This window comes from Bemisia tabaci, chromosome 3, assembly GCF_918797505.1.
Source record: "Bemisia tabaci chromosome 3, PGI_BMITA_v3".
Classification (NCBI taxonomy): domain Eukaryota; kingdom Metazoa; phylum Arthropoda; class Insecta; order Hemiptera; family Aleyrodidae; genus Bemisia; species Bemisia tabaci.
Window position 1 is genome coordinate 8,712,424 of NC_092795.1, and position 67,239 is coordinate 8,779,662.

At 39.9% G+C, this 67,239-nt stretch overlaps 2 protein-coding genes across 2 annotated transcripts; both read left to right on the forward strand.

Annotated features, from left to right (window-relative positions):
* Positions 1-19,308: 19,308 nt before the first annotated feature.
* LOC109032232 (uncharacterized) lies at positions 19,309-38,187 on the forward strand. The gene is made up of 6 exons (XM_019044250.2): positions 19,309-19,432; positions 21,645-21,749; positions 29,200-29,272; positions 30,497-30,594; positions 32,816-33,308; positions 37,608-38,187. The coding sequence occupies exons 2-6, from the start codon at positions 21,703-21,705 to the stop codon at positions 38,079-38,081; spliced, it is 1,185 nt and encodes a 394-aa protein (XP_018899795.2). The 5' UTR covers positions 19,309-19,432; positions 21,645-21,702; the 3' UTR covers positions 38,082-38,187.
* A 3,227-nt stretch (positions 38,188-41,414) lies between these two features.
* LOC109030958 (protein croquemort) lies at positions 41,415-60,049 on the forward strand. The gene is made up of 8 exons (XM_072297715.1): positions 41,415-41,617; positions 44,866-45,026; positions 47,307-47,448; positions 51,813-52,040; positions 53,070-53,281; positions 57,290-57,587; positions 58,361-58,437; positions 59,184-60,049. The coding sequence occupies exons 1-8, from the start codon at positions 41,504-41,506 to the stop codon at positions 59,455-59,457; spliced, it is 1,506 nt and encodes a 501-aa protein (XP_072153816.1). The 5' UTR covers positions 41,415-41,503; the 3' UTR covers positions 59,458-60,049.
* The last annotated feature ends 7,190 nt before the right edge of the window (positions 60,050-67,239 follow it).

Consider the following 67,239-nt stretch of genomic DNA (forward strand, 5'->3'; position numbering starts at 1 on the left):
ATGACGTAGCCAGGCGAGGAAACACACCTGTAAAAGTTGTTATCGGTACACCTACCCATTCAAATCTATTTTATATTATAATGAGAGTGACGCGTTCATAACGCTTGAAGCGCAAATAGCGCTTTGAAGGGTCGGACTACGATGCGGTCATATTTTTGACTTTCATGAACATTTTTCGGAATTTTTAGCCTTGATTCCCCTGCAAGATTGAGTGGAAGTGGACCCAGCATCAATCTACCATCCTGATCGGTGGCGTGCTTTGCGATATATAGATTGATTTGCCACCTAAACCTATGGGAAAGGATCGATTAATAGGGTGTTCACAACGAACACCCTCATAATCGATTCTTTACCATAGGTTTAAACGGCATAACAATCGATATATCGCAATACACGCCACGCCACTGATCCTGATGATTCAGCAGATATAACTCCGACTCTCTCTCCTCTTTTCTCTCGTTTCTTGATTCCTGTGCGAATAGGTTACTATGGCTTGATCTTTTAAGCTCATTTTCTTTACTTTTTTCCCCAGTGTCTCTCACAGCAGCAGTTCGACAAAGACAAACAAAGATTCAAAAAATAAGCCACCAAAAAAAGATTTGAAAGAGTTGTGGTACGTATCTTTTTTAGTTGTTATTTAGCACTATATTATTTGATAATACAAATAAATAATACCATTAGGGCATTCTCTCGATAATATTATTTAACATACAATATACTAGCTCTTACCACACATAGGCTTTCTGGTTCCCTAAATTTGCATTTTTCTTATAGATCTTTTCATCAAGATTTGCGCAATTTTCCATGCTTTTCACGGCTATTGAGAAGTAATGAATTTTTGAGGGGCGCGTTCTTCGTAAAATTTTGAAAAATGACAATTTTTTCTGTATTATTCGATGAAAATATCAAATTAATCGAACAATTTAAATTTCCATTTATTTTCACATTCAGCCATCGATAGGTATATATTAAGTCATTGCCGTAGTGCTTATTAATATTATTAACCGAAATTCATCATCCACCTATATAGTAGCTAGGTCAACAGCTGAAAAAGGGTGATGATAGGTGCTGTCATATAATTTTCCATAGGGACGTGTTGAATTCCCAAAAGTTAAAACTTCCACCTGTCATCAAGAGGGCAGTGCTGCCGAGATAGCGAGGAGAGCAACATGAAGTTTTGAGAAAACAGGCTCAGAGGCGTCTGATCGGAAAATTTTATTGAAAGAAGCCTCCGTTCTTTGTCATATTGCTGGAGGAATAATGACACTTATTGCGGTTACTGCCTGAAACCACGTCATTTTTTGCGCACTTACGGCTTGCTCAGATGTCTCGTTTTTATACAATTAGGATGAATTTTGCTGTTTTAGTTATTTCAGTGATATCATTTAAAATAGGTCAGATGAATTTTGAAGGAAACTCTATTTTGAAAATTTGACACCTGCTGCGCTGCGCTCCTCGCTATCACGGCAAAGTAGAAGGTCTCTTGTCTCTGGAAATGGGTGACGAGGGATGCATGGGGAACCAGTGGGGAAGCCCCTGACTAGCCGCGAGGGCCCCGAAGCGCAAGCAAAAGATTAACTTATTTGCGAGTCATAAATACTAAACTGCCATTGAAACAATTCATTAAATAATTAATATTTCTTTCCTCACAGAGTACTGCCGCCAAAGTGGCCAAAGTGACGAAACTTTTAAGAAGGCGCAGCACCAGGTATGAAGATATGGCACGATATGATCATTCGGAGGGATCTAGTCCATAACACGCAACCAGTGGCGTGGCGTGCTTTGCGATATATCGATCGATCTGCCGTTTTATCCATAGAAAAAGACCGATAAACAGGGTGGACGCAACGATCACCCTAAAAATCGATTCTTTACCACAGCCTCTAATGGGGAACGATAATCGATCAATCACGGCCTCGCCACTGTACGCGACGTTCTCATAGTACCTAATGATTTGCGAGTTGTTATATCTCTTTTTGCGTATTTAGCCTTAAAACTCGCATATAGGTCAACTATTGAACGTTTCTCCATGTTTTGAGTATATCCATTGAGAAAATATACGCACCGCTAATTTTGGGATATTTCTAAAAGATTCAGATTGGCACCAAGCTATCGGCCTCTTCCCTAAAATTAAGTTGCTCGGATTTATATTTCAAATTCCCCCGAAGCCTGGTGCATGAAAAAAATTGGAAGTCATATTTCGGACCTAGCCGCAAAAAATCGATGTGGATTTCGCGGTAAACTACAGCGCTCTGAAAATAGGAGACATTTTTTTTGCCGTTAGCAGAAACGTCGTCGTAACTCGATTCTAGATTTTTTAATTTCTCCCTTAAAATTTTTTTCATTGCAAAAAAACCGACGAGCCTTCATTCTCCACATTTTTGGAACGACAGGGCTTTTGCAAGATCCAGGTATGACCTTGAGTATATAGGTTGAAATCAATTTTGTAATCTATCGGAATATATTTATGGACCTGCGTCATGAGAAACGATGAAGTATATACGTTTCTCACACGAAAGACGGAAACTATTGAATATTCATGACTGAAAATTTGACTTGTGTTCCCATTGAATCACAAGCAAACTGCAAAGTCTTATCCTTGTAAAAAATTGAGTTGTTTAGGTCACTAGCCGCTTTTATCACCTGTGATCAAATTTGCTCGACACGTAACCAACAGCCATGCGTGTATACCCTTATTTACAAAAAAGAATCCGTTCTATCACCGTTTGTCAGTCACAATTAGACCATAAATATCTCTCCATTTGAGGCTATGGTAAAGAATCGATTATTAAGGTGTCCGTTGGAAACATCCTGTTTATCGATCCTTTTCCATTGGTTTAAATGGCAGGTCAATCGATACATCGCAAGGTACGCCAGCTACGCCACGCCACGGCTAGATGTGTAACTTTCCGGGGCAGGTCATCTGGATTTAGACTTCTGCGTTGGGCGAGCGAGTCAGTGCGGTTTTTTTTGCGTGTATATGTCACGACTTGTTACAAGCAATTCTGAAAGTTAGTATGAGGAAATCGGGTAAAGATTGAGGAACTTTTGTGGTGGTTTGCGACGCTAGCCAATTAAGAACTAGGATCTGAATCACCTCTGGTTAAAACATTGGAAAGGCACTCACAGTACCTGTCAGATATTTTCGGATTTTTCCTTCCGCTGAGCTAAATTTGACCAGCGAACTGATTATTGACATCGACAGACGAAGCGATAGACAAAGAAGAAATAGGGAAAATGGAGTCATCCTATATGTTTGTGAAAAAGGGTGGTTGCATGGGACGAAGGAGGAGCTTGGAGGACAAGGCGCATTAGTGTTGTTTTTGAAAAATTTAGATAATAATGTTCCTTAAGTTAAAGTAAGTCTTAATGTATATTCTGTGAAAAATTCGCTCCCAAATTCTCATTTTTAAGCATCAAAAAGTCAGTTTGAAATTTCTTTTTGCCATTACGATCCACGTAATTTCGAAACTTCACGTATTTCTGGAAATAGCAAATAATGCGCTTATATGCGCCTTATCCTCCAAGCCCTTCAAAGGTAGTAAGTAATAGACTAACTAGAGGCAACCCACGATAAACCCTTTGGTTAGTCTTATCATTCTACCATTTAATCTTCAACAACAGCCGGTTTCAAGCAATAGGATCGCTTTATTTTCCTCTTGTCTTCTTTGTCTATTGATTTGTCTTTCAATTTTAGGAATAAGCTCGCGGGATTTCGAGGTTAGAGGAAGTAATAGAGCGCTACTTTCGTATTTATCCGCTTGCAAACGAAATTACCAGTTTGACCTGCAGTGAATAAAAAGTTCAGTAAATCCGAACTAGTCAGGATGATATGGAACCAGGTTTTGTTCGGTACACATAGTCGAATTTTTCGGTTTCTTCAACTAAACTGTTCGGTTTTATGCAACCGAACTACACCGAATTCTTACAGTTCGGTTCAGCAGACCGTACAGTTTGATTGAGCAGGCCTAATAACTCGGTTGCGCGTACCGAACAAAACCTGCTTCCATATTATCCTAGCTAGTTCGGATATACCGACCTTCTTTTCAGTGAGGCGATGGGAATGGTTTTAATTTTGCAACCTTAGAGTAGAGTAATTCTCCTCTTCTGGGCAGGAATGATAAGCACCTCACCCCCGTTCGTGGCTTGTTTCAGAAATCGCGGTGAGGCGTTATCACGGGCAGAGTCGTTTCGGGACGAAAGGAGTTGCTGGGCTGATTATGAATCTTATTCACGCCGGCTCTTAGAACAGGTGTGCCCCGATACTGCGATAAACCATGATTTGACCACGGATGAGAATAGGAAGATACAAGCCGTCCTAAGACTCACGGAAAAATTCTGCAGAAATCGTGCGATGGATCCTGAGCAAGAGAGGGAAATTATGAACGGATTAGCAGAGCTCGAGGAGGATTTATGTCCGGATGCTGGAGGGTCGAAGAGAATCTTCCAGCAGCCGATCGCACCCCAGCCCCCCTTCATGCCCCCCACGCGGGCGTCACCTCCGGGCTCCCCAGGACCGTCGACCCCGAACCCTGACCACCTCTCCTTCTTCAGGGAGGTAGGGGATCATCTAAGTCAACTTCCTCCAGGCACTCCTCCACCTCTATCCAGACCGACAAGTCCCAGACACTTCCAACCGCCCCCACCTCCAGGGTCACCCACCCCGGACCCCTTTTTAAGAACCAAGCAGCTGGAGCAGTGGCTCCGGGAAGTATGCCCACAAGATAATTCTCCAAAGAGGACCAACGCGGGATTGTCACCCTCTCGGCTGTCACCCCCTCGGCCGTCATTGTCACCCCCTCGGCCGTCATCGTCATCCCCCCGGCCGTCATCGTCACCGAGGGCACAGGGAAACGGAGCGAGATGGTCACCAACAAGGCCACCGCCGCCGCCTGCCTCCGTCGAAACCCCGATTATATATAGTGGCAAAAGGATAGACCAGATTATTGCAGAGGATGCAAGCATAAAGAGATTTGGTCGGAGTTAAACAGAAAGGATCCAAGCCAAATCGGGATCGGACAGAGAAGAAGAGGTTTAAAGTTTGGCTCCTGCATAAGACTCAATGTAAAAGATAAACTTCAAGTTCAATTTCTGCAAAATTTGCTCCGACAAAAACTTTGAATTTTTGGCGATAGATAGTAGAGCAGTGGTTGAGTTCAAAACCACTTATAACTCAATTTTTTCTAGAATTTGGGTTGTTCCCTTTCTGCTTAACTCAGTCCTATTATGAAAAAATATTCTGTAATTGGAGGCGGATCTAGCTAGAGTACCTTCATAGACAGAGTATGGCCATTCGTATCTTTTTACTACAGGAAAACTGAGCCGCTTTTTGATTGGTCGACGAGTGTTGAGACTTCATGATGCTGCCGTAAGTAAACAAACAAGATGGCGACTCACCACAACATTGATAAGAAGCTAAAATTTGACAAAAATTTTAATTATACGGCGGTAAACATTTAAATTAGCATAGCTGCGAATAACACGTGAAAAACATATAAAAACACCGTCAAATTGCCTTTCGCCTTTATCACGGTAGGATGTAAGATGCGCATAACCTCAAACTAGAGTCCCTTTATACCCAGAGTTAAGACAACTCACTTTAGGTTGGGCCAGGGTTGGGCTGAAAGTGGCCTAAAAAAAATCCAATTCTGATTGGTTCTCGCTCATGGAGGCCGAAACGAGTGCACCAAGATGGCGGTACCTCGAATGTGAACAAGAATAATGAAAATATTACCTAATTGTGGTTTATCAAGAGTAAATTGTTATTTCTATCAGTCCAAAATGAAAATAGATTAAGAAATTATTCACAAACCAATCTCATTTTCTTTTTAATTGATCAATTTGTTGATGTTGTTGTTTTTGTGTGACAGATATCGCAGGATTCCTGATCCTTATCCCTCAATATCGTTCCTTTGGGTGCACTCGTTTCGGCCTCCATGGCCAGCCAAGGCCGGCTATCAGTCAGCTGATAATCGAGTTGTCTTAACTCTGGGTATAAAGGGACTCTACCTCAAACTTGCTTGCTGATAACAGCCATCTTGTTTGTTTATTTACGGCCGTAAGAACATCACGTCAGCCTATTTTCTCGCCACCAATGAAAAACCGGCAGAGGAATGACCATATTCTGTCTATAAAGGTACTCTAGATCTAGCGAGTTGGCAACATCTCCTGTTCTCCATTGAGCCTGTTTTATTGGCTAATCGATTCGTGTTGGAGCCTGGCTCCTCATAAAATCGATTCATTTCCAGATAAAAGATAAACCCCCGATAAAAATCCCATGCATATGAATTGTATCTTTTTAATAATTTATGATTTGTACGATTTTGTTGTAACTTTCCATGAATTCATCATAATTTTTTTTGGAGCGATGCATTTTTAAGAACTGGTTGATTTGGGGATTGGCTAGTTCCTCTATCGATTAGTGCTCCTGCTCTTCCTCCTTTTGACTTCTTGTTCCATCACTACTTTTCATACGAGTTAGAATATTTTTAGGGATGGGGGATGGAAGAGTATAATGTTGTCAAATTACCTAATGCAACATGCCAGCAAATCTACTTCCATGAGTTTGGGCCATTCGGAGCAGCTTTGAGCAAATTGCTCTCTCGGTCATAAAAAATAAATAAATAAACTAACGAATTTCATCATACTGAATTAATTTTCAGAATTTAAGTCTTTTTTCAAATATATTTCATACAATCAAACATGTATTACGCTGATCATCCCTTTGAATCTTTCTTTGAACCTGGGAGTTAGTAAATTTGAAAAAAAAATCATAAAAATAATTCTAAGGTCCAAATATCCGCCCCATATATAATTCCGCCTAGGTTAAGTTTCTAGTTACGCTTTATTAATTATACTATGACCTGGCCATGATGAGCAGGATTTCCAGAGATATTCCGGTTCTCTTCCATTGTCTCGGTTTCGCAATTTATGTCACCAAAGAGTCAACATAGTTGTAGCGCAAGGCAAAATGTCTCAGCGAAACATATAAAACAAACAATTGAACAAACTTCATCATCCTTAATTTTAGTGGTTATGCAATTCAAGTCACTCAGGAGTCGAAGTAGATGCATCATGTGGCTCAGTATATCAGCGCTCCATTTTCCTGGTAAAAATTGGCGACAGGAGCTGCGTTTCAAAATACCATAGGAGTTCTTATAGCCGATTGAAGAAGGCGATAGAAAATCATATAGCTGGCTGTAGAAAGTGGTAAAATCATACGGCCGGGCTACACGAAGCGATAAAAAATTATGCAGCCGGGCCATCTATCTATACTATAAGCTCCGAGACCTCCTAATTTTGCGTAACTAGCGTAACTGCACTGGCGCCTACAAACCTAACAGGGATACTTCACGCATTACGCAATGCGTGAAGTATCCCTGTTAGGTTTGTAGGCGCCAATGCGCGTTTTGCGCTGGCTGCCCGCCTGCCGCGCCGCCGCGTACCACGGCGCTTGTAGCAACTATTTCACACCGGAGGTATTGCACAGTATCATACGAAATTGAAGGCGCTCAAACATATTAGGAATGGCATTCCTCCTTCAAAAGCACGGAGCTTTACTTGCAAAATAAATCAAGATACTACGGCCCAAAAATAGAGCGGTAGTCCAAAAACTCACTAAATCCTAGCATCCGTAATTACTAACCCAATCGGAAATTTGACCTTGGTACAAGCTTAGTATGACATTTTTTCACATTTGAATAGAGTTGCCAAGCTTATCTTGCTAATGTTCCCACAATGTTAGCAGGACATTTATTTTACCTCTGGGACAAGCTTGAGCCCAAAGATTGTGCCAAGGTTAGGTTTGTAAGACTGCTCCAAGCCTATCCTGACAATATTGCCACAATATTGGTGGGACATTATTTTACTTCCGAGACAAACTTGGATATTCAATATTGTGACAACGTTATGTTAATAATATTGCTCCAAGCTTGTTCAGCGGATATTGTGATCATGATGTTGCCATAGACTTGATGTTAAAATATTGCCATAGTATTGGCAGGATATTTATTTTACCTCTGAGACAAGCTTGGATTTCCAATCTTACCTCTGAGGCAAGGTAGGCGATAGAACGCCGTATTACCTGCCGTCCTCGCGGAAGAAATTTCTTAGCGTCGCAATGCCTAATGTAGGCATACGGAACATTGGAGTGCCGAGGAACCTTCCTAAGTCAGCTACTTTCTTGGCTGCTTGCACTGGCTGAAGTATTCAACTTGGATCCCACTTGTAACGGGCACTGCCCAGGCGAAACGAGAACCAGCCCCATTGACGGGGCGGCCGCGCGCGGACCGTTGCCAAAAAGCTCCATTTGAGCCCTTGGCCTAAGAATATCGGTAAGATGGGTTAGACGCCTATGGATCATGTGCCTATTACGTCAAAAAGCGAAAGGTCGCAGTTTTTGCCCTTTAATTTGCCCTTAAAGGGACCGCAACGGCAGATCCGCGGCGAGCGCGCCCTGGTGGCGGAAATAGCAAACGCGGTCGAATTGTGCTCGCCGCGCACAATATTGTGTTAATCTTATGACAATATTAGAAACAGAAGCCTAAAATGTTTATTTTCTTAATCTTGTGACAATGTTAAAGTGCGAATATTACCACAATGTTGTAAAAATAATGTTAGCATAATATCAATTCAGCAGTTTTAGATATCCAATATTGTGTCAATATTATGACAATATTACGAACAGAAGCCTGTTATGTTTGTTGTTCTAACGTTAATTGAATGTTAACATAATAACAATACCGCAGTATCACAGAGATAACATCGTCTCGATATTATTTTAGCAATTTTGTTTTCCTAATATTGTGTCAATATTGTGTCAATATTATAAGCAGAAGCCTATGTTCAGTATTTTTTTTAATAATGTGCCAATGTTAAAACTAACATATTACTGCAATATTGAAAACATAACTCTACGACAGTATTAGTTTACCAATATTGTATAACCAATATTGTGACAACATTGTGACAATCTTGGAATCACCGAGCACCACCTGACCTTGGATTTCTAATGTTGCTAATATTGGTGCAATATTAAAATACTAAGGTTATATATCCAGTATTGATGGTATATTGTACCAAGATTCTCAGGCCAACCTTACTGTTGAAATATGCTCACAATCTCGCTAAGGTTGCCACAATATTATTCCGATCTGCCCAAGGTCAAATTTCCGATTGGAACGTTTAGCATACACTATATCGCCAGGGTGTTGCTTAATCGCCATCGGCTATAAAAGGCTGTAAGAAATTGTGTTGTCGGCTATAGGAGCTATTGGAAATCTCACAGCCGGCTGTAGGTCCATGGTATTTTGGAACACAGATTCTACTGCCAATTTTTACCAGGGTTAACATTTTAACGTCACAAACGTTGAAGTATATATGCATTAAAAAAATTATTCACGAGCATTCTGACTTTCTTTGATCTTGAAGTTCACCGCAGACGCGGTTGCCCCCCCCCCCTCCCCAACGGGGGTTGTCTGCTCGTGAACGCGTCTGCAGTAAACTTCAAGAACAAAGAAAGCCAGCATAGTCGCGAGTAATCTTCTGATTCATATTATACTGGCGTATTCAACGTTTATGTATGCATTAATTAGATAGATATCGTAATTTTGTAAATATGGGGCAGTTTTGGTATATTCGACTTTCTTTTTCACCTTTTTTCATCATTATGATAACATTTCCTTGTCTTCTAACATGTTAGGGATTTCTTGAATACCATGAAAGAGAATGGCTGTAAGTATACAGTTTCAGAATACACCAGAATCACGGAAACAACCGCTAGTAAAATAGATAATGTATTCACGAATGTGCCATACAAACTTGTTCAGTCTCAAGTCCTAGAAAAACGCCCTATCAGACCACCTTGCTATTGAATCCAACATATGTACTGAAAACTTTGTAAAAACGTCTCCTGAGAACGGTTTTTTTATGAGAAATCATAACGATCCGCTTGCTAAAAGTTCGTTCGCCAATTTTATTATCGACACCTACAATTCCGACCTTGGTAAAAATGCCGAAGAATTCTATACTTCTATCTCACACCAGCACAATCTATACTTCCCTGAGAAATTTAAAGCGATCAAAAATAGGAAAAATGTCATAAGTAGAAAAGAAAGAAGAATTCATTATCATAAAATAGCAGAGATAAGTAATAAGATGAAACAATTGAAAAAATCTCCTGAATTTGGTAAGGAAGTTTATAAACAATATAAAAACGAGCAAAAAGACATGAAAAGGAGGTATAAAGAAAAAATTTTAAGGGAAAAAGCTAGTCAGGTAACGGACAGATTAAATAAATCTGAAAACATGGCAAAGACATCGTGGTCCGTCATAAATGAAGAAAGAAAAGAAAAAAGTAGTAGAAAAAGCATAGATAAAATAGAATACAAGGGCGAGATTTTTGAAGATCCTGTTAACATAGCAAATAAATTTAATGAGTATTTTACCTCAGTTATGGGAAAATCCTATACTTCACAAATTGAACATAAAGACTTTGATCATATAATGAGTGTCAATGAAATATTTGAACTGAACAAAACCGATGAATACCAAGTGGAAGAGGCAATAAACAGCCTTAAAAACAAAAAATCCCAAAGCCACGATGGATTGAGTAACATGACGGTAAAAATGTTCAAATCAGCACTTACTCCACCCTTGAATCTTCTCATAAATAAATCCTTCTCAGAATGTTCGTTTCCAGAATCGCTAAAAATTAGCAAAGTGTCACCTCTATTTAAACAAGGCGCCAATGAAATCTTGAGCAATTACAGACCCCTGTCCTTAGTGTCCCCCTTATCGAAGGTATATGAAAAAATAGTGGTGAAGCAAATTTCTCGATTTTTAAGAAAGCATAAAATTCTCTATGAGCACCAGTACGGCTTTCGTGAATCACTCAACACAGAGACAGCAATACAGAAATGTCATAATGTATTACTCACTGATAGAAAGAAACACAAATATTCAGTCATAGTTGCGGTTGACCTTAAAAAAGCATTTGACACAGTTCGATTTGATCTGCTAATGTATAAACTAAAACGAATAGGATTCAGTGAGAAATTTTGTAAATGGCTGGAAAGCTACTTGGTGGGGAGGACTCAGTACGTTGAAATCCAAGTTGGTAATAAGAAATTCAAATCAAAGAAGTTGTTAGTACTGGGTGGTGTTCCACAGGGATCTGTGATTGCTGCAATTCTATTTATTTTATTTGTTAATGATATAGCTACATATTTTAAAAGGAAGATTACATTGGAAGCTCTAAAATCATTACTCTTAATCCTACTATTCGCTGATGACATCCTAATGGTTGTCCGCAGTCAATGTCTAGAGAATCTCGAAAAAGACACCTATGTACTCATGAATTACTTACTTCAATGGTGCAAAATTAACTTCCTGAATTTTAATGAAGAAAAGACAGTATTTATGCTGATACATACTAGAATTAAATGTAATTGGAACTTCAATATATTCGTGGATGAAAGGCAATTAGAAGAAGTAAACGCACTAAAATATCTTGGACTCTACCTTGATAATAAATTAAACTTTGAAATGCATTGTGACAAAATAAGATCTAAAATAGCTTCGTCAATTTTTGTCCTGAGGATGTTAAGTAAATTCTGCGATAAAAAACTTCTTCTACTAGCCTATCACGCACTAGTCGAGTCTCATATAAATTACTGTATCAATACTTGGTCATGCGCGAGTAATAAACAGATAGAGAAAATCTTTATTCTCCAAAAAAAATCAATCAGAACCATTCTGAAACTGAAGCAAGATACATCATGCCGAGAACACTTCATAAAAAATGAGATATTAACATTACCGGCCAAAATAATTATGAGTCACTTAAAATTACTGGCTAAAAGGCTGAAGGGAGATAAGGCAGAGACACATGGGTATGGCACAAGATATCACCAATTTAGCAGTTTATCAAAGAACGACACATACCTAACAAAGGCATGGAAATTCTTTGATAAATTGCCAAATATTATACAGGAAAGCATATATAGTCCAACATTCGATAAGCTGGCCACAAGGCATTTGATTGCAAAATGCCCGTACTCAATCAATGAATTTTTGAATGTAAATGAATGAATTCAAGACGATTTGTATGTAAATATGTTTATACCTATCAGTACCTTTATTTAGAATGACGTTTTTGTGAAGCCAAATGTGCAAAAAGCAAAAGAATAAATAAATAAAAAAAATAAATAAAATAAAAAAAATAAAAAATATGTATTTTGGCACAATTTCTTTTTTATAACATCAAATGAAAAGTGGAAATTCAAAACACATTTAGTCACGGGACGAGGACCAACATTAGACAATGTTTCCCAGGAAAGAGTTGATGGTGCGAGGCCGTTTAGGTTATTTGGCAAAAAGACACAAACAATAAAAACAATCTCATCCGCAACACTCGTTGGCGCTGACGAGGTTTTGAATCTCCACTCGCTAAATGAGGATAAAAAAATTGGACGAATCGCAATTAATAGCTTCTAGTAGCAATTACTTTCAAAGCTTTCAAAATTACTGTTAAGCGGAGCTCACACGCTGTAAATAAAGCTTTTAAATGGAATTCATCTATGCGTTTTTCAATCATGTCCTGAAAATTGAGTGACATGCTCAAATTTTAGCAATCTATAAAGACTGGGGACGCAAGAATAATTGCAAACTATTTGGATCAATTTGGCACATATTTGGATATATATAAAACCCCCAAATATACGCAATTACCACTGTTAAGCAACAGCTGATTAATTAATTTGAACTTACTGAACTTAATTTGCAGCTTTCACTTTTAGCGTGAACTTTACAACAGTCGAGCCTTACATGTTCTTTGAAAAATCCCATATCGACGGTGTAAGTCAGCAATCACATAACTCGGTTTGCGACGTCGCAGACTTCCTGTCGTACCTCATTTTTTAAACGAAAGAATACTCAATGGAAATGCTTTAAAACTACCGTGATTTTTCTTCTATGTGCAAAGAAACTTCTGCAAAAACTTCAAGGAATGATGTCAATTTGTTCTCTTTTAAAAAAAAGAAACATAGAGGCGGAGATTTTCAGACACCGCAAAAGAGTTATGTGATTGCTGACTTGCACCGTCGATATGTATCCTCATTGTGACAATTCACTGCATTAAACCGTCTATGCTCGAGGAAAACTGAAGGAGATTCTAAATTGAATCAATTATTTCAATGAGCCTCTCAGTATTTGAGCCTTGATCTAACAAAGTTCTCGAAGTAAGTAAAGTTCAGTCGGCCAAGATTGGCCTCGAGGAGCGCGTCTGGCTGAGGGGCAATAGGTCGCGGGTTCGAATCTGAGTATTGGTGAAACATTTTTACGGAATACTGAATAGTGAACCTGCAGAAACAGATCTCACTCGGCGTTGATCTTTAAAGGTTCGAAAGTTCAGAGCGAGGATGTGGACTTCCTATAATCCGATTCTTCCTCAAGGATGCAGAACCCCTCAAGGATTTAGAACCTCCATTATCGGGCTCTGAAAGTCGTAATCACGGGCTAAACATACAAAAACCGGCAATTTCGGGTCAGAGGCCTCAAAAAACGGGTTTAGAAACTGTGGCTCGGGTTGTATCCGGAACACCTAAACCCGAGGTAGGCACAGTTGGACCGCGTTAAACAGAAAGGAACAAAACCACATCAGCTATTGTCAACTTTAATTGGGCAATTCAATTTTTTACATAAATACGGATTTACGGATTTTCGTGTAAATTTCAGTGAATTTTCTCCCTCGCACGAAGCAAATTCCTCAAAAATTTCAAAGGAGTCTGCACAAACGTTCTCTCGTAAAAAATTAAACTACCCAGTCAAATTTGGAAATAGCTGATGTGGCTTACAATTAGTTCTTTTCTGTTAAACGCGGTCCAGTTATTCCTCCTTAATCCAATAACTGACAAGTGACAACCCCTAAACTTGGAAATAACGGTAATCTGATGATAAGGGGCCGTTCACATATTACGTAACTCAATTAACGGGGGGGGGGGGGATTTGAGCCAGCGTTAGGGTGCGTTATAAGGGGAGGGGGGAGTTAAGCCGATCGTTACGTAATAAAATCGAGCCGGGGGAAAATTTTTTGAAAAAAATTGCAAAAAATTGAAAATCCCGCTCATCCCGAATGAATGTTTTGAAAATGAGAGGGGGGGGGGGTCAGGCCAGCGTTATGTAATTCAAAAGGGGGGTGTATGGCTGCGTTACAAGGCGAGAAGGGAAGGGGGGGGGGTAAAAAAAGCAGGAAAAGTGTGTTACGTAACCCCTATGAACGGCTCCTGATTGCGTTATCTCATGAGTGCGGATTTAATCCACGGATCTTTTTTGTTGAGTGTAGATACGGTTCAGTTTATTTGGATTACACTTTGCATTAAGGAATCCACTACCTCTGGCTCTCCCATAAAAGCACATATCTTCATAGGGAAACAAATGGCATGTATGCTGTTTCTAAAATGGGCCAGAAATAGAGGTCCCTAATTTGCAAAATGTAATCCATTTGAGTTATTGGCTCTGAAAGTCCTCTCACTAAGAGCAATTTGCCCGTTACCTAAATATGACGTTTTAGGGATTCTCGTTGAAACAACCAAAAATATGATGAAAATGACAGGACTTGATGTAAATACTGCTTAACACGATGAGACTTCCTGCTGTTTCATCGAGGAAAAACTCGTTGAATTCGTTTCTGGCGAACGGAGTTTTTGAAATGGAAGCTAATAGGAAAATAGGGGACGTGCGAAAAATCTGCGCTCTCGCCTGTCTGAACAAGTCACAATTTTTTCTGTCTGTCTGTTTTAGGTCTGTTGGGAATACTGCGGTTAATGACTCTCGAGTCTGTGACCTCCATCGAAATCAATAAAGTGTTTTTCCGTTTTTTATGGCGGTTTAATTTTGTTCATGGCCGGGGCGTCGACGATGGGTGAGGGGAAAGAGAGGTTGGTGAAGGATCTATGCCACGTGTTCGTGAAATGAAAAAGAATTCAGCTGAAAGACGTGCTCTGCTGCGCTGAAGAAATACGACCCATGATCATTTGGACGATATAACCAAATTCAGTCTAACAAAATCAGATGTTGTCAAATCTCCTTCCATGACGTATTTTTTTAATAGGAAACTAAGAAAAATTCTATATTCCAATTTTATGAATGTATTCTTTATGATGCTAATCTAAAGTATAATAAGTGAAAGTTTTCAGGGCTTAATGTTGTTTGGTTTTCTGTAGAAACGAAAACGACATCAGTGAGAATGGGCCTGTTGCATGCAAGAGATACAGCCGCGCGAATAGATTTCATAGAGGTTAAATGACACGAAAATTACGATGGTCACATTAAAAAAGTCTGAAATACACTCCTTACTGCGCAATTTGCGTTGTTAGGAACGCGCTTTTTCAAATTTCCCGCGTCTGGGGGCAGTTTTCTAATCACCGGAAACGAGCAAACGGCGGGCTCGGTGATTTCCGGAAGATGCCGAGTCATTGTTGTTGTTGTTATTTTTTCCTTCAGTTTGTTTACAAACCCAACGTGATCTCTTATAGTGGTCCATATACGCTTTATGCGGTAACCAAATCGATCAACTTTTAAATATCCAACGCAATCCTTCTACATTTCATTTCACGATGTCACGAACTCCGATTTTTAGGTTATGTTGTCAGTTTTAGTTGACCGGAAATAGCCGCGAGTTGCCATTAATTATTTCCGTTAGAAAACTGCCCCCAGACGCGGGAAATTTGAAAAAGCGCGTTCCTAACAACACAAATTGCGCAGTAAGGAGTGTATTTCAGACTTTTTTAATGTGACCATCGTAATTTTCGTGTCATTTAACCTCTCAAAAGTCTATTCGCACGGCTGTATCTCTTGCATGCAACAGGCCCATTAGGTGCCGCGTGAGGCAATTAAAATGTTTTGGTTAAATTCATCCTTTTGGAGGTCGCTCAACTTCCTCGGACTTTATATCAAATGCTGAAAATGATCATAAATCTTCAGAAGGCTTCGCCCTCTGGCCGCTACGCGGCCCGGCCCTCGGGCTGCGCGCCCCCAAGGCCGCTTCTTACTCTTCCTACTCCACTTCCTCACGCCATCCATCTAGCGCCTTAAAAATTATTTTATTAGAATTTTCCCACTTATGGACTTCGAACTCCAGCCCATCGACCGTCTTACTCCCCTCCGTCATCTCGTACATTGAGCGTCTTAAAATGATTTTTTTGGAATAGAAAAGGATTTTTCTAAAAAAATTTGGATGCATAATGTAAAATGCGAATAAAATTTTGCGAAAAATCTTGGTGGATCTTGGGTATTTTGGGGAAGGATTGAAGAGTTGACGAATCAATAGATAATCTCCGGATTTTAGGATATTCTTGAAGAATTTCGAAGTATCAAACGACGCTGTAGTACGTCAGGTATTTATACACAAAATTTAACCAAAGAACACAATAAAATGGACTGAGTTAAACAGAAAGGAACCAACCCACATTTTGGAAAAAATTGAGTTATGAGTGGTATTGAACTCAACCACTGCTCTACTATCTATCGCCAAAAATTCAAAGTTTTTGTTGGAGCAAATTTTGCAGAAATTGAACTTGAAGTTTATCTTTTACATTGAGTCTTATGCAGGAGCCAAACTTTAAACCTCTTTTTCTCGGTTCGATCCCAATGTGGCTTGGTTCCTTTCTGTTTAACTCCGTCCAAATAGCTGTAAAAGAATTCGTCTCCAGAGAATATCGCAAATCAAGCGGCAGAACGATGTATGCGATATTTGCTCGGGATAGACTTTCGGAGTTATTCAAAAGTGCATATTGGTCTAATTTTGTGTACAAACAACTGACAAGCTTGATTTGATGCTCGGAAATCTGAAAGAAATGTGATTGAACGGCCGTTGAATCGAACTCCAAATTGCTGAATGATCACCTTATATAAGAAAAAATATTCACTGGATTCCCGTTTCCTTTGAGAAGTTCCACAACGGTCGGATGCTTTTCATTTATAAGAGCGTATCACGTTGACAAAGAAAAAAACTTTTATTTTTGGCAAAACATTTTTTTTAAAAAAAAGTTAAAAAAAGAAGGAAAAAAAAAACATTGTAACCACTCGTGTTCCCATCTCTTCTGCCTCTACTCTCTTTTTTTCCTCTTCAGTCATGGGTGGAAAAATGAACGCGCTGAATGTACCGGTTCAACAATTCTCATCATCACGAGTATTTTTTGCTTTCAGAGATGATCTGGAAAAAAATCGAGCTTCCTGCGTGTATGGCGACCACCATCGTCACCCCAAACGAATATAGTCATCCGCACCTCGAACCACCGATGTGCGGGAATCCATGACTGAAATAGACCACTAGACAAGGCACGAATTTCAGCATTCTGATACACGTTTCATCACCAAAATTTCACGTAGAACACGATACGCACAACGAAAATTACCGAAATCAACTCCTTACGAAGATGTTTAATGATTCTTGGTGCGTGAATTCAAACCACCTGCTCATGAAAACTCAATGCTCTACGTGACTCACATCGCGCGCTAAACGTTATCATGACAGTCTCTGCGATAAAAAAATCTGGCAACCTCAATCTTGACGCTTTGGCTCAGCTATAGCAAGTTGTTTATAGTTTGAGCAACACATGGCGGGAAATGAACATTGCTCGATTGAGAAGCTTGCTGAAACCGTTGTAGAGCACGATTTGACTCACGTAGAGCTTTGAGTTTCTTATGAGCGGGCAGTTCAAATTCCTCGTAACCAATGTGAAATAAAAACGTTAATATCTTCGTTAATAGTTGATTTCAATAACTTTTGTTGCGCGAATCGTATTCTACGTAAAATTTTGGTCAAGAAACATGTATTAGAATGCTTAAATTCGTACCCTGTCTAGTGGTCCATTGTTTTGATATATTTCGATACAATGCTGTGTGTACATACATCTTTTCATCGCCGCGCCGCAATCCGAGATGCCAATTTCTTGACTTTATATAGCCATTAATGATAATCAGTGGCAGGCGTGAATGATCGATCATCGGTATTTCCGCATTTAAAGCCATGGTAAAGAATCAACCATCGCATGTATGCACACAGTTAATTATTACGTTTAAGATAAATATTACATAACTAGGGGGCTACGCCCCCTGGCCGCTACGCTGCCCAACCCCCGGGGCCCAGGGGGCGCTTCGCCCTCTCTTAGGCCCGCCTCGACAAAAGAACGGCCAAAAAAATGAAATGACTTACATTTCCGACACTTATTTGTCCAATTTCCCTCTGGCCGGGAAAAATTGGACCAATAGGAATCAAATAAGAATATCGCCATTTACTTCCAACTCCAGGCCAAGATTGAACGAAACGGAACGAATGGAACGGAGCATTTCGTTACTTTTGGATAGTCTGTAGTAAAGGAGCATACCTTCGATTCACTTACCTCACCCTGCTGACAGACCAAGACTCACAATTTCCCGCTTAGTTCAATTTTTGCCCCCTTTCCTACGCTCCCAGGTATACTCAATTATAAAAAAATGTGGGTCATATTTCCAAAATTTGATTACAGTGGGTTCATTTAGGGACTATCACCTATCGATAACCGCAAAAATTATGGAAATCGGTCCAGTAAAACGCTCAAACGAAGTATGAAAAAAAATAAAAATTTACATTGCTTGAATGGGAGAATTCGCAACTTTACCGCGTAATGTAAAAAAAACCTGGGTCATATTTTAAAAATCTGAATAAAGCGGGCTCATCTAGACACAATTGCCTGTCGATATCCGCAAACATCAAGAAAATCGGCCCGGTGGAACGCTGGAACTAAGTGTTACCAGATTTGCAAATTTAGGAGGTCTTGGAGCTTATATACATATAAGAATACAATTATACAAAACGCAACAAAGTTTTCAAGGTACATGCTCCTATCTTGATAGAATCGATTCAATCAAAAATCCAATTTTGAAAATAGGTTATGTGAGTAAGGTATTTCAAACTACTCATGGGAATATTTCCACACCGCACATTTCATTAATGGCATTTTTGAGGAAAAGACTGTTAAAAGCCTATCACTGCGACTAGGCCTTTTTGGCGTGAATAGAGTCGGATGAATATCTGGTTAATGTTCCATGAATCCATTCAGATGGAACTGCGAAATGCAAAGTGCCAAAGTGCACTTTTCGATGAGATTTCTAAAGGATAAAAAAAGGAAAAACGGAACCCAATGAGAAATTTTATGAGTCACCCTGTACATTTTTTCCGAGAGATCATATTTATTAAAAAAATCCGTTGGTTGGACTTTCCAACACCCGATAAAATTGTAACACGCGATGCAATTTTTATTTGACATGAAGTTAAACGTAAATTGTGACCGAGGCTTTTAAATGTCATTCCGTTAGATACCATACGATCAGTCAACGGTTGAAGAGTGGTGCAAACACTATGCTGTCAACGAGGGCGTTCTGTTTATACCTGGTAATACATGAATTTTTAGTCGTGCTGTATGCTGTCTACACTAAAAAAAGTATCGTAACATCTACTATAAGTCTGCTTGATTTTTCACACAGTGGCACTATCCAGTGAATTTAACCAAAATTATCGTAGTATTCACCAGATCATAATATCGCAATATGGTAAATGCTATTCTAGGGTCTGGTGTGTATTACCATATTTGGATCAGTATGTCAGAGTATGTTAAAATTTACCATTTTTCAGTGTAAGTTATTATTCTTGAGTTCCGGTGGGACCATCGAATTCCTTCTCTTAGTATTTATTAATAATGTTTTCTCTCCTTCTTTAGACGAAAAAGTGTTTTAGCAACATTGGCTTTTTCGGGAATAATATTACAGCTGCATTTAGAAAACGAACACTACCCAAAAACGCAGGGTCTAATTAATGTCTAGGTAATTGCGCAGGGAAAAAGTGCAAACTTATTATAAATGGTCTTGCCTAAGGCTTCTTGAGATGAAATTCAGTAAAGATAGTTCTACTGTAGCTTAACTCGCTTGAGCGCGTTGAAATGAGAAAAAATTAGGAAGGGAATAAAATTTACTCTTCAATTTGTTTTTCTTTTTGAAGGGTTTTTAATTTTCTATAATGAGAGATACTTCCTACACTGAGTGCAATTTTTAGCCTGATACTGTCTCTAGTTTAAATCAGCGCCTTGCAGAAAAAATAGAATATTTTCGCAGCAATAAGAGTTCTCGATTTCCGTAAAAAAGAAGACTGTCCAGGGAAAACTCGATATCGTGGAAAACTTATGAATTTCGAGGAAAAAACAAGGTCTTTTATCAACTCAGCGGCAAAAATTACATCAGAATACTAAGTTTATGCTCCTGGATAAAGTCTATGCCTGTTATATTAGTATATTTATGTAAAGTAGAGAAAAGGTGAGGAAAATTGAGTATAGACGATTTATTAAATATTTTCAAATTTAAGTAGTAAGTACATTTAAGAAAAATTCAGTTCCTCAGAAACTACTAATGGAATAGGGGAAAACGGTTATCATTTCCGAATTCAACGTTAAAAAGCACATAAAAAACATCTATTACATTTACTTTCATTTTACATACTTTTACATTTATTTCCTAAATATTGAGTTTTCTCCGGAAACCCCTGTTTTTATGAGAAAATCGATTTTCCGGTAAATCCTAACGGAATAAAGAAAAATTGATAGCATTTTCAGACTCAGCGTAGAAAAGTGCATGTATAACACCTACAATATGTTGAGCTTTGTTTTCGGATGCAGACCTGTATAATTATTTGAGATCTATCACCGTCATTTTACCCTTTTTTTTAGCGCTTTCTAGATGTTTCAGTTGTTTCACCGCTATAACGAGGGGTAAATTTTTTTTTTTTGAGGTGTCCATTACGACTCTATCTACTCATTTTTTTCTGCTGAAGCCGAATATGACCTCAAATTTTTTCTAGAAATTACACATTTTCCGAAAAATGGATTTTTCTGAAACAAAGTGTTTTTTAGTGTAAACTTCCATTTAAAAAGATGGCTCTGTTGGCACGGGATAATATGATCCAATTTGACTGAAACTTTGCAGAGAGTGTTTTTGGATCAAATCGATCTTCTAGGGGGTAAGACCAAAAAATTGTATAATTCTCACAGTTTTCTAGGAGAGTTTTTCATTTTCGCTAAATTCATATACTCTTGAAATGAAGTAGAAATTCTTTAAATGCAAAACGCGCGCGAGTCGCATTATGAAACATATAGAAGCGCGTTTTTCCGAACTACGCATACACGTAGAATTCAAATTAGTACCATTTTCAATCAGATTTTTGGAGCTTTGCAACTTCTGGAATTATACCCACATCGCAAAAGATCCTGAAGCCACAATACGCTCTTACAAAGTCGGAGTAAGTTATAAATTGCAAATGTATTGCTAATTGCTCGTGTCCGTGTGTTACGGGGTCGAATGCTATTAAGATGAAAATCACCTAGATTTGGACGAATCTTACTCTACGATAAAATCATAAAAGATTTGCGTACTGCATAACGCCAAAGGTGCGAAGCGATCAGAAGGTGGAGCCTCATAGTTGACTGAAAATTGAAATTTTTCCTCAAGAACACGGTACGCAGAAAAACATTTTCTTTTATATCTTGTTTAATTCTTTGTGCCATGATATAATTTCCGTATTCTTTGAAAGAGTGTAATCTTTTGTTTTATCACCATAGGCACAGTACCTCGTTTTTGAGAGCGAGTGCATTCATATTGGAGCGGTGCAATTACCAAATGCAACGATTCTCTCTTCAACCTCACCGGACCCAGCGTCCTCACAGGTGACACGATTTTCATTCACCGAAAACTCACACGGCTTATGACCCAATGATTGAAAAGGCCTGAAAGAGATTTAATTTTTCGAAATGGCTCTGGCTTTCGTTAGTCTGGAACGGCTTACCGCAAAACGAATTTTACAACGAAAAATTGCGAGATTTGAAATTGAGTTGCGATTTCATCACGATTTTTTGGCGATGGAATAAAAAATAAAATCGATTTTTAATTTCATCATCGATCTCGTAGCAATTATATGTCTACGGAATCGCGTTCGATAAAATCGAAATCTCATTTCAATTTGTCAATATTTTTTGTTCGATAATATTTCGATAATCCGCCGTCGATGTAATTGCGATTCTACTGCAAAATGCGATGAAATCGCAATTAATCGCACTTTAGTATCCGTTAATATTGATATAAATTGACGTCGATAAAAACTTGATACATTCTCCAATCAAATCGCAAGTTATCGCGATCACTGCTACTTGGGGCCAGACCTCTGAACAAGGTGTGAGTGGGCCCATTGCAAACTCTAACCAGAGCATACAGTAGAGTAGTTTCTTGTAGGAAAAGGCTCAAAAATCACGACGAGTGCATCGGGGAAGTCTGTAATACACTCCTGACCTCACAACCTGCGCAAGAAATATACGTTTTTTTAAGCCTCCCCCTTCAAAAACGATAATACGACAAGGGTGCGAACATTTCGGAAGAGGAGACGCTCTATCCACCCTTGTGCACTAGGATGCTTTGCAAAATTCATCATGGCTGATACCATCCTGCCAAAACACACGTGACGAAACGGGATTTAATCAACTGGCGTGTTCATATTTGTATTTTCCTTGCGTTGATAAAGACCACGGTGCTTCCTTGCGATCTGCGTGCGGAAGCGTCAGCATTGTTGAATATTGTGTAGAATCCTCGTGGTTCAAAATTTGAGACCCGTCAAATTTCCGAAAAATTGCGCAAAATTTAACCGGTAGGTATTATGGTTGATTTTAGTCTCATATTGTAGGGATGACTTCCCTGATTAGATATCATCTTGCCAGACTGCCGAACTCCGATGGGAAAGGGTTGCCAGACCGCCCAAAAATTGCTTAGTATCGTTTTTGAAACGAGAAGCTTATGAAAACGCATAGTTCTTACGCAGATTGTGAAGTATGGAAAGTATTCAAGACCTTTTCGATTCACTCATCGTGCTTTTTGAGCCATTTCCTAAAGGGGCCAACTCGTCCTTTTACTCTAGCTGAAGTTTGCAATAGGCCCATCAATGTATTATGCAACGTGCTTTCTCTTCAAAATCTCACGAGGAAAACGAATCATACAAACAGAAGGCTGAAAAGAAATTCCGAAATAAGATAAAAGTGTTTACAGTTATCACCGACTAAATGACGAAAATACAAATCGCATCATCATTTGTATTATCTAGCTTACATTTGGATGTATTTTTATCAAACGTGCATTAATGTGCATATAGTGCATTAAGACATGAGCCCTGAGACCCATAAGAATACACGCATAATAGGGCTCACGTTAATGCACGTAGTTCCGTTTGGCAGAAATACGTTCACTTGAGCTGTGTTAAGAATATCTGTCGTTCACGAGTTGATTTCAAAACTTCTCGTCGGAGAAATCCTTTTCTATTGAAGATTTTTAAGAGAAAACTTGAAATGTATCATTCTAGTTCAGATTTTGTCTAGGGTCCTAATGATGAGAGTAGTTCCAGTAGCATTCTTGCCCCAATACGCTGAGAACAAATTTCCAGTTTCCAATTGAACAAGAGTTTTTAGAAATATTTTTAAAGCGGCATGATGTCTTTTTAAAATAACGGGGAAACTATTGAAACAAGAAAATTCCCTCTTGACTTAACAATTATTCTCGTCAAAAAGTTAAAAATTCGAATTTTAATTGGTCCAACAGCAAATTGTCCTCCATGTATAGTAGAGCCACTCAATTGATCGGTTTCTTAACCTATTTTTGTATAAAACTGCGCAGAGAACGCCACAATGTCACACATTTTTAATGTCCTCAGAAAGACATCTCAAAGTTCAGGTTTTAATAAAGAACAACCCCCATTTTACGAGAGAGTCCTCTTTCCAGCTTTTACTCAGCCAGACTCTCCATGCAATAAAGCAAAACCGCCCTGTTTTTCCTTCATTTAAACTCTTGTAAATACTCGATTTTGAGACCTGGATGACTCATCCAGAATCGATATTTTTAATGAACTTAAATGGATAATGCAACTATTCCTGCTCAATGGTTGTCTCTGAATGTTGCCTATTTGAAAAATGAAGGCGCACTCTTTTTTCTCCAATCGCTCGACAACCGCGTTTAAGTGGGACGTTGATCCCATTGCCTGGACGCAACTATTCATGCTCAAAAGATGTCTGTGTTGCATATCCAAAAAATGAAGGCGCTCATGCTATTTCTGGCACTCGCATAGTAAGATGCTGCTAACCTGCGTGAATTGACGCTAAGGTTGCCAAAATCGAAGACCAAGTATCGTCTTTTGAAACACTTAAAGTCTCCATGGAGATGGTGATCCTGCCAGTGTGTTCACCTTAATCTCTACATGAAATTTTTGACTGAATGCAGCTGTAGACTCTCTTCTAAGGTAACTTGAACTTTAGAAGGATCTCTAAGCTTCGGAAATTTTATCGGAAAAAATCAGTGACACTGTCTCATTCTTAGCCTCGTTAACTGTACCTTTTTTTTTACTTTTGGGGGGCAGACATATATTATCAGGTACGGTACACAAAATAATGTGAATGGACACGCCCCCCCCCCCCTTAAAGAATTCCTGACTACCCCACTGGATGGTATACTGCCCGATTAAATTGCTTAGATTGTCAGTGCCGAACTTAAACATTGTTTATGGTTCGAAAGTTGTTCCTGGATGGAATAATGTCTAAAATGTACATGGAATCCGAGTTGCAGGGGCAAAATATAGCCGGTCGAAGCACGCCCTTCCGCATTTTGCAAAGCGAGGTCGGCCAATCCATCGACGATGCATCGCCCTCAACAGCTGATGACCGGTGGTCAGTTCTCCAAACGAGGATGCAGAATGGGATGAATCGTATGATGCCCGCTGAACCTAAATCTAAGCACTCTGAAAAATCTAAATCTACTTGGCTTAAATCGGCAAGCAGTGTAACCAAGAGTTTCAACAAGAGTCTCAAAAAGAAGGTTTCAAGTCTTGGAAGTGGGAGCGGGCGGTTTAGTCGAACTGAAAGCGGTTTCTCTTCAGATGGGTAAGCGCGCATTGTATATCCCTACTTTTTATTGATTGGTCTTGGTACACAGTTGAAAATTTTCGTCTTTATGGTTACTGTGGGTTACTTTGAGTTATTTAATTTTCGGTCAGATCAGCCAAAAGCACTCATACTGAACAAAAATTTAAAAAATCCGGCCGTGGAAGCCGTTCTTACGCGCTTTACGGGCTATATTTAGACATACCGTCTGCGTTCCGGGCTCAAAAGCCGTAAATTCTGGGTGTAGCACCCGGTACAGTCGAAGCAACGGCCCCAGAACCTGGGGCTTTCGGCCTATGGACCAGGAACGGACGGTATGTCTACCGTAACTTTTTTTCAGTGCAGTCGATCGGCCAAATTTTTTGGTTACATCGACCGATACCGTAGGTTACTCTCAGACAACAAAGGCGTCTAGAACCAAAAGCGGCAACCTCCATTAACCAGTCTGAAAATTAGGCCATCATTATAATTTTAATACTGGGGGGGCATGAATGCCTTGTTCATGTTCTCTCGTAAATTTTCTGTCACCAAGCGAGAAAATTTTGAAAATTTTAACAACAGCCAGACATTTCGGTTGTGCCGCACAGAGAACGAATATGATTGCACAATTTTTAGTCAAGGCGAAGAAAAGAGCTTGATGCAAAAACGGCTTTTTTCGCCCCCCCTCCGGAAGTTCCTCAGACTTTGTCTATTGATTACTCATACTTGAGCGCTTCTTTTCCCAAATTTTCAGACCCCCAAAAAATTTTGGGGGGGAGCTAGGGGGGTTGGAAGTCAAAACCTGTGAACCTCGATATCTCTTGAACAAAGAAAGATATCAAGGTCCGGTTTGGACGAAAAATCGTCTAAAATTGCATACTTTAAGATTCTAAAGCTCGAAATCCCGATACCACATTTTTAAGTTAACATATGTGCTTTTTTCCAGTTTTTAGGTCTAGAAAATTTCTTTTAAACGAAAAATTTACAAAGATCTCAATTTTTCATTTGAACCAAAACCAGTTTTTTAAATTGTTCGTCTTTTTCCGCATCCAACGAGTGGTCCAATAAGCTGGGGAACTAAACGGTTCCGGAGTTATGATCGATTGAAGTTTCCGCTCAACGCGCGCCGACCGATTTTCGCGCGCAAAAAAGTCGGATTTGACTGTTATTAGATCAGATTGAATGTTCAAACTGAGCAAAATGCTTTATTAGGGACTCTTGAGGGTCGCTGAGTTCAGAAATTACCGATACTTCCAAAAAATTCACGTTTTTAAAATTGCAGCTTCGGACAGGACCACCGAGCGGCCGGTCGGCGCTCAGTGGGCCTTTAAAATAGCGCTGCGGAGCTGTAATTTTAAAAACGTAAATTATTTGGAAGTATCGGTAATATCTGAACTCAGCGACCCTCAAGAGTCCCTAATAAAGCATTTTGCTCAGTTTGAACATTCAATCTGATCTAATAACAGTCAAATCCGACTTTTTAGCGCGCGAAAATCGGTCGGCGCGCGTTGAGCGGAAACTTCAATCGATCATAACTCCGGAACCGTTTGGTTCCCCAGCTTATTGGACCACTCGTTGGATGCGGAAAAAGACGAACAATTTAAAAAACTGGTTTTGGTTCAAATGAAAAATTGAGATCTTTGTAAATTTTTCGTTTAAAAGAAATTTTCTAGACCTAAAAACTGGAAAAAAGCACATATGTTAACTTAAAAATGTGGTATTGGGATTTCGAGCTTTAGAATCTTAAAGTATGCAATTTTAGACGATTTTTCGTCCAAACCGGACCTTGATATCTTTCTTTGTTCAAGAGATATCGAGGTTCACAGGTTTTGACTTCCAACCCCCCTAGCTCCCCCCCCAAAATTTTTTGGGGGTCTGAAAATTTGGGAAAAGAAGCGCTCAAGTATGAGTAATCAATAGACAAAGTCTGAGGAACTTCCGGAGGGGGGGCGAAAAAAGCCGTTTTTGCATCAAGCTCTTTCCTGCTGAATTAATTTGCTCGCGTCTCTCTCGTTGTCACGCAGAGGTTGCGACTTGCTAGTGTGGCAAAGGCGTGGCGTGTTTTACGATACATCGATTGATCTGTCATTTAAACCTACGGAAAATGATCGATAAACAGGGATTTCGCAACGTCCATCTTAGTAATCGATTCTTTACCATAGTTTCAAATGGGTAAAAATAGATAATCGACAATTAACGCCTCGCCACTTAGCGCATAGGACTTTCATCAAAGCGATCCAGGTTTGATCCTGGCTACTCCCGCCTGATTTTTAACGATGTTGTATAGTGTCAACCCAAATATTTGGTCAATGTAACCGAAAGAAAAAGTAACCAAAAAATGTTAACCGCGCATTTAAGTTATTTCATGTTTTGCCGCCCATATTACCGCATTATACAGGGTGTTCGAAAAGTCCCCTCCCCCCCCTCTAACTTTTGACCTAATTGAGGTAGAGATTTGAAACTTGGAGGGTGTTCTTAGATCAAAGGGAGCTACTTTTTGACCCCCTCAAAATTTTGGGGGCCCCCCCTTGGGGGGGTTACGGACCCTAACTTTTTTTTTCAAATGGGAAGACCCCCTTTGTGATACCTCGTTCGAAAGAGCATAAAAAAAGAAAAATTTTCGCGCAAACCCGAAGTCATTATCTCAAACCGTTTCAAAATGGCGGCCGGTCAAAGTTCAAAATGGCCGAAAATTGGCACCTCTGCTATTTGCGCATGGATTTGCTTGAAACTCGGTATCTGGGGGTATTTTGGCACGAGAAAAACGAATTTGACGTTAGATTTTTAAAAAAAACCCTAATTTTTCAAAATGGCCGCCGGTTTAGGCTCGAAATTTTGACAAACTCGATTTTTTGCCGATGGATTCACCTGAAATTCGGTATCTGGGGGTATTTTGACCCGAGAAGAACGAATTCGACGTTAGATTTTTAAACAAACCCTCATTTTTCAAAATGGCCACCGATTAAAGTTCAAAATTGTCAACAATTGGCAACCTCGACTTTTTGCCGATGGATTCGCCTGAAACTCGATGTTTGGGGGTATCTGGGTGGGAGAAAAACGATAAGCTGAGAATCCTGAAGCTGAAGCTTGAAATTTAACAGGAATCCATCGGCAAAAAGTCGAGGTTGCCAATTGTTGACAATTTTGAACTTTAATCGGCGGCCATTTTGAAAAATGAGGGTTTGTTTAAAAATCTAACGTCGAATCCGTTCTTCTCGGGTCAAAATACCCCCTGATACCGAATTTCAGGTGAATCCATCGGCAAAAAATCGAGTTTGTCAAAATTTCGAGCCTAAACCGGCGGCCATTTTGAAAAATTAGGGTTTTTTTAAAAATCTAACGTCAAATTCGTTTTTCTCGTGCCAAAATACCCCCAGATACCGAGTTTCAAGCAAATCCATGCGCAAATAGCAGAGGTGCCAATTTTCGGCCATTTTGAACTTTGACCGGCCGCCATTTTGAAACGGTTTGAGATAATGACTTCGGGTTTGCGCGAAAATTTTTCTTTTTTTATGCTCTTTCGAACGAGGTATCACAAAGGGGGTCTTCCCATTTGAAAAAAAAAGTTAGGGTCCGTAACCCCCCCCAAGGGGGGGCCCCCAAAATTTTGAGGGGTCAAAAAGTAGCTCCCTTTGATCTAAGAACACCCTCCAAGTTTCAAATCTCTACCTCAATTAGGTCAAAAGTTAGAGGGGGGGGGAGGGGACTTTTCGAACACCCTGTAGATGTGGCACATACGGTGTTTCTACAATGAGCCAGAAAAATGAGTTCCTTTCTGAGTAATGCAGTCAAACTGATCCTTGCTGCATGTACGAATTGCATCCAATCCATTCAGAAGCTCGTCTTTGATTGACCAACATGTCGCAGCTCGTATTATCGCCTGAGCAATCAGGAACTATTCCCGAGTAATAACAATTCACACAACTTGACCACCCTGCGCAATTGGCTCGAGCTAAGTGAAGAAGTCATACGTACATTGAAATTTTTCAAAATCTAATACATTGTTTTAACGTTTCTGAGGGAAACCAACCAAAGTTTTTGCTTAAAATTGATTGTATGGGCCTATGACGAATTGAAACAACTTTTGAGTGGGTATAATAATTGAGTTCCTTCCACAAAATTAAAATAAGCGGGAGGATTTTGAAACACTGCAATGTAGATGTGCCTTTTTTCTCAACTTAAAAACTGTTCATGAGCTCAATTTTTAATAACTCTCAACCTGTTGCAGCTCAGACGGCAGTGGCCGCAGCAGTTCGAGACACAGCAGCAGATCAAATAAATCGTCATCTGGCAAAACTAAGGTTCGATTTTTTTTTTACCATTTCATCTAAACGTTTCAAAGAAAAAACTCGTCGTGGCAAGGAAGGGCAGCGAATACATAGTATGGATCCACCTCAAACTCAAAACTCCCTTTCCTTATTTTAGACCATTGATCTCCCCTCACCCCTGGTATGAAACTCACTGGAGTTGATTTTGTACCTCTAATTCTAATTTTTGCCTTTAATCCTGGCTGCGGGCCGACTATTGAAAATGATAGACAAAGCTGTAGACAAAGAAGACAAAAGAGATATGGAGAGATCCCATTTGTGGAAGCGGGTGGTTTTAATGGACAAGGAGGGAGGTAATAGACTGACTAACGGCATCCCACAAGAGACCCGACCGTTAGTCATTTTCTCCCTTTGTCCATAGGAACCACCCGTTTCAACCAATAGGATCGCTCCATACCCCATATGTCTTTTATATCTGTAGTTTTGTCCATTAATTTCAATAATCAGTCCGCTGGTCCGTAGAATAGAGAGCACCCAACATTATTTTACCATCCTGTTCCAACAGTATTCTCGCCATTTTTTATATCCCCCCCCCCCCTTCTTTCAAGAGAGTGACTAATTTCATATTCATTATCTGAACAAATTCAACCGGATCGTTCATTCGTTGGATGTTCCCATACACAATGATTTTGTTTAAAGCGAACTGCCTATCTCACACTTGCACTCTGTTTAAAAGTTGCAGGAAAAATAGAAGGTCATTAGTGGCTCCTTGCCGACTGTGCAATCGTGTGTGTAATCACAATCTATTAGAATGTACAATCGGAAACCTCACCTCAGTCATGATAATCTTAGAAAATTTTGCACGCTTTTTTGTTGCTTCATCAACTCTACTCTAAAAAGTATAGAACCATTTCAGGAAAAGGAGAATAATTTTCAACTGGTCAAACTATCGTTAAACTTTTTTAATCGTCTTTTTTATTACTTGTTTAAGATAAAAATGAATGAGTCAATAAAAAAGGCGGAGAACTCCAACATGTAGGTTTCAGATAAGTGTATAGGAGTAGAAATGCCATTAGATTCTACGTTGAAAGTATTACCTTATTTATTATTAGGCAGACTTTATTCCCCGCCCTGGTCTTCTTCTTCTTTTAAACTATGAAAATGGGAACATATTTTAAGAACCATATTTTTCCATCGTCGATGAACCAAAGTATTAAAAAATGCCGTACAAATAAATGATGTTCTCCTCATTTTTAGAAAACCGGCAGCAAGATCAGCAGGCTTGCGTCCTCAGTGGGAGACACTTTAAAGTCCGCCCTCTTTAGGAAAGTATCAAGAACCAGTAGTAGTTCAAGGTATGCAGTATATTCTCACGTATAGATATTACCAGCAGCAGGGACAATAAAAAAGACAGGCAAAGAGCTTGTTGCAAAAGCAAGATTTTTCCTCTCCTTTCCGAGATTTGAAATCTCAAAATCTAGAATAATGCGCCAACCCCGAGTTGATAATGAAGTCTTGGGATTTTCTCTCAAAACATCTTAAAGTCTGCGGCATGATTGCGCGAATGCCTTCTTTTTACCTTTTTGGAGATGCATAGGATGGCGCGAATTTTTCTGGTACTGAAAACTCACATGTTTGCTCGAATATTCAGTATTCAGCGAAGAAGCGTTAATCTGGCAACCTTGGTAGTTTGTGGTAGATAACTATATCGCGGAAGACTGTCCATACCCTTCTCACTTACGGGCATGTCTCTCTTCGATGGATAGCCCTCGCAGCACGAATGGCTACGAGAACTTTCATAGTCATTTAAAATATGAACTAAGGGCCTGTGGCCGCTATACGGCCGCTGACCATTGAAAAAAACTACCCGTAAAAAAATCGTAGAACAATCATGTTCAAGTTTTTTAAGAGATGGATGGATTCAAAACCTGGAAGGTGCACCCGAAAGAAAGCGTATATTTATCATTGATTGCAACGTTATGCACCTTTTTTATATTTTATTTCTAATAAATGTTTTTAAAAATATTCACGCAATTTTTCTGAAAAGTTTCCGCGGAGGAAGTAAATGATCTCAAATTAAAGTATTGAAAATTTGGACGCGATAATTTCGTTTGTTCTATTTTCTTTGAAATTAAATACCATCCGAGTTTCTGAATTGTCACAATGAGGATACATATTATGTTTCCTTTAAGTATGGTAAAAACTGGAGCAGAAAGTCAAGAATGACAAGCAGTCCTACAACATTCCAAAAGTTTTGTAGGCGCTAATATGAGTTTTACGCCAACTAACCGACTGCACTGCGTTTGGCGCAATGCGAGAGGTATTCATGCAGTCTTGTAGGCGCTAATTTGGACTTGGCGCCCAACGTACTCTTTGACGCAATGCGTGAAGTATTCATAAAGTCTTGCAGGCGCTAATATAAGTTTAACGCCGGCCGAGCGTTAGAATGATCGCGGCATCGAATTATAGAGCCTCAAAGGTCCGCATGCTGTGTTTCGACGCCGCATGAGTATTCCAACGTTGCCTCGTTTCTTCCGATTTTTTTCCCGAGAAAAATTAAGAAAGTTCTTTATACACATGGTCAGTATTCAATCTTTCCACTTCATTTATCATCAGAAGGTAAGACATCGATGACTTGTCAACAAAACTAACCTAAACTAGCGTTAAAATTAAAACGCGTTTATTTTTCAACTGCATGTTTCTTTTTTTGCCAAACCTCTACCTTACTTCATTTTATATTTGCGCACTCCTGTAGCAGATTTTAACGTTCCGATTGGCGTAATCCTGGATTGCCGATCTTAAAATATGCGATATCAGACGATTTTGAAGAAAAGGGACATTTTTGCAATAATATTAAGATCAGGGACATCTTTACTGTCCGTCGTCTCGCAGGCAAAAGATATATGATTTTTTGAGGGAGAGTCCCTCCCCCCCCCCCCCCTACGAAGAAAAGAGACTTCGTGTATGGGACTAGATCGCCACCTTCCGGCCAAAGTATCACACGCGCCATGCAACGTTTCGACATTTTCGTCGCCATTTTATTCTTTACAAAGAAATTGTTCGACGAAGATGTTCAAAAATTTCACTGAATTGTTTTTCAGTTGTCGATAAAATTCAGTCAAATTTTCAAACAGATTCTATCAACAATTTCTCCGAAAGAAAAATAAAATGGCGGCGGAAATTTTAAAACGTCGCATGGCGATTGTGATAATTCGGCCGGAAGGCGACGAGATGTTTAATTCAAATGCGGATCTCTGAAGTTTCCATATCATGGCAATCTTGAGGTCCAGCTGCCGGAATTAGGGTGACTCATCTGAAGTACTCCGTTACCTCGGTTGGCTTCATAGAAGTTTCCACCGATGTACCAGAGTACTTTAGATGTATGGCCTAAACTTCGGCAGGAGGACCTCAAGTTTTCGGCCTTACGATCCGCAAACTTCGGAGATCTGACCTGGGGGTCTCAGGCATGAAGTCCCTTCCTCCGTGCGCAAGGCAAGCCAGAACCCCTCCCGTCTCCAAGTAGCTTACAGAATACTTGAATGACCCCTTTTCACAAGTTTTTTCGTGTTGCTTCAGTCATGGATCCAGCGGCAGAAGGGTTCAATTCCAGGACAACGCAAGTATGTGTAGTCATAGCGGGAGCACAGACTATCAGGCACGAGAATTACTTCGTAGAACATGTTCGGGTGGGGTGCCAAAGCTCGACCAGGTACAGAGAGAGCAACTATGTGCAGACGTCAGAGAAGTGAAGGAAGCTATGTGCGGTAACAAAAAGACGGCATTGAGTCAGAAGACTGTGGCGCAAGTTGAGGAGGACGTTCAAAATAAATACTGTGATGGCAAAGGCAAGACCAATCCTCCGCAGACAGGGCAGAACAAAGGCGAAAGTAATGCGGCACCTAGCTCACCTAAAGGCACACCGACACCAATGACACCACTGATTGTTAACCTAAGGCAGAAGCTCCAGGAATATAAGTTACAACACGAGGCTTCCCTGGAGGCTTCCCTGAGGGCCGCCGAGACGACTGTCTCTAAGCCAGGATCGCCACCACGGCCGCCTACCCCTGAGGTTCTTATTTATTTATCTTTATTCATTGGGCGTACTTCAATCAAAAGGAAGTATGCCCATTCTTACGTGAGCCCTAGGATCCATAAGAATACATGCTTGACAGGGCTCATGTCACAATAGATATAGTTCCTTTTGAAATACACAGAGAGAAATTTCAACACCAAAGTTTGGTCAACACGGACAGTAAAACACAAAATAACCCTAGCCTTCGGTTGACGATTTCAAGAGAAAATACCAGCTAGTTTTCTTGAAGAAATTTAATAAAAAACGAGTGGGGAATACCAACGTTGCAATCGGAGGAATGCATACTCCCAGTCCCTCCAATGTTTTCTGCGCTAAATTCACCGCAAAATATAGCAAAATCAACACAAAATGTGGTGGTCTGCGTTTCACTCCCTTTATTAATCAAACGTAACACAAGAACACAAATAGTTATATCATAGTATATGCATTCTCAAGGGCCGTATTCAAAGTAGTTTCTTCATCAGTTTCTTTCATTAGGAGGCCCCAGATGATTTTGATCGTGGCCAAGGAAGGTTTGATGAGGCCTTTGACATCGATCGCATCATACAGGGTGATCCAAAATTCCCTTTCACCCCCTCTAACTTTTTACCTAATTGAGGTAAAAATTTGAAACTTGGGGTATGTCCCTGAGTCAAAGAGAGCTACTGCCTTAAAGTGGAGTCATCCTTAAATTATCAGGGGGGCCCCGCTGGAGATACAACGGACCCCAATTGTTTTTTCAAGTAGAAAGACTCCTCTTGTGATACTTTGTATACAAGAGCATAAAAAGGAAACTTTTCGCGCAAACCTGAAGTCAACATCTCAAATAATTTCAAAATGGAGGATGGTTAATGATTAGAATGGCCAAAAATTGGTTTATCTCAGAAATCAAACCTCAAATTCGTTTTTCGCATGCCAAGAGAGCCCTAAATTCCAAGTTTCAGGCAAATCCATCAGCAAAAAACCAAAGTGCCAAAGGTACCAATTTTCGGTAATTTTGAACTTTGACTGGCCACCTATTTGAAAATTTCAGTATTTATGGTAATAATCTATCGTCCAAGTCATTTTTTTCTCGTTAAAATAACAACCATACCGATTTCCGATTGAAATAAAACGGACACCACTTCTTATTGTGTAAATGGCGCACGCAATTACCAACCTCCTACAATTTGCGAGCCACTAGTGGTAAACATAAGCATATAAAATTTAGAAATAGAGAATAAAGAGAAGAGGATGGTTTTTCCCTAAAATGAAATAGACGCGTTTTCTCTTGTACATATATGTTAACCACTGGATCAGTCATGCGATCGTATAGTGAAATCAGCTACTCACAAGGGGAGTCTACGAAGTGACATCCTGGGATTGGGTTCATTTTGCTTGTACATGAAGAAGAGACAAATCTAAGGTTGACGTATTTTTTTTTAGCCGCCACCTCCCAACCGTTCTCGAGATATCGATTTTTAAAGTTACGATTTTTGCACGTTTCCGCGCGGAGTTCCGGCGAGTCAACTGAGCGCCGGCAAGCTGCACGAAGCGCGTTTCCTATCAGCGCTGCAGACCGGCCATTCTTATCAACAGTTCCGTGGCCGAGTGGTAGAGTGTTCGCCTACCGTTCCATCGATCGCGGGTTCGAATCCCGCTTCGTGCCGCAGCTCTTATGGTACGCCGCAATGCGTTTTACAAGTTTTCTTTATTTTTATCACACACCAAGGGGTCCGCCCCCTGGCCGCTGCGCGGCCCAACCCCCGGGGCGAAAAGGCGCGCTTCGCGGCAAGCGAAATCATCGAAATCGACCGTTGACGGTTACTGGGTAAATAATTTTAATTGAATGATAAAATGATGTTTCAAATAAAAATTTCCCACCACACTATATTCTTAATGACTTTTTCCTTACTCTGAATTTGCAACCGTCAACGGTCGATTTCGATGATTTCGCTCGCCGCGAAGCGCGCCTTTTCGCCCCGGGGGTTGGGCCGCGCAGCGGCCAGGGGGCGGACCCCTTGGTGTGTGATAAAAATAAAGAAAACTTGTAAAAACGCATTGCGGCGTACCCTAAGAGCTACGGCACGAAGCGGGATTCGAACCCGCGATCGATGGAACGGTAGGCGAACACTCTACCACTCGGCCACGGAACTATTGATAAGAATGGCCGGTCTGCAGCGCTGATAGGAAACGCGCTTCGTGCAGCTTGCCGGCGCTCAGTTGACTCGCCGGAACTCCGCGCGGAAACGTGCAAAAATCGTAACTTTAAAAATCGATATCTCGAGAACGGTTGGGAGGTGGCGGCTAAAAAAAAATACGTCAACCTTAGATTTGTCTCTTCTTCATGTACAAGCAAAATGAACCCAATCCCAGGATGTCACTTCGTAGACTCCCCTTGTCAGTTGGGTTTAGATCGTACAGGCAGATACACTAACACCATGACGAGGCCTTGAGTATCACGAAAAAATGAAGACTTTTAAAACCGAGTTTTTTCTTTCGAAGGCCGTTACCAACAAAATCCACGTCGCATGTCGGTGCGCATTTTTGGAATTTGTCAGAAGAACACTTGAGTTGCATGCAAATTGCCAGCGATTACTAAAAGCCCGCGACCGACTTTAGAGAAAAGACCTAGAGTAAAGATGAACTCTCATACTAGGGTACTCTCTCACACGCACAATGGGCCTGTTGCAAGGTGTGGGGATTTGCGAATTATTAACTGATTCTAATGGCAAATTTCAGAAAAAGAACGATGGCGCTGATAAAAAATCTTAAAATCACCTCCTAAATTCAAAAAAGCTGTTTTTAGAAACCGACCAATTCAAAACGGCCACTTTAACGCGGGAACGGATCCGGTACACTCGTGATGTCACAGTACATGACAAACACATCCCCTTCATCAAGCGGCTGCCAATTATTCATGGAGAAATACCAGAGACAAGAGACCCTCCACTGGTAGGTACCTTGGCAATGGTGGAAGCTTTTCCTTTCGGGACTTAAACATTCAACTGTTGACCTACCTAATAGGTTGATGGTTAACAACGTGTTGGTTATTTCGTTTTGCAAACAAACCAAAGTTTGGGGAACTTTTTTAGCTCATGACGTCAGCCGAAGCTTATCATCCACCGATTTAGGTAGGTCAACAGCCAAAAAAAGAGCGATGACTGTTGCCCCCTTATATTTGTCCATAAGGTAATGTTGAATCCCCGAAAGTAAAAGTTTCTACCTGTCGCCAAGAGGCCAGTGGAGGGTCTCTTGTCTCTGATAGAGTACCTATATTGAGAGAGTATGGCCACTGGGCCCCATGGAGAGGCTTAGGACCCAAAAATGGTGGTGCTTTGTTTTGGTTTTTGTGGATGGGAGGGGGGTCATTGCCAACTTTTGACGGTTATCACCAACCGCACTTGCTACCAACCTTACTACATCTAAGATAATTTTTCTAAAAAATTGCACACGATTAGCCTTAAAAATATGTAAAGATGTCGCAATAGTGCATTTGAGTAAATTTCTCGTTACGATAAGCAAAGAAAACTACATTTTGAGTCATTTTGCATTACATTAATTTATGGCGTCCGCCATTTTTGGGTCCTAAGGGCTCCATTCAGCCTAAGATGGCTGAGCCAATCAGAGGTGGTAACCCCAGTGGCCATACTCTCTCAATATAGGTACTCTAGTCTCTGAGAAATACATTATAAACGACGAAGAGACCAGGTTTGCCATGTACTGCGACGTCATGAACGTGCCGGATCCGTCCCCGCGTAAAAGTGACGTTTTGAAAATCCGAAGTTTAGGGGCGTTTTTAAGTTGATTTTTGGGAGGTTTTCGGTGGTCAAAACCATTATCATGATCCTTAGTTCTTTTGGATCAAGCAATAAAACAACACTGTTGAAAATCAATGATTTACTCTGAGTGAATAGCCGGCGTGAAGAAAAAATCCAGCACGAATTTCGCGCCGTGCTCTGAGTGAATAGATCTGAGCGTAGATATTACCAACGACGGACGAATTAGTTATAGTACCTCAAGTACTCAAGTAGCGCGAATTCAGGGCATCTTGGTACGAGCGCCGAATGGCAAAGTGGTAGCGCTCTCGTCTATCACCGCCGCGACTTGAGTTCAAATCCATGCTGCGGCAGTTCCGTTTTACGTTTGCCTGTCTGATTTTCACTCCCGCCAGAACGCGAAATTCGCGCCGGATCCATGCACTCAGAATAACAGGTGGTCAAAATAGCAACTGAGTAAGCGTGAATTTCGCGCCGGGATTTTTAAGAGTGAAATTGTGCAGGAGTCCCATAACAGAGAAACTAATGCTTTTTTCAGGAAAGAGATACAAAGGCAATGCTTGCGGGGTGGCTCCTTGAGCTGTGCCCTCCGAACCCTCCGCCGGGGACCAACCAAGATCCAACCGAAACCATCCCTGAGCCGAGATCTCCATATGAAACGCTCTCTGCAGAGGAACAACACATATTGCACCTCATGAGACTTGAACAGCTCAAAAAAGAGGTTTGGAGGAATGGGCGGCCAGAGTATAATTCTGCGGACTACCCCTTACCAGTGGGACGGATCGACACTAAGGATGAACCTAGGAAGCGCGTTGCACCCAGACCCCCGTATCCTGGGCCCCGAAAACCGGCCCAGACACAGCCAGAAGATCCCGAACAACAAAGGTCACCCACTCGTAAGCGTTCACCCTCCCGATCTCCAGACCGATCTCCAGATCGTTCTCCACGCCGATCTCCACGCCGCTCGCCCTCGCCCACGAGACCTCCACCTCCTCCTACATTCCGGAAATGATGAAGATGATTCTCAGCTTTGAAATTCAGATGAGCAGGCCCGTGGCTCAGCACCTTCGGGGGGATTCACGGTCAACAATTTCTCACTGTAATTAATGTATGTAATAATGTCGTATTTAAATGAATTTTTACTTTTGAAATATTCAAAATTTGAGTGTTTTTTTTTACGTAATATTCACGGCTCATGAGATCCAGGCACTCTTCCGCCAATAAAAGGTTCAAATGTCAGCATAACTGCTGAGCCTGACCCACTAAGCTGTCTACACCCAGAACCTGTGGAACTTGGTACACTTTTAGTGCGCGTTACAAATTACGAAATTTTTATATCGATTCCCCGTTTTCACTTACTTACGCTCAGCAAAAATATACGTGCTATACCCACGATTACAAATACGACGGCGTTTTTTTGTAAGTAAAATAAAACCGTTTTGCTCCATTTTTATTCAAAAGTGATCCAAGTTAAAGCCATAAGTACCTCTAATGGCTCTTACCTGGGGTACTTTTGGAAGAAAGTAACTTAATGGACCAAAAAAACGTTATCCTGCCTCATAAATGCCTCACATAACCCTATGGGACCCATTTCATACGTAAAAAGCAGCCACAATAATCGATGACTTTAGTGCGGAAGCACGTATCTCCGTTTGCGATGTTGTGGATATTGCGATGTTTGTCATAAATACTGTATTTACTATTTTTAAAACTTTTCGTCCTATTTTCCAGAGAGCTGCCTTGATTTTTCCCCTCTGTGAGCAGAATATTCTCTGCAAATTTCAAGCTTCAAAATTTGGATTGTTTCCCTTTAGAACAAATAAAATAGGAGCAGACATTTTGAAGCATCGTATTGGAGATGCATGGTTTTGAACTTTGGCCATCGATACGAAAAGTTTCTCTCAGCTCTCTCAATAGAAAGCTATTTTTACCTTTGCTCATGTGTATTTGGTAAACTGACCGATAAACTTATCATTTGAAAAGGTAAACATGAACTCGTTCCTACGCCAGAGGAAAAAAAAATAGTTTTATGTTCAGAGGGTCACGCGACTCACGCACCAGTAGTGTCAGAAAAAAATTTCGATTATGATGGTCACTCTATCGTCCTAAATTCAAATTTTTGCGGAGGACGTAATTGTTAGTACGCAAGTTTAAACAGGAGAAATCATGAAGTATTCATAGAAATTTTCGGTTAAAAATAAATGTAAGACTCTCAAAATATCTAGAGAGCTTTCTTTTTGAGTGTCTGAAACTGAAATAAACTGTTTCAAACTTATATGTTAATAGAATCAAATCTAATAAAAATCTAAATTTATCAATATAATAGAGTGTGCGTCCCATCAAAAAGTCAACTTTCGATTTCCTCACCGAATCAGGCAAAAAGATCACTCATAAGAAATTACTTTTTTTTGCTTCGGTCTTTTTCCCCGTCGACAGGACGCTAACATTTAAAATGGATCTACTTTACAACACCAGTAAACAGGCATCGAGATATCGAAAGACTTAGGCCGAATACTGGTCTCACTTTGACTTTTTGGCAAGAATGGATCTATTCATATTAAGGGCACACTTCAGTTGTTCCTCTTCAAAAAATCTGCAACGCAGTAAAAGTTTCGATATAGCTGATCCTCTTTTTATCACGTATCAGTCAGTCATTCGGCCACCGCCCGATTCCCTCCCAGCTGTCAGAAAAAGAAGACAACCTGGCAACGTCGCAGCAATTATAAACGAGAGTTAAAAAATACGTTACTTCGTAGTTGGGTGATGGTCTGATGGTGTGCGTGTTGAAATGTCCTAGAGGTGTAAAGGGCCCCGCGTTGATTTGAAAATTCATGGAACTTAGAAACTTGAAGTCCGTGTCAAAATTGTTGAAACGTAAAAATAGATTTAAAATAATTATGAGAAGATGCGTTGGGTGAATTATTGTCAGAAACAACTGAGTTTATTAATATTTGGGAGTCACGAAAAAGCTTCTCTGAGACGCTGATAATTAAAGGAAAGTTTTGATGGTGCTTAAGCTTTCACATACATTGGTCGTTTTGGTGGGGGCTTCAGTTTTGGCATTCCACATGTCAAGTGGAAACATGGCACTTTCCGAAACAAAATAGTCGCGTAGATAATCCACGAGTCGTTAGCGGGCTGATCTTACTTAAATGCAGCAAAAACAACATTTCTGGTCATAATCACTGCGACGTTGCCAATTATTTGTAGTATTCTTTTTCTTTCAGCCGGGAGGAAATCGGGATCCCGGAGGGCGGCATCGGGCAATCCCCGGTCATTCTTACCCAAAAATTCATAAATTTTTTGTCTGTATACGCACGAAAAATCAACAAAATCTTAGAACAATTTCTCGCGTATATTTTAATAATAAATTGGATTGTTTGAGTCAATTTGCAACCTGAGAACAAAGATTAATCCTCATCTTGGAAACGACAAATCGACGGTGAAACTGCCAAACCACGTATCTCGTTTGCGGTGTTTAAAAATCTACGCTCACATTTTATTTTTTTGAAGTAGACCAAATCAATATCATTCCTTGAAATTTTCACAGAACTTTCTCCGCACAAAGAGGAAAAATCACAGAAATTTTCAAGACTGGACGTTAAGGAGTTTTTCATTTAAAAAATAAAGTATGACAGGGAAGTCTGCGACGTCGCAAACCGAGATACGTGGTTTGGTAGTTTCACCGTCGAAATGCGCCTCCAGGCGTAAAGGATCCTTTAAAAAATAGAAAAAATAATCCGTTCATATAAATGTCAATAACTTTCTACCTATCTTGTTTTGACCGTACTTGAAAATCCTGGCGCCCAATCTGATAGATATCACGTATGATGAGTTTTGATTTCTACGACACCCGTAGGAAGTCCCGAGTACTTTAAGGGATAAAAATCAAAATCGTCACCTTTCGGCCGATATATCACAAGTGCCATGCGACGTTTCAAAATTTCCGCTGCCATTTTTTTTACGAAAAATTGTTGGTTCAATCTGTTCGAAAATTGCACGGAATTTTATCGGTAGCACAAAGAAAATTCAGTGAAATTCCCAGACGGCTTCGTTGAACAATGAATCTGTAAAAAATAAAGTGGCGGTGGAAATTTTGAAACGTCGCATGGCGCTTATAGTGCATTGGCCGGAAGGTGACGAAATATGCATTTTTCAAAGTTACTTTTCGACCCGCCCTTTGGACCCGTTTTCAAAAATTCAAAGTGAGACAAATATTTTAGCGAATTCGATTCAATATCTCTCTGAATATTTACTTACTCCCGCTATTCACCTTAACACACTTTAACTGATAAGGAACTTCCGATTGGTGCCTCCGAGTCGAAATTCTGACGCTGACTGACCCAATAATCAGTGGATAGCACTATCGTCGAAAGCGTTGCGAGTGTTGAGCGTGTCGTAGCCAGTGCGCGGCGTGACATTATCAGTGGGGGCATGGTGCTGCGGTGTTTGGGGGGCACCCTCCTCGGCCTCGGGATATGCCTCCTCCTCGGAGGCATGCTTATCGACCGGTTCTGGCCCTTTTTTTTCAGCAACCTAGTTCAGCCGGTAAGTTCACCACTCTCATTTCCGGGGATATTCATGAGGTTTGGCAACAGTGGGCTTCGCCTTATGATTAAAAAATGTCTTGCTGTTGCTGGATTCCTCCGGACAAATCAAAATTAGAGGGGTGGAATAATTATTTCAACCCAAAAACTGTGTCAAATTGTCTTTGAGTTTATTTTTTCAATGAGAAATTGGGCCGCGTTAAACTGAAAGGAACCAAGCCACATCAGCTTCTGCCCAATTTAATGAGGCAATTTAATTTGTTACATGAAAAAGGATGTGCGGATATTCGTGCGAATTTTCTCCCAAGTGCGAAGAAAATTCCTCAAAATTTTCAAAGGAATCCGCAGAAACCCTCCCCCTCAAAAAAAACTAAATTGCCCAGTTAAATTAGGCAATAGCTTCTATGTGGTTTGGTACTTTTCTGTTGAACGCGCGTCAATTGGACTTATGTTAAGTTTGGTTCCTTTGTGCGAGTGGGAAAAGTTGAATCAACTGATTCTATATGTAAACCAAAAGTTGCAATATTTCACTCACGAGTTACTCATGGATATTTCAGAGGCGTTCAACATTTTCTGTGTGCAGAGGCGAGGTGTAATTATCGACTATCGATGTCATCCCCTTTGAAACTATGGTAAAGAATCGATTATTAAGGTACTCGTTGGGAACGCTCTGATATTAGACCCTTTTTCATAGATTTAGAGATTGACAGATCAATCGATCTATCGCAAAAGCTGCTCGTAATTTCAATAGAGACATATGACTTTTGGATGTTTATTGCTTACCACGACCAGTAGTCCATTAGAAAAAATTTCGTCGCCGAACCGAAAAACGACGAAAATTGAAAATAATCGCGGAACTTCGAGCCAGCCAATCTAATGCGAATCTGAAGTTGAATTAGCGGGGGAAAAACTTCATCAATAATAAAAACAGAATTTGAACGAACGATTATAGGCGGTAAAGGTGTTAAAAATAATAGATAGATGAGAAACTAAAGGAGGTTTGTTGAATTCTTTGAATTGAGCACATATTATTTCCTTTTTTTATATTCCTACTGTTTCGCAATCACTTTTTATTACAATCCACTTGAAACATATTATTATTGGATAGCTTTTCATATTTTCGGCACAAAAACGACATCAGCACAGCGTACTCGCGATAACCACGAAATGGATCCACAGTGCACTATTTTCTTTTATATACATTTAATAATAATATTAATGGTTGATTGGATGGTAAATATTTTTTTTACATATATGAAAAGTGTGCTCGTATGTTAATGCGATTTCAAGTTTCCCTTATTGATAAAAAAAATATTCACGTCTTGCTCAAACACTGAATAACTTAGGCACCCATTCGCTGCCTAATGTGTACATTATCTTGCGGGTTCAGTGAACCAACTGACAAAGGCTATTAGGAAACGTTTGTTTTTGCGTAGAATGGTTTCTTACGATAACATAGAATTTTGTGGCTTTATTTTATCATGAAAATGATTTATCGATGTCGATTTCAAAGGCTGAGCGAGGAGGAGAATCATTTGGTCAACGTTCAAGTCAGGCATTAGAGTAGGTCAATGGTTCCTACTACGTAATCGATATTGAAATCATTGCTTGTGTTCTGTTTGTCTTTTGATTCTGCGTTTAGGCACTTACTTGCTATCGTTCTCTGTAGAGTACCTGTAAGGGAGAATACCGACAGATCGGTTCATGGAGGGCTTAGGGCCCAAAAGTGCAGCCACCCTTCTAACCAACTTCTAACGCACAAAATTTCACTGCCAGTCTGCAGATTCCAATTCTAACCAAGATGGCCAAGAATGTACAGAAATGAGCGTTCTTCCGCGAAATTGAGTAAATTTATGCAAAAACTGAGTCAAACACGTGCTTAATAAAGGACGGCTCGTAACAATAGTATCAGTAAATCGCTCTGGATAATTGAAATTCATAGGTTGGCTGCCCTTTTGGGCCCTAACTTTATCCGCAGAGGCATCGGTGAAGGCCTGATGGACTTTCGGAGTTTCAGATCTGTCGGTACTCTCCCTATACAGGTACTCTAGTTCTCTGTGCATTGAGGTTTTTCCAATCACATGAAAAATATGGTAATTTTTACAATACGTAGGTAAACTTGATTTGGACCACATTTTGTATTTGATGTGGGCAAAGAAAGCAGGCCATACTGCCGTGTTAAGGAAAAACGCCGTATGAACAGTCGAGAGTTGCCAAATTTCCATCGGTAAAATTATAATTTTTGCGGAATGTTATGAATACTTTTCCTCACAATTTTCAGGAAGGTTAGGTGAATTGCAAATAAAATTATCTGAAAAATTGGACGAAAAACATTCATAGGTTTACCAGGAAATTCGTGCTTTATTAAAGGAAATGTGACAACGCCTGATGATTCATACGACGTTTTCCCTTAGTACGGCAGAATAGTTCCTTGTTGTAAATCTGGTCTAATATTTGGACGTATTTCTATCAAACGGAACTATGTGCATTAAAGCATGAGCCCTGAGACCCATAGGAATATGTGCATAATAGGGCTCATGTCATTATGCACATAGTTCCGTTTGATAGAAATACGTCCATTTATGAGGCAGTACAATACTATTGGGTGAAGATAATTTGTTTCCTCGAAACATTCATCAAAGTATGGCAATTTTTACCAAGAGTCCGTCGTTGATCTCAAAACTCATTATTATGTCCAAATCGACTATTTTTTGGGTGATTTGCACTGTGCACGTAATCGTGTGGTATCAGAACGAGAAGCTTTTTACTTCTGGTTGTTTCCCCGGAAGAACTTCAACAACTTTGGCCCAGTGAGGTTCCATATTATTGTGACCAGGTCGGTAAAATGGACTTTATTAAAGCGGGAAAATCATCAGAAAGAGTCCGGAAAAGAGTTCGGTGTCACCAGGGTAAAAAGCTGAGCCGGAAAAAAAAAAAAAAAATACCGCGTCACTTTTTTACCCGGCCCTGCAATAACCTGAAACGACACCCCTGGCTTGCTCGGAAAAAATTTCAAAAAATACAATTTATTTTGCGCAAAAAGCCTTTGGGATCGTTGCTTCTCGCCTAAAACTAGGGGTCTCAATCGATTAACTTCAGGCCTAGGAAACTCAAATATATTTTATTTTTGTTTTCTTAGACCCTTCTCTTTTTTGTGCTTACGTGCGTCACTGCTCATAATTTATTAATAAATTATTAAATGGATTCCGAAAGATTCTCTACCATGAAATTATACCTTTTATGTTTCAGCAATTAGCATTAACGTCGAGCTCTCTTAATTATGGACTATGGAAAGAAACTCCTGTGCCATTGTACATGGATTTCTACTTTTTCGACTGGATGAATCCTAAGCAAAGTTTGGCAGGACAGGAAAAGCCGAGGTTCATAGAAAGAGGACCTTATGTATTCAGGTATTAAATGTTAACCAGGAGAAGATACACTAATTAAATTGACCGGAAATGGGAACATCGGAGAGTAAAATCTGAAAATATGGGTGAACGAACAGAGCTAAAATTAAAGGAAGAGAAGAGTGGGGGAAAAACAAGATATTTTGAGTGATTACAGGCTCATTTTCAGCTTGAAAAAAAATGGACTTCCGCCCCCTAAAGTTTTCCTTAATTAGAAAATATTAGAAAAATTAGGATTGTCGGCACAACCAACGGCTGGTTGAAAATGCGTCAGCTACCGTGCCGTAGTTACGGTAACTACCGCGGTGGGTGGTGGACACAACTAACCCGGTGGTTATAGTAACTACCGCAAGGTAGCTGGCGTAATTTTAACCAGCGGCTAGTTTTGACGACTATTTTTTCCGTGTTGAATTTCAGCCTTGTTTACGAGTGTTTTTAGCTTACATTCGCTGTTTGGTCATGTCCTATCACTTCTTGTACTTACGTAATTTGAGAATCTTGTATTCTATCATAGCGGGCTGGATTTCATCGAAGAATATGCCTCTATCTCCCGATATTCTTATAAAATTTCAAAAATATTCTGTGGACATTTCGGGCAAAAATGTCTGGCAGTATTTCTTTAAAAAAAAAAAAAAAAACAAACAAACAAACAAACAACCAAAAAAAAAACGAAGAGGTGAAAATTTTGTAGTACCGCAATCGAGGTAGGTGATGTAGTTTCACAGGAATTACATGTAATTTTAAAACAGATGCATTACATATGGTGTTGTACGAGTGGTATTATCTGGAATCACTTTGCCAGCCGGGGTCTGCGATGCGTATCTTCCGAGGATGATAAAACGCATCCTGGTCTGGCCTCAAATCTGACTCAATTTACTGGGAATTGAATGAATGGTGACGAGAACACATTTTGTTAAGTGCATTTCACCGAAAGCTAGATTACTCGCCAAATAAATATTCTGTTCATTTTGGAAATTTAAGTGACCTATGACAAATGCCACTCTACACAAAATTCTGCATTGCATTCAGCCCAAGACGATCAAATATTTTAAGTTTAAGGTCTTGAAGATTATACCATTTTTCACCAAGAAATTATCGTGAGTGGGTATTATTTTTTTTAACTCAACATCACCAGGATTGCATCTTCTAAAATCGGCGTGACTTCTGCTGCCTAGCGATCTTCGTATGCTGGCAGCTGCACATATTGATGGTGAAACTGAAAAAATGTATATCTCGGTTGCAGTGTTTAAAAATTTCCGTTCCCACTTCATTTTTCAAAAGAAGACCCGACTCATGGCTTGAAATTTTCACAGAATATATTAATCACACACAAAGAATAAAAGTAATCGAATTTTTCTAAAAAATGACGGTTGGTAGTTTCCCACGCAGAAAATTAAGTCTTCAACGCCGTAAACCAAGATACGCGATTCCTGCAGTTTCACTATCGATATGAGTGCAGCGTAGAAGAGAGAAAAAGTCGTAATTACAGAAATTGGTCTCAGTAATCATCTCAAAAAATGTATCCATTGGACACAGTCTACTAAAATGTATTTCAGTTTGAATAGTGAAGGTAACATGATTGGCTTTAATCGGAATTAGCCTTTTCATATCAGAAAGTTGTCTACTTTCCTCTCATGCGTATGTGTGTTTTTTTTTTTTTTTTTTTTTTTTTTTTTTTTTTAACAGGAACCTGCGTTTAACTTAATGATATGTGAGCTCATTTTTGACCACCAGAGATATTCCAGAAAGTTTCAAGGCGTTACTCTATTTACTTTTTCGTTAAAAAAAATTGAACATAGAGACCATCATAGGCCGTATGAACTGATCCTGGCAAATTGTTAAATCTATCGGTATCTCAAAAGATTCAAACACGGAACGGTTTGTCTTTAAGAATATAAAGGAACCGAGACTTTTAAATTTCGCGATGCATTTTAAAATTCAGTTTTTATACCGAGGCGGATAAGAAACGGTAGATGTGAGATTTTAAATGTGCGTCCATCAGTATAAAAGTGGTGTATCGTCGGTCAAACCCAAAAAACACGCATTTCGTTAGCGGTGATTCGAAATTGTCACTCACATTTAAACATATCAAAGAAGGAAACACCAGCATTATTGCTTGAATTTTCACATAGTGAAGAAAAATCGAGAAAACCCTCGAAAAATAATGACGAGTAGTTTTCAATTTAAAATCGAACCATGGCAAGAAATCTGCAGAGTTGCAAAGCGAGATACACGCTTTTTGCAGTTTCCCTAGTGATGTTCTTCTTTATTTCTTTTTTTCAGGGAATTTCACACGAAAAAAGTGTTGGCCTGGAACAAAAATCACACAGTGACGTACAAACAAACCCGCAAGTGGGTTTTCATGCGAAGTATGTCCGTATCGTCACTCGATGACGTAGTCACCACCGTCAATCCTATTACATTTGTAATAATTTTTCATTCATTCTGCTTTTCGTTTTCTCTCATTCGTTTACCTCGTAAATCTCATATCTCACTGCCCTTGTGCAGTTGAATCAGTATATTTCAAGGGCAAAAACAGTTTTCGGAAATCTTAACTTGACGGCTCGCGGCACTTTCCTCATCAGCTCTCCTTCTTTTTATGAAATCCCTGTTGGGCTGTCGAGCGGGTGATTTTCAGTTGGAGGATTTTTGAAAAGTGTAGAAAGCCTTAAGTTCACGAGAATTTTATTTCTCGGGAGTTTTAAAATATACTACACTGAAAAGAAAGGATTGCTAATTCACCGATTTAGGGTGGAGCAAAATTTGCTACACTTCGTAAAGCTTTCTTATCCGTGCACGGTGTTGAATCAAGTGAACGACTAGCACGAATTGCTACACCGATTTGCTACATCTGCGCGCCTTCATGCAGTTAATCTTGCATCGAGTGGCTTGGAAGTGTAACTGCATTTTTTGGTATTGGTACTTTGCGAACAGTAAAAATAGCTCAATAGCTAGGCTGAAATAGCGGAATTTACGGAAAAATGGCGAAATTTACGGAAGAATAACTAACAAGGTAACAGACGTAGCTTTTCAGAGAGCAAAATCACCTACACGCGTGTGTGTAAGTTAGCTGAATTTGTGTAGCGATTTTACCTGCATGGTTATGCACGTTCGTTTTTTAGCTACACCATGCCATGAAATACCCGCGTGCAAGGCAAATTCAGCAAATTTTTTTTTTCAGTGTAACCCTCGAGGAATGAGTTCAAAGTTGCGTATTATTTTCGCCGGGAAAGCCAAGCCGCTGACGTTCAAAAATATCCTTCTAGCCGCCGATAATTTTCAAACGAGCGGTGCCTCTGCTACAATTTATGGTCGATGCAGCCATGCCAGTTGCGGTTTTGCAAGTCGGCAACACTGTATTCCATAAATTTAAATCCATTAAAAATATTAATTTTAGGTAAAGCAAGCTGCCTCACCGAGAATTTATTATTTTACTTGCATTTAAATGGATGAATAACAGTGTTGCCAATTTCAAGAGTCACCCCATCTAAAATATTGATTTTAGGTAACGCAAGCTGCCTCACCAAGAATTGATTATTTTGCACACATTTAAATGGAGGAAAAATAGTGTTGCCAACTTTCGAGAGTCACCACTGATCCATGCATTAGTGAGAGTAGTGAGAAAGTACAAATATGTCGCAGGCAATCAACAATCGCCGGCAATTTATAATCCACCAGTAAAGGAACAGGATTAGAGTGTTGATTTTGTTGCCTTCAATGCAAATAGACACTTTCCCTCCGTAAAAACATGGTAGTAGTGGTGAAAACCATGATCTTAATCGAGTTCGAATCGGGCAGGCAACTAAACTAACTCCAAAACAAAGCGTGCAGTATCAAAACAAATGAAGGCGCTCCGAACCGAGGTTGCGTTATTATTGAAGGTCATTACCCATCAAACCCTCATATACCGATTCACATTTTTGCAATTTATCGGAACAACATGTAAACCCATTGCACATTGCTGGCGATTGCTAATTGCATGCGACACATGTAAGAGGCTGATTACTATATATAAAAAAATAATTTTAGCAAGTCCTCGGCTCAAAACATAGAACTTCGTTATTTTTTTCCAGTCGGCTACATTGCGGGATTCGTCCTTTAAATTTTATTTTACTTTATTGCAATCAACATTTGGACGTATTAATGCGAAATGGAACTATGTGCAAGGGGAAAGATGGGGTGTGCTCTTTAGTGCTTGGGCCATAAGAATGAATGGGGATTTAAAAGCGCCAGTGACGTCAGGGCCAACGAAGTTGTCCTCATTGTCGTTCTCGCTCGGCTTTAACTCATGAGCCCTGTCCATAAGGTTCTTGTCACATGTCCACGGCTCATGAGTTAACGCTCAGTTTCTTTTTGATTTCATGTAAAATCCCGCTTTTCCATTTTCTCAAAAGGAGCTACATCCACTTTTACGTTGTTTTTAATGCACGAGCACACCCCATCTTTCCACTTGCACATAGTTCCTTTCAACATAAATGCGTCCATTTATCGAGACAGGTTGTTTTACCGAAATTCTACATTTAAATCTAGAAAATACAGTGTTTCCAACATCAGAGAATCGGACTCGCTCGTTGAAATCATTCAGCATCAGTAAAATCTGAAGCAGGCCCCCTACGTACTGCTAAAAAAAGTGAATTATAATTAAATTTTTATTATGACTTGAGAACGGTGTGTTAAGAAAAGCGCATCGTCGTGTAATGAGCAAACACCGTTCGATTCTGACGCTTCGCTAAAAATGCCAAATTTAACACGACAGCAGCGTGTTAATATACGAGAGTATTATTAGCAATTCGACATTTGTATCTCATTAGACTGAAAATCCCAAATAAACGCAGCAGTGCGTTCAGAGGGGATTCATTTACAAGAGAGTATCATCCATGGGGTCATCCATAAGTCCTTCATTGTACCTCTCAGGACGTAAAAGACGCCGGAAACGTGTAAGTGAAAAGTCATGCACTAGATCGAATAAGTATAATACTAGTAAACACAAAATAATCCCTATGCCAAGTAAACAGTTTTGATCCGCTAGATAGTTAAAATATGAAAAGCGGAGTTCAGTAGGATGTCTACTTCAGCTTACAGTGTAGTCAGTCGCACGTGAAGTGACTAGGCAAAAAACTCCAACTTTTTGCTCAGGAAAAGGTGCGACAAATGTATGTTAGTCTGTTGGGGAAAACAAGTAAATGGTATGGCCGCAATTTGTCGCTGCACGTGCAATGAACGTGGCCCTGAACATAATTTTTTGCATTTCAGCTCGTTGTATGCATTGATTTTTTTATGAATTCTCAGAAAAAAAGGTCGATTGAAAAAACAGTTTCCACGTAATATTTCGCAGAATTGATTTGCTTTCATATCAACTGGAATTTCATCGGAAATCGATGATTTTTTAGAGACAATTGGACCGCGTTAGGCAGGAAGGAACCAAGCCACATGAGTTATTGCCAAAATTAACAGGACAATTTAATTTTTTACAAGAGAACGTTTGATATTTTTTTGAACGCAGCTTTTTTTTTGAAAATTTCAAGGAATTTGCTTCGTACTATTCAGGAAATTCACTGAAATTTGCAAAAAAATCCGCAAACCCGTTTTCATATAAAGAAGTAAATTGCCCTTACATTTGGCAGATGTGGTGCAGTGTGTACACGGAGAAAAAAATCTCGTACGTGGGACCTATAGTTTAGGTCATATGGATCTCTGAAGTTTTCGGATTGAGCATCTGAATATTTTAGGTCCAGCTGCTAAGGTTTGGATCACACATCTGAAACTTCAGTTCTTACATCTGAAGTACTTCGGTTCTCACATCTGAAGTACTTCAGATGTAAGAACTGAGGTTCCAGATGTTCGACCTGAACTTCGGCAGCTAGACCTTAAGTGTTCAGATGCTCAATCCGAAAACTTCAGAGATCCATATGACCTAAACATCGGGTCCCACGCACAAAGTTTTTTTCTCCGTGTGCAGGGCGATTGGAAAGCCGCCGAAAATATTATTCTTTGAAAGTTTCTTTTCATTCGATTGAAAATGCATATCTCTTAAATATTTCAAGATTCCTTCTCAAAGGCAGGGAAAAATCACTGCGAATGAAAAGTTGAGTGAGCTCAGTTCCAGTTCAGCAACCACGTTTTTTTGTTTAAAACTAAGTTTTGCAGTACTTGAGTTAGGCAGCATCATTAGCGGAGTGTTGAGCTACGGTTAGATCTTTTACACTACTTAAAATACAACAGTTCCGGGTCTGCTTCTGTCACTGGCGGTTCCAGACACCTCAAACGGGGGAGGGGGGGGGGGCGTAAGGGAAATCCGGGGAGCATACTTAGAGCATTTTTGATTTTTTTGAAGCAATTAATATGCAGTTTGATTCAATTTTGTCATTAGTAATTTCCAAATGCAAGTGCATTTCCTTCCTTGGCGTCTGAATCCAAGCCATACTACTAATCCTAAAGCACCAATCTGCAATGACAAATAAATTGTTTTTAACATAAGTAAAAAATAGCAGTCCTTTTTGGCATACTTTTATAAGAACCTCACTTATTCAACATTTCATAGAAATTCACAATTGTTTGTTTTCTTTCGAAATAATGAAAAAAAACAAGACACGCGCTAAATAGCAGAAAAAAAAGAAGAGGAAAAGAAGCAGAAGAAGGAAAATAGGAAACAGAGTAATGAGGTTCGGAACAGAATTACAAATTTTAAATTTTGGAAATGCGCATTTTCCCACCTAAACCGTCAATATTATTTTATATCACGGCATTCAACCTAGAGATGAGTCTATTTCATTGCCTTTTAATTTTCAGACCATAGCTTCACTGATGAAAGATGGACACCTAGGCTTGATAGCGCAAGAAGAGATCAAAATTGCTCTCGAAGTTTTCCGATCCAAGATGTACATGAAGAGACCCATTCGCCAATTGCTATTTGAAGGCTATGACGACCCATTATTGAAACTTCTGGACAAAGTTCCTACACCTCTAAGACCCCTCCCAAATCCACTGGGATCATCGCATTTTGGCTGGTTCTATCCGGTAAGTTACGCGTTAAAAAAGCTTTTGTAAGCGAAAACAAACACTTCTTTGCCGTTTACATTGATTTTGAAACTTCATAGTTTTGAGCTGATACTTATGAGCTACTTTCGCAGCTTTTCCTGGCGCTCGAGTCTACCAAAGCCTCTCGGGGAGCTGGCACTCCTTCGATGCTTGCAAAACCTCCTGCCGCCATCCTTGTGTTTTTCCTGCCTCCTCTTAAGAAGAACCCAATCAAGCATCCTCTTTGGCAGCCTCTTTTCCGTCATCCTGCTAACATGGCCGCCTGACCGTACCAGACAAATTGCTTGGGCATGACTTCGAATACATGCCCTCTTAAACTACTCTTCCAACAATCTAAATTTTCCTTTTTTGTCACACTTCGTTCTGAAGATTTACTTAGCCTATTTGGACCGCATTAAGCAAAAAGGAACCGAGCCACATCGGCTAAGGCCAATAATTAGACAATTTAATTTTTTACGTCAAAACGGATGTGCGGATTTTTGTGCAAATTTCAGTGAATTGTCTGCAAAGTACGAAGCAAATTCTTTGAAACTTTCAAAAAAATCCGCACAAAAAAACTCTTGTAAAAAAGTAAATTTCTCATTTTTAAATTTGGCCACGGCTGATGTGGCTCGGTTCCTTTCTGTTGAACTCAGTCCATTTGCATTAACTTTTGCAACGATTCAAAGGAGGTTGGAGGAAAAAAACTAAGTAATGGCCGGAACTGTGTGTGACAAGGTGGAGAAATGGTGCTGGGTCCGCCGCACCATTTCGCGAGGAAAACAAAGCTAAGGAAATCTAGCCCCGCGCAATGGTGTGGACACAGCACCATTTCTCCGCCTTCTTATAGAGGAGGAAGTAAATGAGCCCGTTCTTGGTAGATTTACTAACGGGAGCCCATGGAGCGGGCCTTTGAGGGCGCTTCGCGCCCATTGGGGTTTTGGCCGCACAGCGGCCAGGGGCGTCGCCCTCCTAGTATTCTATACGGTGGATAGGACGTTTCGAATGATGAAAATATTTCTGTTGCAGCATAACATGTCTTCAAAATTCGACGGCGTGTCGAATGTGGACACCGGCGCAGATGATTTGAATAGTCTCGGGGATTTGGAGGCCTGGAACTACAATGCGTACGAGTACTTCAGAGGCGAGTGCGGAAGAGTGAGAGGCACAACCGGCGAAATCTGGCCCCTCGACTCGGCCAAAAAAACTCATATCACTTTGTTCGTTACCGATCTGTGCAGGTAATATATTTGCCCAATTGGACGCATTCGAATCAAAAGGAACTATCTAAATTTTGGAATGGGCCCAGAGATCCGTAAGAATATACGCATGGTAGGGCCCATGTCGCATGAAAGTAGTTCCTTTTGATTGACGAGTCCAATTATCCTCGGAGCAATGAACGATGAATACTGCAGTGAAAGTTTAAGAACGTGCGCCTCTATTGCGATGTTTCAAAACTCGCGAGCTCTCTTTATTTTTTGAAGGGAAGCCATTAGTGATTCTCGCAAGTTGACAATACCACGCTTCCCTTCTTAAAAATCGATTATAAATAATCGATTTTAGACGAGGCAGCCCAGTACTATACTGTCGTGCTATGAGCAAAAACGCCTTGTGAACATTCGAGAGTTGCCAAGTCTCCACCGATAAAATGTTCATTTTTGAGGAGAGTAATAAATATTTTCTCCGGAAATTTTCAGATAATTTGAATCTGTTTGCGAGTAAAATGCTCTGAAAATCTGGGGAAAAAATTTGACAGTTTTCCTTAGAAATCCTTATTTTATCGAAGGTAATTTGGCAACGTCTGATGGCTCATACGGCGTTTTTTTTCCTAGCATGGCAGTATACCGGTGTGCTTGGGAAAAAACGCCGTATGAGCCTTTAGACGTTGCCAAATCTACGATAAAATGTAAATTTTTAGGGAAATTTGTGAAGATTTTTCCTCCAATTTTTCAGAGGATTTTTCCCCAATCAGATCTAAATTATCTGATAATTTCAAGAGAAAGTATTCATGACACTCCTCACGAATGAGCATTTTATTGGAGGAAACTTGGCAACCCTCGAATATTCATTCCGACAGGAAAAATTGCACTTCGTAAGAGGAAGAACTGCTGATGAAAGTTTCAAGAAAAATTGTATTCATTTGCCTTTACTTGGAAGAAATATGTCGCGGAATCTCAACTGCTGCAATCCGGGATACGTACTTTTAAAATTTCACTCTCGTTGTGGTCTATTTTTTTCCTCCTTGGCTACACTCGCAACTTTTCACCGAAATGAATCTGCGTTGAAGGCCATTTTACTATTTTAGACATGAAGTTCTGCATTGCCGCACTCTTATGTAGACTACACGTTTCAAATAAGTTTAACCTTTTTATCTGAGATTGCAGTGCAAAGCATATGGAAACCGTGAGCTCGTCTCAAACGAAACGTCCGTGTCTTTGAAACTTCACATTAGGGGTTTGGAGGACAAGGAGGACATCAGGACAAGTGCAGTTTTTGCTATTTCGGAAACCGTGGCAGGGCATGCATGATTGATTATCGATATTCCTCCATTTGAACGTACGGTAAAAGATCGATTATTAAGGTGTTCGCTGCGAATACCCTGTTTATCGATCCTTTTCCATAGGTTTAAATGACACATCAATCAATGTATCGCAAAGCACGCCATGCCACTGTTCGAAAAATGCGTGTTTGAAGCATCAAAATCACATGGAGCCTTGTGGTAAAAAAGAAGTTTAAACTCTCTTTTTGATTCTTTAAAATTGGATTTCAGATGTGAATTTTTCACAAAATATACTTTCAAACTAGTTTTGTTGGGTTCATGAATACCTCATTTTTTTTCAAAAACTACACTTATGCGCCTTTCCTCCAAGCCCCTCATATGTAACTGATCCCTTTTCCTTTACCATCTGAACCGTCTATACCTCATCTGCACGTTTTCAGTAAAGCACCACCTTGTCAATTATTTACACACATTTCTAGACGTGGTGACACACAAACACATTCCTCCAAGTGCGCCGATGTATATCCTAACTTAATTCATAATTTTTACAGAAAATCTTGTATTGTATCGTATTTGATCCAAGTAATACTACCAGTAAAAATAAATCTACAAGAATCGCAGAAATGCATCGATAGTTGCCTGTCACGTCGAGTTGAGCCTGTTCAAACGCGCCGCGCACTGAAGATGTTTTGTCAAACCCAACAAAATCACCAATAAAAATGGCTGCGATTTACGTCATCTGAATTACCGACTTTTTTTGCTGGGCGATGCGTCATTCTGACGTAAGTGTAAATGTGAAGAATGGAAAATCATATGTCTTGCGCCTGCCAGCAATCCAAACCCTCAATGGGTTGATGGGCATGTTTTTGGACAGCCATCTTAGAAATCGGGTAGATCCACTGGAGTTTAACAACACGCATTTCGTCACTCAACGGTCATCAGGTCATTGCCGAGGGGCATCGATGGGTTTAATATCGCACGCACAGTTCTACGTCCATCCTGCCATGCTACGGAAAAACGCCGTATGAATATTCGAGAGTTGCCAAATTTCCTTCACTGAAATGATTATTTTTGAGGAACTTTATGAATATTTTCCCCAGAAATTTTCAGGAACTTTGGGTGAAATTGCGAACAAAATTATCTGTAAAATTGGAGGAAAAATTTTCATAAGTTTACTGGGAAAGTCGTCTTCCATCACAGGAAATTTCGCAACGCCGGAGGTTCATACACCGTTTTCTCTCAGCACGGCAGTATTGACTCCTCTGGTGGCTACGTCATGCCAGTATTACTCTCCACGACCAATTGAACTTCGGCTGCAAACAAAGATAACATATCTCTTCCGCGCTCACTTCTGTGTGTGTTGTCGTCCCTGTTCAATTCCAAATGACATAAACTAGCGTTTTCCCTCCAATTATATCGCAGACATGAGCCTCTCATGCAGTTTTTTTTTGTATGAATCAGTAAAACTAGTCTACTTTCACCGACAGTACCGAGTAGTCTCATATTCCTTGCGTCAAACTGAAGTTCCTCCGATTGACGCCATACAGAGTATCAGCAACTGGAGCGTCCACGAGGACATGAAAAGCAAGAATGCCTTCAATGCTTCCCATATGCAACACGCATATCTGAGGAACACGAATAGTTGCATCCAGGCGTCAGTAGGAGGTCAGAGGAGTGGCGAACGACACAAGTTATGTAGTGTGGTCTGGCTGCTGCGAAGACCTTATTGGTTCTTTTGTGATTGAGTTACGGGTGGGTGATATAACGAATGTCAAGTTAAGCAGCCTTCTAGGATTTTACCGCTTGAAGTTAATCAAGTCGCGATAACATGTATCATCTCATTCAAAATATTTACCACGATGTGATACATCCTATTAGGCGACTTTGGTTATACCTCCACTTGAAGGTTTACTTATGAAAAATCAAAATCAAGTATATTTGTAGTCATGCCTACCATACTTCTTTTCCCGCGACGAGTGTGAAATAAACTGCACGTTTGCTGCAAAATGGGGCACTTGTGACATTCCGTCGTTTTCCGGACGAAAGAACGTAATTCTATTCTTAGGTTGCGAATCTGACTCGAAGAATTCCTTTTTTTTACAAAGATGCACCAGGTCCCTGTGACGTTTTTTATCGCATATAAGATCAGAGGAAAAATCAGTGAAATTTATGGCTAGAAATTCCCAAGATTCTCATGGCGAAAATTCAATTTGCGAGGGGAAATTTGGCAACATAGAAATGTAAATAAGTTTTTTCGTGAGGGTAACGACGATTTGAGGGTTCTATGGCTTCATTTGTTCAAATTTGATCTCTTGTCAAAGCAAAACTTTAAACGCTATTTAGCCCAGAATTCAACCCTGGGGACGTTTTGGAACTGAGAGTCATAATTTTCAGTTAGAATTCGACAGGTGCTATGCGCGCTTTTCAAATTTTAACCAAAGTTCAACTCTGTGTCGAGAGGTAATGAAACTGGGCCTTAGATTTTTTCTGCCACTTCAAATACTCTTTAAGGGAAAACACTTTCTAGTTATGGCCCCGTCCCCTTTCAGTCCCTACCGTACAATCAGCCCGAGTTGACCAATGGTATCAAAGGCCGCTTACAATTAGCCGGGAAACGAAACTGGGCCGTCTTGATTATTGGGCTAGCGCCATGCGCCATGACCATAGGGCCAACGCTACGGCCACTTCACTCCATGAAGCCGAGTTGAAAAAAGGCGTGTTTAGCATTTTGTTTGTTTGTCTGTTAAAGCTCTCTAGATCTACGGAACAGTGGCAAGGAAGTCTCGGTTCAGGGTTTGCGTGGCGTAACTTTCATCGGCGGGGAAAACGTCTTCGACAATGGAACGCTGGAACCCGGGAACAGCTGTTACTGGAGTGAGGGCAAAGCCATGCCTAGCGGGGTCAGAAGTCTGTCCTCCTGCAGATTTGGGGCACCGGCCCTGGTGTCTTTCCCGCACTTCTATCAGGCTGACCCGGCTTACGTCACAGCCGTTCAGGGCCTCTCTCCGTCCGCAGAGAAGCATCAGTTGAAAATTACGTTGGAGCAGGTGAGAGAGTTTTTACGCCCAGCACTAAATTTATTACATTTTGCAATAAGGAACCACTATCTCTGGCTCTTCCATAAAAGCACGTATCTGCGTGGGGAAATCAATGGCTGTTATGTTGTTTCTAAAATTAGGCGGAAATAGTGGTTCCTCATTGCAAAATGTACGTAATCTGAATGTTTCAACGCCTTTTGATTGGACGTATTTCTGCTAAACGAAACCAAAGACACGTGAAAATGAAGGGGTGGGCCCATTTGTTAAGGGCCGTAAGCATTAAGGGACTTATAAGGCGCAAGTGACGTCAGCGTCGACGACCGGGCTGGACAAGCTTAACGATGCCGCATTAACTGATGAGCCCTGTCTTCAACGCTCTTGTCCCATGCCCACGGCTCATGAGCGCTATATACAGTTGGCGCTTTGTTCCGTTTGATTTATGTAAAATCCCGCTTTATCATTTCCCAATAAGGAATCTCGCCCACTTTTACATTGTGTCTAATGCAGCTCACCACACTGAAAAAAAAATCTCGGTGTACTTACTAAGAAAAGGGTAAAATCACCAAGGATTCAGCGTTCTATTTGATCCCAGTTATTTCTTGATAACAAGGAAAATTTTCACAAGGTAAATCATGTGAAAGTTTGCTTTAAAATTTAAAAAAAATGGATCACGAATAGAGAATTGCAACGTCACAAACGAAGTTATGAATTTTCTGACTTGAGCCATCGGAATTGATGAATCTTTTGAACTCAATCCTATTTTTAAATGATCTTTTTTCCAGGATACTGGCATCCCATTAGCTGTGAACGCACGTTTGCAAATAAACATTCAATCTAGTCCTACACAAGGCCTAATCAAGTAAGTATGCATCATTATTTGCTAAGTTTCTAAAATTATAGATTGAAGCGTTACATAATGACTGAGAGTTATCTCCGTATGTTACTGAAATTCAGTGACCTAAAGGATTCGAATGAAAAAATACGCCACGACATAATTTTGACGATCCCATTAATCAAACTTAAATATGGACGTATTTATGCTAAGGAACTATGTAACATGCAAATCTTATGCACATAGTTCTTTTTGGCATAAATACGTCCATATCCTCAACGAGGTCCGAAAACTACGCTCCCAGTGTTGTCATGAACAGTACTACAAATGCCACCTATGATGGGCAAATCATTTCTCAAAATGTCAAGGACTGAAGCTAAAAGGGTTGCCATTTGGACCGCGTTTAGCAGAAAGAAGCCAAGCCGCATTAGCTATTGCCAAATTTAACTGAGCAATTTAATTTTTTACAAGGGAACGTTTGTGAGGGGTTTTTTGGAAAATGTTAAGGAATTTGAGTCTTCACAAAATTTTCACAATTTTCTTAAAGAAGTCGGTTTCAATCGAAGGAAACTTAGCAATATCTGAAGGTGTATACAGCGTTCTTCCATAGCACGGCAGCATTGTGAACAAGCGTCTTTAAGGAACAAGACTTTGCAACTGAGACAATGTATGCGAAATCAAAGTTTTATACGTGCTTTTACAATTTTTGATCAGTGTGCCTACTCGCGCAGTTTACTAATGTGCCACTCCACAACTTTGATGTTCTTTCTCAGTATGTTCCGGAATTTACCCACGGTAACACTACCGGTGCTGTGGCTGGAGCAGAGGATGACGATGACGTCACGGCTGGCCTGGACGGTCTGGGGAGCTTCCATCGGGGTAGCCCACGTCAGCCAACTCCTCCTCGGCGTGTCCGTCATGGGAGCCGTATTTCTGCTCATCGGTCTTCTCCTTCTGTTCAAAAATCTCTCCAACGGCCTCTATAAGAAATCAGACGATATCGCACCGCTTTTAAGTGACGTTGATTTAATCCCCGCCTTTGACTAAACGGGGTTCTACATCCAGTAAAGCATGGGTCAGTCCAGAGACGAAGAGAGATCAAGGCGACTACTATTGCCAAAAATGTAGCTGGCGACAATTTTGGTGACAGCAGTCGCAGAAATATGACAGAATATTGTTATTCCCTGAGGAAAGTATTTTCTACTCGGTTGAGTAGCCAAGGTGTGAACTCTCTATTTGTTTTAATTTTATAATCAATTCTTGAACTGCGGTAAGCCAAAAAAATACCTTCACGCGATAGCACATACAGGTTTATTCAAAAGTCACGCACCACTGCATGGCCGTAACTTTAGTTCTAATTGAGATATCGATTTGCGGTTTGTGACGTTTTTCCTCATATTAAGAGGGAAACTTTTTTAGGTACTTTCCAGTTTTTGATCCCCTCAGGGGGAGGGGGCGGGGTGCAACTCCAATTTCAAAAGGCCACCCCCTTCATGGCCAGTGGTGCGTGACTTTTGAATAACCCTGTATATTGTGACTCAATAAATGGCTCCTTGATGTCCAATGCTGTCTAATTAATGTTAATACAATGTAAATCAATAAAATATAGTTCCTAAATATATTTTATAGCTTATTTTTATTATTTTTCTTCATATTTTTTCCCCATAAGTCAGGAGTATACCTATGGCAATTAGATTATAATCGTGAGATAACTGAAAAATTTCAGACTCAAATCATTCGACAATTTTAATCATTGCTTTTAATTTTCAAACGATCACGCAAATTTTCTTCTGTCTGTGGTATGCATAAGCAACAGCCATATTTTCAATTATCGAGGAAAAAATGTTGAAAATAATTCTTATCTTATAACGTGTCTAGGGCAAAATTTGCCAGATTATGCTGTAACTTTACGCTCTGTAATTGCACAAAAAAGAACTCGAAGCATTCTTTAGAACATTCGAAGAGGTTTTCCATTGGGTTATCATAATCCTATTTTTCGACTCAACCCATCGTTCCATTGAAAATTTAGGGACCGTGGACATCCAGCAGGTCCTTTTTTCAGGGGCGCGGTCACACATCGATGCTACTGAAACTGCAAAAAACGCGAATCTTGTTCGCGGCATTTTAAAATCTCCCCTCCCCTTTTGTTTAATTAAAGGAAATCGCGCAAAAACTTTTGCTTGAAATTTTCACAAAATATCCTTCACACAAAGAATAAAATTCAAATACTTTTTTTTTGTTGAAAAAAGACGTTGAATATTCTCCCATCACAATAGATAACTAATAACTGGAAGACTACAGAGTCGGGAACCGAGATTCGAGTTTTTGCACTTTCACCGCAAATAAAGTTAGGAGTATAGGCACCAAGTTTCTAACTGTGCAAAGGCCACGACGTTGAGGGAAATTTTCTCTAAAGAGAGATGCCATTCGCTCGTGTTTAAATCATAAAGAGAACCTTACACATTTCGACATGAGTCCTTAAGATCAATAAGACTACATGTATGATCGCAGTGAAGTGGCGTGCTTTGCGATATATCAATTGATCTGCCACTTAAATCTATGGAAATAGATCGATAAACAGGGTGCTCGCGACCAACACCTTAATAATCGATTCTTTACCATAGCTTCAAATGGGGTAAATATCAATAATCGATCATATTCACGTCTCGCCAGCCACAATGGATACAGATTCTTTTGATTTAAATACATTCGATTTTAGATGAAACTTGACTTCAATTTTTATGAGTTTAACTGTGACAGTAATTTTTACGTTTTGACACTGGAATGACAAGAGGAGTCTTGCTAAAATTCGATCAATACGCGGCTTAAAATGCTTTTGCATAAAAAAATCATACCGCAAATCAATCTCGCTCGATCCACCTCGGCTCTCAATTCCCAGTACCGTACCTTTTTAACCCCACGGAGGTACAGAGTGTTCAAAAAAGCACTGCACACCTCCGTCACAAAAGCGACCGAAAGTAGCTATTAAGGTGATTCGACGGACGCCATTTTTTGTGATTATTTTTAGATTATTCGTTCCATAATTTCAACTTCTTGTCTTTTTTTTTTCAAATTTTGAGATCGCACTTCTGTAGTTATGAGAATTAAGAATTTACGTAGGTACCTTTGACAAAGAAATTCAACGTAATAAAGGCAGGGTTTTTTCAGAGGAAAAATATCGCATTCGAAACTGATATCGAAACTGCACTCGAATTGTTTCTCTATTCCCTGCTTGCATCTTCCCTGCCTTTCTTACGTTGAATTTCTTTGTCAAATTTGGTATATGAATTCCTCAGTCTCATAAAACATAAGTGCGATCTCAAAATTCGAAAAAAATGTCGATCGTATATTGCACGCCGCTCTGACAAAAAAAATGGCGTCCTTCGAATCACCTGTTGGGGTTTTTTTGCGGCTTCTGCCTGATAATTACTTGTAATCGGGTACTCTGTTGGGCTTTCAAATTGGGCCTCCACCTCCAGGAATGATTATGATTAGGCGCCAATCTGAATTGCCATGAAAATCATCTATCTGTATTTAGGAAAACGAATGACATGGATGCTTTTTTCTGAAATGAGCCTGAAAAGTCGGCCCCTTTTTTGCGTAATGCATTGCATGTTGAGCGTGATGCCATTGAAGTAGCTGGGGGGGGGGGGGGGCAGGGAGTCTGAACCCCGTTGACCGGAATCTGTTCCCTCAAAATATTTCCATAGGATTTTCTTACCTTCGGACCTTACCTTCCGTTACGGCATTGCTACGTGGCGCAGAATGTTCCTTTTGTTTTTCCCAAATTCATTTTTCACCTCATCCAAAGATCCTCTTCAAAGAATTTTTTCCCTTCTTTTTTCTTTTTTTCTTTGGTGTGTGGAGTGTGTGTGTCGCACTAGGTGGTTTTAAAATTTCCAAGGAAACACCCGGATCCGTAGAGACATTTGGCAGCCGTATTTTTTATTGCAGTAACAGATTGAAAAATTCATCCTCGTGCTTTTTTTTCAGTATTCTTCGTTTTCAGTTTAATACATTTCCAACATTCCTCGCCATGAATGCCTCGTGAATTTGAGCATGTGCTGGCGTGGATAAGCTGGTTGCAACATACATCACTCTTTCTCATCGGATAATGTTCATGAAAAGTTTTTTTTTAGAGTTTCAAGACCGAGCAGTGGTATTCTCTCATGATGATTTGTCCTTCAGGATTAGGATGACGATTTTTTGTTCTAGCTGAAGTTTGCGACAAACCAATGAGCAAAAGCCACTCTGTCAATGAACCCGGATTACGTAAGGATACTGGCGTTGTGGGGCTCAACCGGGGTGCGTCAATTCCCATATTTCATTTTACATACGAGATATTTCGTCTATGATCATTAGACCTGCGACTAAATGCAAATGAAAAATGACCTAAGATTAAAATTCCTACTGTTAAAAATGCATACGAAGCGAGAAACATAAAAATAATACGCATAATGTAATACTTTTTCCAGGAATTCACTGGAATTTTTACCTTAATGTTTCCTGTGCACTAGATGGTGAGTAATAAAACTTCATTTCCGTTTGTGTATGCTTTATTACAAAGAAAAGACGAACCAAGTTCTCTAAAATAACGTACATAGAGGACTTCATAATGCCTTGTGGACCAATCAGATATGTTCCTTAACATTATGGGCGTTTTACATCATTTTTTTGATCGAAGATCGATGTGAACTCCCACATACTAGAGTATAAGATGAAAATTTGATGCGGAAATCTTCGGAAGCAATTGTGTAGACATTTCTCTGCATCATGCGAGGAATTCTAATATCTGTGGTCTCGTCAAAACACCATGCAAAATGATTCTTGCATCATTTTAAAGATTATTAATGTTACAGTCTAGACCAGTCTGCGTGATAATGTTAGACAATTGAACAGACTCGATGTTACAACAGCAGTGCTAGAATATCTTCAAAATGATAATAGTATCAGTATCCTCCGTGGGTTATTCTACACAACGGCATCAAATACTGCAAGGGGTTTGTTCTTTATGTATTTGCACAACCTGTCTTTTCTTGGTTGAGAACGTCTCCTGAAAGGTGTAATTGTACAATTATTTAAACTTGCATGAAGCTCAAAGTCAATGACAGTCAAGAGACTAGACCGTTCAATAATTATGCGTACCACTTACTTTCGAGTGTGTTTTGTAGCACCTGCATGAACACGCGCATCAAAGGGACCGGAATTTGTGATACAACTATTATAACTCCCAAGTAGCTCAAATTGCATGAGCACTGAACTTAAGGAGCGGCCACTTTTTGAGGCGTCCTTTTTTCGGTTCTGTGTTTTGTGATCTATAGAGACATTTTTTTGAGTGGAAATACATTCTGCCACAGAAATTACTAATTGCTCTCATCTCCGTCAAATTAGATAAATGTGTAAGATTTTTGGATCTTCGAATATTATTTTTCATCCTGTTTTAAAATTAAGTATCTCAGCTTGGTGCGAGGGTGGATCAGTTAAGTTTTATGCTGCTGTTTTAGCCAATCATGTTTGTCTTATTTAAGTAAAGTACTTTTTTCAGTATAGTTATGTGAATAACAGGTAGGTTTAGAAGAGGAGCAGAATGGATTTTCTTTTACTTATAGCTCAAGCTCTTGAAATTAAAACGATTCAAATCAAATAATGTTTCGAGTATATTTTATTTAAAATTTCCAATACGTTATGATCACTTTTAGGTAAAAAAAGTGCCAACGTTTAAAATGTTGTAATATCCTTCAAAATTCAAACTGTATCAAAATTCAACTTTCAACACTGAGAGTAAGACGTTTAGAGGAGTGATCAACGTGTGTTAATCGTTTTTTTTTCAAGTCTGTTGACAGTAAATAGTGCAACTCAACGATGAATGTTCTACCGATATTCTACTTTTACCTTTTAAGTATACCTGACAGCGACATAATTATTTTTAAAGGCGATGCTCGGTTCCGTTTCTTCCCCTTCATTTTATTTTTTTTAATAAGATGTGAAAACGGAGCTTCTAGACTCGATATTTTTCTGATAATAGAATCTCTACCGATCTTCTATTTTTCTGAATATAGAATCTGTACCGATCTTCTATTTTTCCCTTTTAAGTATACTTGACAGCGACATAATTATTTTTAAAGGCAATGCTCGGCTCCGTTTTCCCCTTTATTTTCTCTGTTTTTTAATAAGACATGACAACGGAGCTTCTAGACTTAATATTTTTCTGATAATGGAACCTGGCAGATATTTCTAGTCATATTGATTTTCCTCATTCCATTTGCATTTCAAGTGAGCATATTCCGAGGAGGGTGATCTGGTGAATGATTTAACTCCCATCCGCCATACAGCCATTGACTTTAGGAGGCCTCATATAGGGTGGGATCGTTTTTTGCAATCCTATGAAAAAGTATTTTCATTCATACTAACCGCATTTTGAAAATTCCTCGCTGACACGTTCAATTCCTACAGCTTTTCCACGAATTTTTCAGTTTTTTTTTTTTTTTCCTCCCAATGAGTCTGTTGCACGCAAAAGATACAGCCGTACGAACAGACTTTTTGGCGGTAAAATTGCACAAAAATCCGATGGTCACCATAGAAAAGTTATACAACTGGTACTTAATACGCAATTTGCGTAGTTCGAAACATGTTTTTTCAAAGTTCCCGCATCTGGGGACAGCTTTCAGTCACCGTACCTGAAAATAAGCAACGGCAACTTCCGGTTGATTAGCACAGTTCCCCCTAAAAAGTTTTTACAAATCATCCTCCCTTCGCAACTATGCCACATTCTCAGCCATTATAAGTCGCACTCATTGCAAATCGCGTCTTTCGCCGATCGTAGTTATAGTCAAAGCACAAATGCGAGCCGTTAAATACGAATATATCTGAAACTAGGGGGTCCGCCCCCTGGCCGCTACGCGGCCAAGCCACCGGGGCGCTGCGCGCCCACAAACCCATTGGGCCATTGAGAGCTTTCCCACTTACGGAGTTTGAATTCCCCTTCCTTCCCCCAGCCCATCAACCGTCTTAAATCCCTTTCTCACCCCGTCCATCGGACGTCTTAAAAATGATTTTATTAGAATAGAGAGGACTTTTTCTACGGTCACACATTTTTGCGTAATGTTACTTGATTAGCAAAGTTTTCCCTCAAAAAGAATTTACAGACCTTTCTTCCTTCGCAACATTGCCACACTCGCAGCTGTAACGTATCGCACTCATTGCAAATCGCATTTTTTGCCGATCGAATAAGTTGTAGGTTAAAAAACAAATGAGTGTCACTGGAAATCTGCAAACTGTCGTGGTCCAGTATTGGCAAATTTATGAATAATAAGGTCTCCATGCGTCAAAAAACTTTCACTTCATCATTTCCCGCACAAATGAACGTGACGTCTCGAGGTTGCAAGATCGACACGGGCAATTCAATGTTTTACACGAATGTACCAACGCAATTTTTGTCCAAAGTTTTCTCGATTTTTGCACGAGATGAGAGGAGAAATCAGTGAAAATGTCAGTCCAAAAAGCCTAAGATTCTCTTTGTAAAAATACAATTTGCGAGGGGAAATTTGGCAATATTGAAATGCACTTACGTTCTTTCGTGGGGGAACGACGATTTGTCGGTGCGCCTACTTTTCTACCCTGCGTTAAAACCTCTGAAGGGATTCCTACATTTTCCCGTCTTGGCGATCTTGAGTGCGCCTTAAAATAAAAATTTTTAAATAAAATTTTTGCCAAAAATATTTATGAGCCGAAAAATTTCTTGAAATTAAAGACAGTTCTTCTATGTATAAACACGTGCTTCAACAATTTTTTTCCAGCGTGGATGTGAGACACCGGCGTCACCAATAAACCGAATGTAGGCCCTTATAACCATAATGTTTTCCACTGCGCTTCTCCTAAAGTTAGCTTTAACGTTTATAGGTGACCCTATTTTCTCATGCGGAACACTTCTTAAAAACACTGACCTGCCATTTGGCATATATGTTGCGCTTGACGGCAACAAAATATCGTCAATTGACGTCAACATGATCACGTCAATTGACGTCAACAAAATCACGTCAATTGACGTCAACAAGTTTACGTCAATCATTCAAATTCAGGTAATTCAATTGCCACAGACGCCTTGTTTTATGCCCCGCCCCCACCCTTCCTTTTAAACACGCACACCTGTCATCTGATGGTTGAGACTCTTGACGTCAAAAGTGACGTCAAACTTACTTTGTGAATTTCCGCGTGACGTTTTTCATGATATCAATATCTAACTGGATGCACTATCGTCACGTGACTAAGAACACACGGAAGTTGGACAGTGAGATTGATTTGAATTTAATACCGTCCTTTTTAGATGCCTTCATTTACTACAGTGTGATTCAAAAGTCCCGGCGTGGTAACTTTCTTGTAATGATTAAGCTGTTTAGTTGTAATTTTAGAGCAGTTGAACCACGGTCAAAGGTGGTTAGTTTTTGGCCCTTACTTATAATTTTGAACTAGAGAACAGAAAATACGGACCCTAATTTTTTTCCTCCAAGCAACAACTCGCTGTTTGTTTATTATCGTTGGAAAATGCCTGAATAAGAGAGACAACTTTTGACCCAAAGTTCAAATCTGTATTTACACCGGTTCAAAATGGTGGCCGGTTAAAATTCAAAAGCAGAGTAGCAACAGTAGGATGAGGAGGAGAAAGAAGAGTAGTGGTGGGGGAGGGGTCGAAGGGTGGAGGAGGGGACGGAGGAAGAATGCATGCGCCGATTTCGAAAATCATATGAAGATTATTTTCCGTTCACTTTCATAGGGACTACTGTGTCACTCGCGAGAAGTTGGCAACCCTGGACTGCCTCCGAAAGGGTTGGA

What these genes read in the sequence shown, in the direction of transcription:
- LOC109032232 (XM_019044250.2), top strand. Translation starts at nt 21,703, where the DNA reads ATGCAACGATTCTCTCTTCAACCTCACCGGACCCAGCGTCCTCACAG. An exon ending in CGGACCCAGCGTCCTCACAG is followed by an intron (nt 21,750 to 29,199) that starts GTGACACGATTT and finishes AACCTGTTGCAG; the next exon opens with CTCAGACGGCAGTGGCCGCA. An exon ending in AGAACCAGTAGTAGTTCAAG is followed by an intron (nt 30,595 to 32,815) that starts GTATGCAGTATA and finishes GTGTTGCTTCAG; the next exon opens with TCATGGATCCAGCGGCAGAA.
- LOC109030958 (XM_072297715.1), top strand. Translation starts at nt 41,504, where the DNA reads ATGGTGCTGCGGTGTTTGGGGGGCACCCTCCTCGGCCTCGGGATATGC. An exon ending in TCAGCAACCTAGTTCAGCCG is followed by an intron (nt 41,618 to 44,865) that starts GTAAGTTCACCA and finishes TTTATGTTTCAG; the next exon opens with CAATTAGCATTAACGTCGAG. An exon ending in TTCGTTACCGATCTGTGCAG is followed by an intron (nt 53,282 to 57,289) that starts GTAATATATTTG and finishes TGTCTGTTAAAG; the next exon opens with CTCTCTAGATCTACGGAACA.